This window comes from Dipodomys spectabilis, unplaced genomic scaffold (genome assembly GCF_019054845.1).
Source record: "Dipodomys spectabilis isolate Male_0828 unplaced genomic scaffold, ASM1905484v1 ptg000303l, whole genome shotgun sequence".
In the NCBI taxonomy this organism is placed as follows: Eukaryota; Metazoa; Chordata; class Mammalia; order Rodentia; family Heteromyidae; genus Dipodomys; species Dipodomys spectabilis.
The window spans coordinates 2,100,352-2,172,440 of record NW_024870980.1 but is presented as its reverse complement, the minus strand read 5'-3'; positions in this window follow the sequence as shown (position 1 = coordinate 2,172,440).

Sequence of the window (72,089 nt, the reverse complement as noted above, 5' to 3'; positions counted from 1 at the left end):
ATGATTAGGATTAATCTTGTGTTTTGTTTTCTACTCGCAAGAAAATGAGTTATTTTCAAGTGTTAACAGTTTACAATTAAATCTTCAGTATCATAAGAAATTTTGAACAAAAATAGTAGTATTGATGTCTTTTGCAGGGGGGAGAGTCTGGTAGTGGGCCCTGAACTCTGGGCCTGGGCACTGTCCCTCAGCTCTTCAGTTCAAGGATAGCGCTCTTCCACTTGAGCCACAGCGCAACTTGCGGCTTTTTTCTTTTTGCTTATGTGGTGCTGAGGAATCAAACCCAGGGCTTCACGCATGCAAGGCAAGCGCTCTACAACTGAGCCACCTTCCCAGCCCTCTATGTCTTTTTCAACCAATTGTATTTGCAAGTTGGAGAGTCTTTAATTCATGCTTAGGTCTTGTTGTCTATGATTTTTATCCTCTTATTCCTAACATTAATGATAGGTCAGACTGCATTTTTGGGTACGTGAAAGGTAAAATATTTATCTGTGAAAGGTAAAATATTTATATAGGGACAAAGGTGATTTTTATATGTCTTACTTTAATAGCATTTTAAAGTAGTAACTTTCTCTCAAAATGTTGGGCATAAAAAGCAATCAAAATACTTCTAATGGTAAACAACTTAGGTGAGCTACAATGTGGAAATGATTGGTACATAAGACCTGCAGTCTGTTTCCATCAGGAATTGGGGAGGTCATTCTTTCAGTAAGACAGTGTTAAACAGAGATAGGGTCCCCAGGCAGTGCAGTGTTGAGTGAAGGGATAGAATATGATTTCTGCTATTTTGACCTAGAAATCAAGAATGTTATACTTTAGCACTTCCTTTCACCAGGGAGGTATGCATTGATTATGAACTTTGAGTTTTCATATTACAGTTCCCTATTTTCTAACAAAGATAAAGTGAAATATTATGAGTGTACACAAAAATTCTGGGAAATTTTCCTAGAATTTGTAGACTAAGTGCTGGTATTTTAGTCATAAAATAGAATGAGGTTAATTGATACAGTGGGAGATGAACCTCAGGCTAACAACTACCATGTGTGCAATGTTGCACTAGTAATTCCAACTCTGAAGACTTCAATATCATCATCTGAGAATTAAAATGTAAGTAGTTCCACTTTATGGAATTATTGTGAGGATTAAATTATATACCATAGGTAAAGTACTTGGAAAAACAATCAATTAGCATTTGGCAAATTCTTCCTGTTATTTTATCCTGTGGTTAATTCTAACATTTTTTACTGTGATTTTTATTGTGTCTGTTTATGATGTGCGATGTGATGTATTGATATTCATTGCATTGATCATTTTTCTGTCACTATGAGGAAAATACCTGCAAAGAAAATTTCTGAGGGGAAACTATTATATTGACTCATGGTTTAAGAGAACACAGCTTAAGATCAGATGTCTCCATTGTTTTTAATTATATTTTTATTATCATAACTAGTTGTACAAGGGAATTTCCATTCAATAATTCATGCTTTTAAGTATAATGGATCTTTATATAACTTTTCCCTACCCTTCTAAACCTCACCACACTTTAATTTTTTTCTAGTTTCATACTATCTGCATTGAATATCATGTCTTCACTTTCTTCCTCCATAACTCTCTTAATTCCTTCCCTTTGACTTCCCCTCACATCTTCCAAGGGATAGTTTCCTGGTATTAATTTTGTTGGATTAAAAGTTCAATTTTATAAAAAAAATTACATCTTTTAAATACTCCTCTACAAATAGCATGATTTGGTTAATATTGCTATGTAAAATTGTATAAAGTTCTAGCTTCCAAATATGAGACAGAACATGGGTCCTTTGTGTGTCTGGCTTTGACTTCGTTTACTTAACATATTTTGAGATCTATCCATTTCTTTGCAAATAACGTAACAGTCTTCATAATGGATAGGTACAATCCACTTATGTATATATGACAAACTTTTGCCAACCATCCTTCCGCCAAAGGGCATCTGTGCTGTTTCCATAACTTGGGTACGGTGAAGAGTTCAGTAGTGAACATGGTTGTGAAAGAGATATTACTGTAACTTTTTGGAAGAATTCATCACTCTCTTTCTGGGAGCAATGCTCTAGCCAATTTTCAAGAATAAGCACATCCCTCCCTTCATCTCCATCACAACGTATTGCAAACAAGTCCTCAAAAACAAACTACCCCTTATAGGTTTTAATAAGCTAAAACCACACTGTGCCCATATTCTTTCAATACATTTTTAATAATTACATATAATTTAGTGAGAACCTACTATGTACTTTCCTAATTTGGGAATGAGGGACATAAAATGAGTAAATGTAAGAAATATGCAATTTAATTAGTTATCATATTTAAAATCTTTTTCAGCTCTAACTAATAGGCTCACTTATAATTATTTTAATCTTTATTTGATTACTTCATCTATCCCCTAAATTATAACAGGTGAGTAAATACAAAGGCAAAAAGTGTGTTTGATTTTGACACTCATGTGTGAGGATGCACAATATGGGCAAAGAGATGGATTGGAATTAATAGCAATTTCCCACTTTGTTAAAGTAGAGATGGTTTTCCCAAACTGATTCTCACAATTCATATTCCGTTCAACAAAAAGAAACTTGTAACAATTCCCTTTGTTTTGCTCCTTATTAACTTTTGTTTCCATTTTATTTTACAATGAAGGATGATTTCATAAATCTACTGTAGATGCAAAAATATGTTAATATATTTCTAACTATATGCATTGATCTATACATACACACATATTTTACACAGGTTACAATGATAATTTATAACTTCTGTAACTATAAATTTACTAAATTATTAAAAACATCGACGGCTCATGCGTGGAATCCTGGTTACTCAAGAGGCTGAGATCTGACAATCATGGTTTGAAGTCATCCTGGGAAGAAAAGTCCATGAGCCTCTTATCTCCTAACACCCAACAGAAAATCAGAATTGGAACTCTGGCTCAAAGTATTAGAGTGGTAGCCTTGAGAGAAAAAGCTCATGGACATCACCCAGGATCTTAGTTCAAGAACTACAATCTACCCCCAAAAATCTATTTAATTTACACCTGTGTAAGTAGAGTATTTCCATCACCCAAATGCACATCCATGCTCATTTGCAAGGTAACTCTGTTTTGTCTGAAGTACGACTAAACATTATCACTAAAGGAGCATTGGAACGTGGGTTCATTCTATCTCTCTAATGGATTTTTCTCCACTCAAATACTTAAGTGTTACAATTGTTCTAATTATTTAAAATCATAGTTCTTTTTCTTTAATACCCCTAATATTAGCGTTTGAATTGAGTGTTTTGTGCCCCTTAAATGGGTGTTCTTACCACTTTGTCATGCCCGCAGCCTTAAGTTATCCTGATTATTTTTCAGCTAGAAACTGGCTTCCTACTTGTGTATGAATTTGGCCTCAGTGCACTTGATGTTATTCTTCCTGAAATTTAGAACAACAGTTGCATGACATTGTGTACACAACTTTCTGTTCAGTCTGGGTTTTTGCCACTATCCTCACAACATTGCATTCCCATGTAGTCACGAATTTCATAAGCTTGTCATAGCTGATTTTTTAAATCTTTCATTTCCTGCAGGTTTTTGAGTACTGAATAAATTTTTGTTTTCCTGGGTTGTTTGTTTCATTTGAATCTATGTGTTGACTTGTTCCTCACTTTTCCTTTTGTTTCTTTCCCTGAAGTTCTTACCTAAAGTGCTGAGAAACCAATTCTTCTCTCTCAAGATAGTCAGGGTGAATATTATTTATTCCAAAGCAATTTCAATATCTATGAATGGTATACACACGCTAAGCGCTGAGTAGGGTGTTTTTATTTTCACGGCAGTCTTTGGCATACACAGACAGATCATGAAATATATGAAGAAAATAAAACTACAGATGAATGCCAGGAGGAGAATAAGCTATTATTAATTGTTTGACAGAGGTTTCTTTCTAGTGAACGAAATATTTCGCTTGATTCAGGATTTCACAAAATCATATTGCTAGGAGGAACCTAAACAATCATCTAATACTATAGACTTGAGAGTGATGAATTGACTTCATGAATAATTTACTTTTGGGTCAAATAAAAACAGGCTTCCAAAAAGAGAGTAGATTTTAGAGAAACATGATGAATTTTATGTAAATAGGTCCTTAGCTGACTTTTTTAATTTGTGAACTAATACAGGGAATTAAAGTACAGCAAGATAAAAAAATAAAAACTTCACATTGAAATACTCATTTGTGTTTGTGTATGTGTGCATGCATGTGCGAGTACGCACACGCACATGTGCCTTGCTTATGCATGCATTCATCATTCTTGAGGCTTGATAGTGCCTGGGAACTATTCCTCAGCTTCTGTGCCCAAGGATAGTGGTCTACCACTTCAGCCACTGCTAAATTCTGTTTTTAATTTTTGAGATAATAGCTTGTATTTTCATGATTAAACAGTGGTCTTCAGATCTCAGACTCCCGTGTAGCTAGCTAAGCTTATTCAGCCTCTTGGTAGGTAGTTAAAATTCTGCCTGACCTCTATGCTTCACTGCTCTTTTATACTTTTCCTGAGGTATTCACAAGCCTAAGTCATATATATGTCCAGTTGTTTTAAAATATTCTTACTGCTTGGCACAAGTGGATCCCATGTGTACTCTTAACTACTTAGGAGGCTTGAGAACAGAACGCAAAACAAAAGTTTAATGGACTTACTTCTCAATCTATAGCTGGGTGAATTGGATCATTTCCACCATCATGCACTATCTAGAAACTAAGATTGGAAGGACTGCAGATCCAGGCCAGTCAAGGTAGCAAGCTAGAGAAGTTGGTGTGCAACTCTGATGTCATTGGTGATAAGAAGGCTAAAAAGACAGATCAGGTGCATGTTCTTGTGGAAAGGGAACCCCGGCCTGCAAGAACAATATACCCCAAGTTGAAATCCACACATTTTCCCACAACCAAAATAAGTATATACATTAACATCCAAAAACTTAATACAATCTGTTCTCTGCTCTAATATCAGCTTTATCTGATTATCATATGATGTGACAGAATAATTTCATTAAAATTATGATAATTTAAAAAGACCTAGAAAATTCTTTCTCACTTATTAAGTGTGCATGAACGGCAAATTGTCTCATTTCTTACATATTTGACTACCACTATAAATTCGTCTTATGATTATAATTAATAGTAATACTTCTGATTTATTACTTTACTTTGTAACAGTTTTTAAATTTTTTGCTTTTCTGCTGAAGTTGAAGTATTTAAATAGGATCATCAAAGTATATTCCTGGGTATTTAGGGAAGTTTTTTTTTATTGTGAAAATACTGAACAGAGGGGTTACAATTACATGGGCAAGCCAGTGAGTACATTTCTTATCAAGCATTGTAGCCTCCTCCTTTGTTTACCTTTCCCATCCCTTCCCATCCTCAGACCCCCACAATCCCCTCCCCAAGTTGTAAAGTTCGTTTTTGACATGACAAGTTATATTTCTCATTGTTGAAAAAGGTCCACCTGTATCTTTATTTAAACGACTTGTTTTTCCACTTCCCCTCCACAAATTATACCGACATTAAATACAGTGAAAGGAGGGGTTATACTGTGGGGGAGGGACATACAAAGCAACAAAGAAATATTTTTATAATTGCGTTAGAAACAAATGCATGAAAGAAAAAAAATATTTAAAATACACATCTTAGGGTTCACTTTACTAACATCACATTATCTGACCTTTCCTGCTTGACTCATACATATACTAGATATTGCAAATAAGGGAAATCACGGGACCTATGTTTTTTAGGGCTTGGCTTACTTCACTTAATATAATTTTTTCCAAGTCTTTCCATTTCCTAACAAATGGAGCAATGTCATTCTTTCTGATGGAGGCATAGAATTCCATTGTGTATATATATCACATTTTCTTGATCCATTCATCTACTGAGGGGCATCTGGGTTGGTTCCATATTTTAGCTATGGTAAATAATGTTGCAATAAACATAGTAGTGCTGTTAGCTTTAGTGTGGTCTTGTTTGTAAACATTTGGGTAAATGCCCAAAAGTGGGAATGCTGGGTCATAGGAAGGCTCTATGTGGAATCTTTGAGGAATCTCCATACTGCTTTCCAAAGTTGTTGAACAAGTTTACACTCCCAGCAACAATGAAGTAAAGTTCCCTTCTTTCCACATCCCCTCCAGCATCTGTTGTTATTAGAGTTCTTGATGTTTGCCATTCTAACTGGGGTGAGGTAGTATCTCAAAGTTGTTTTGATTTGCATTTCTTTTATGGCTAGGGAGGTTGAGCATTTCTTCATGTGTTTACTGGCCATCCATCTTTCTTCTTCAGAGAAGATTCTCTTTAAGTCCTTAGCCCACTTGTTTATTGGGCAGTAGTTTCTTTGAGGATTTGTTGTTGGGGGATTTAATATTTTGAGTTCCAAGTACATTTTAGATATGAGACCCTTGTCCATTGTACGCCTAGTGAAGATCTTCTCCAATATGTGGGCTTTCCATTGATCGTACTAGCTATGTCCTTTGCCATGCAGAAGCTCTGCAACTTCATGCAATCTCATTTGTCCAACATTTCCTTAATTTGTTGTGTTTCTGGGTCTCTATTAAGAAAATTTCGGCCTGTGCCAAGGAGAGCTAGATTTATTCCTATTCCATCCTGTAATGTTTTCAGATTGTCTGCTTTGACTCTGAGGTCTTTGATCAATTTGGAGTTGATTCTGGTGCAGGGTGACATATAAGGGTCTAGCTTTAGTTTTCTACAACTAGTTAACCAATTTTGCCAGCACCATTTACTGAAGAGGCTGTCTTTCTTCCATTCTAGTTTTTTTAACTCCCTGATCAAAGATTAGATGGCTATAGGTCTGTAGGTTCATTTTTGGGTTTTCCATTCTATTCCATTGGTCCTGAGGTCTGTTCTTGTGCCAGTACCAAGCTGGTTTGATTACTATGGCTTTAGAGTAGAGTTTGAAATTTGGTATTGATATTCCTCCAGCAGTGTTCCTTCCGTTGAGGAGCGTTTTTGCTATTCGGGGTCTTTGATTGTTCCATATGAATTTTTGGATTGCCTCTTTTATTTCCTTGAAGAATGAGGTTGGAATTTTGATAGGTATCGCATTGAATTTGTCGATATCCTTGGGAAGTATTGCCATTTTCACGATGTGTTAATCTTTCCAATCCAGGAGCATTAGCGGTTTTGCCATTTTCTAAGTTCTGTTTTGATTTCCTTTTACAAGTTTTTAAAATTTTCATCATAGAAGTCCTTCACTTCTTTGGTTAATTCCTATGTATTTTATTTTTTGTGGGGCTGTTACATATGGAGTTGCTTTCCTAATTTCAGCCCCACTTTTCTCATTGTTAGCATACAGATATGCCATTGATTTTTGAGGGTTAATTTTATTCCCTGCTACTTTGCCAAAGTTTTGAATCAGATTGAGTAATTTGGCAGTGGAGTCTTTGGGATTCTTTAAGTACAAGATCATGTCATCTGCAAAGAGGGAGAGTTTTATTTCTTCTTTCTCTATTTGGATCCCCTTTATGTCTGCATCTTGTCTTATTGCTGTAGTTAGGCATTCTAATACTAGGTTGAAGAGAAGTGGAGAAATTGGACATCCTTGTCTTGTTCCTGAGTTAAGAGGAAATGGCTTTAGTTTTTCACCATTAAGTAGGTTTGTCATATACAGCCTTTATTATATTGAGGAATGTTCCATGGATTCCTACCTTTTCCAAAACCTTCATCATAAAGGGGTGTTGGATCTTTTCTAATGCTTTTTCTGCATATATTGAGATAACCATGTGGTTCTTATCCTTGCTCCTGTTGATGTGATGAATATTATTAATTGATTTGCGTATATTGAACCAGCTTTGTATCCCTGAACTGAATCCTGTTTGATCATGGTGTATTATTTTTTGGATGAATTGTTGAAGCCGATTGGCCAAACTTTTGTTGAGAAGTTTTGCATCTATGTTCATCAAAGAAATGGGTCTATAGTTCTCTTTCTTTGATGAGTCCCTGCCTGGTTTTGGGATAAGGGTGATGATGGATTCATAGAATGTGTTCAGTTGTGAAATTTCTCTTTCAATTTCATTGAAGAGTTGAAGGAGTATTGGTGTGAGCTCAGCATTGAAGGCCTTGTAGAATCCCGCTGTAAAGCCATCTGGTCCTGGACTTTTCTTAGCTGGAAGGTCTCTTATTGCTGTTTCTATTTCAATGCTTGATATGTGCCTGTTGAGATGGTTTAACTCATCTTGGTTCAGTTTTGGCATGTCAATATTTGCTAGGAAAAGGTCCATTTCTGCCAAGTTATCAAACTTATTACCATAAAAGTTTTGAGAAGTATTCCATTAAAATGTTCTGAATCTTGGTTGTTTCTGTGGTGATGTTTCCATTCTCATCTCTGATTTTATTAATTTGGGTGTGTTCTGTTCTTTTTATGATAATATTTGCTAAGGGTCTGTCAGTTTTGTTAATTTTTTCGAAGAACAAACTCTTTGTTTTGTTGATTCTTTCTATATTTTTTTGGATTCTAGTTCATTTAATTCTGATTTAATTGTAATTATTTCTTTCCGTCTATTGGATTGGGTTTTATCGTGCTGCTATTTTTCAAAGAGGTTCAGATATCTCCTTAAATTGTTGGTTTCACATCTGTCCAAATTGTTGATTTAGGAACTCAGTGCTATAAACTTGCCTCTGAATTCTGCCTTTGCTGTGTCCCTTTGGAGCTGGTAATTTTTGTGCTCTTTTTTGTTCAATAGCATGAACATTTGAAATTCCGTTCTAATGTATTCCTTGACTCACTCGTGATTCAGCAGTGTGTTGTTCAGCCTCCATGTGTTACCGGATACTCTTTGGTGGTTTATGGTGTTTAGTTCTAATTTTATTCCCTTGTGGTCAGAGAGAATGCAAGGTATAACTTCAATGTTTCTGAATTTGGACAAGTTTGTTTTGTGGCCTAAAATGTGGTCTATTTTAGAAAACGTTCATGTGCTGCTGAGAAAAATGTGTATTCTGATGCTGCTGGGTGAAATATTCAGTAGATGTCTGTTTAATCTAGTTGGTCTATGCAGTAGTTTAGATATGCTGTTTCTCTGTTGAGTTTTTGCAGAGTTGATCTATCTAGTGGGGAAAGTGGTGTGTTAAAATCCTCAACTATTAATGTCATTGGATCTGTGTGGAATTTGAGGGAAAGTAGTGTTTCTTGGATAAATTTGGGTGCTCCGTTGTTTATCAAATAGATATTTAGAATTGTAATATATCCTCCTGAAGGAGACATCCCTTAATTAGTATGTAGCGACCTTCTTTTTCTCTTCTCACAAATTTTAATTTGAAGTCTATTTTATCTGATTTTAGGATTGCAACTCCCGCCTGTTTATTGGGGTCATTTGCTTGGTAGATTTTGTTCCAGCCTTTCACATTGAAAATGTGTTTGTTTTTACGGGCAAGCTGTGACTCCTGAAGTCAGCAGATAGAAGGATCTTGTTTTTTAATCCAACTAGAGAATATATGCTGCTTAATTGGAGAGTTAAATCCGTTAATGTTAAGAGACAGGGCTGAGAGGTATTTGGGAGTTCCTGCCATGTTATCCACCTTCTTGGGGGCTGTGAAAACTGGGTTCTTCCTATGGTTCTTGGATTCTCAGTTTGGGTGCAGTTTCTTGGCCTTTATTGTGGTCTTGTTGGTTTTCTTTGTTTAGGACGTCTTTAAGAATCTTTTGTAGGGCTGGTTTGGTGGAGTTGTATTGTTTCTATTTTAATTTGTTATGAAAAGTTTTTATTTGGCCTTCAGTTATGATGGAGAGTTTACCTGGGTACTGGTTGATAATTGTTTGTTTTTAGGACATGGCATATATCATTCCAGGCTCTTCTTGCTTTGATTGTCTCTGCTGAGAAATCTGAGCTGATTCTAATTGGTTTCCCTTTATAGGTGATTAATCTTTTCTCCCTGACAGCTTTAAGGAACTTTTTCTTGGTCTGAGTTGATCCTGTGTGGATTATAATGTGACCATGGGATGTGCTATTCTGTTCTGGCCTATTTGGGGTTCTAAAAGTTACTTGTATTTGAATAGGCCTATCTTTTTGCATGTTTGGGAATTTCTCTTCTAGGATCCTGTTAAACAAATTTCCTAGACCATTAACTTCTGTTTCTAGGTGCTCCTCTACACCCATTATCCTTCGATTGGGCCTTCTGATGGTGTCTTCCAAGTGTTGGTAGATCTCTCACATTTCTTGTATTTGTCTTGGATGGTTGTATGTTCTTTGCCTATAATGTCTATAATGTCTAGGCTCTCTTCAATCCCCAAAATTCGATCTTCTGCCTGGTCTAACCTGCTGTGGGGACTTTCTGCTTTGTTTTTTATTTCTTTTCCTTCTAGTTGGTCAGCTTTGATGGCTTCAAATTCTTTGTTGAAGCTTTGTTTTAGATATTGTATGAACTTCTTTACTTCCTTACTTTGATGTTCAGTGTTTATTCTCAAATCTCTTAGTTGATTGGTTATGGTTTCCTTGGACTCCCATTCCTTTTGTTGGTTTCCATTCATCATTCCCTTTGTGGTCTCCTGACTTCCTTCAGCTCTTTGTTAATGGATTCCATGAATGCCTTTAGTGATCTATGTGTATTCTCATACTGCTCTCTCAATTCCTGTATTACTCTTTGATTAGTTTCCTCCCATTCGTGAAATTCCTGTAGTTCTGTTTGAGTGTTCTCAGCCTGCTCATGCCATTCCTGCCTTTCTCTTTGAGTATTCTCAAGCTGCTCACGCAAATCCTGTATCAGTTTTTGAGTAGCTTCCTCATGCTTATGATATTCCTGTATGAACTTTTGGATTGCCTCTGCTCTCTCCCTATCACGCTCATTCAGAGTCCTTTGTATGTTTTCAATCTTTTCATTTATCATGTTTGCCAGCAGTGATTGTAGAGCTATTTGGGAACTCTCCTCTAGATTATTCATTTTCTGTTCTGTCCCCTGGTTATCATGAGTGGGATTTGAGATAGCCGAACGTGCCACTTTTCCTGTGTTTTTCCTGCTTACCCTGCCCATTAAGGATGAAATTAACACCAGTTTTGTGCTAGAACACTAACTTAGGGCAAGCATCAACCAAAGTCTGTATTTTGCAGTTAATAGTCTGCAGATACAATCTAGTTCAAGAGATACATCTATTCAACATCAAACGACTATATATTAATGGGCTACAAACTGCAAATTAGAATTTGGTAAACCAGAAATTATTAGGTTTAGGAAGAGATGTGGGTAAAAAATAGGAATAGAGTGATGTGGGAAGTCCCAGGGTGGGTTAACTCAATCCTTATCTCAAAGCAGAAAATGGTTGGATAGGATGAAATTAGACAGAGAGAAAAAAAGAAGAAAGAAAAGGGAACAAAAAGCGACAAGAAAAAATAGAAAAGTAAAAAGTAGAAATATTATACAGGTGCGAAAACAAACTATTGAGAGAAGAACATGAATATAATGAGAGAGGGGGAGGGATATAAAGGAGATGTGAGAAAATTAAAAATAAAAATACTTAAAATATTATATAGGTATAGAGAAGTAGTACTGCTATTAAGGAACTTACGTCTAAGAGGTTTTGAATTGAGTAATAATTTTGTAGATTAAGTGTGTACACAATGGGGGATAAGGACTAATAATCGACTACAGGTTTATCTGAGGATGTGCAGAACACCAATTAAATCACATAAAGAAGGAAAGAGAAGAACAGGTGAAAAGGATAAGACAGAAAGAAAAAAGATCAGAAGTTTAGTAGAGCTAAACAAAAACCAAACAAAACAAAAAAAAACAAAAGCAAAAACAAAAAAAGGGAAGAATATCACGCACACATTTATACCCCTAAAATAAAATTCTAAGAGGAAAATAAACTTACTAGAAAATATGTTTTTTCAAAACAGGTAAAAGTTAAAGATTAAAAAAAAATTTAGAAAAGAAAAAAATATTTTTATAAATGGTACAACAACAACAAAAAAAGTTCTTTGATATTTTTGGGAGGGGTGGGAAAAATCCTGTATTTCCCTTGAGTCCTTAACCAGCCTCTTGTTGGAGACTCTGGTCTGCTTGTGTTCCTGTGGCTTGGTTGGTTACTTAAGTCAGTTTCTTTGAACAGGAGAAAAATGCTCTGCGATCCTCCTCCCAGGTTAGTTCAATGGCAGGAGATGGCTTTTTCCTAGAGTTTGGAGATGCTGTGATGGGGCTAGGTTCTAGGTAGAGTTGAGGCCTTTCAGCAGACAGTAGCTTTTCCCGGGGGCTGGTTTGTGAGAAACTCACAGAGCCCAGCCTGGAGCCACTCTCAGGGTTTCTGTTTACTGAATTTCAGTTGATTGTTTAGGCTGCTAAAAGGAGGGGCAGCCTCTGGCTCTGATTACGGAGTGAAGAAAGCCACTCCTGGGGTTGGCGCCCAAGCTGGGTGACTTTTCCCTGGTTGGAGCTGAGTCTTTCAGGTCAGGCCTTTAAGTTCTCGTGACCTGCTAAATGACTCTAGTTTTATTCCAAGGCCTGAGTTGGAGCTAGCAGCTCCTTGGAGCTTTGTTGATATCCAAGATGGAGATCTCCGGTACTGGGTTGTGGGAGGGGTGGCCTAACCTCCTCTGCTCCCTGAGAAGGAGTGAGGAAATCACACTTCTACTCACGCCGAGTATTGTTTCCTGGGTCGTCTCTGGTCTGCAAACTGCAGGATGATGATGTTTGCTCCTTGTTGGTTCTTGCTGGTTTTGAGTGGAATCTGCTCACTCGCCGCCTCTGGCTCCTTCGTCCTGGACTCTCTGTGATTCAGGTATGGCGCCTGCGGTCGCCATGTCAATGCTGCTGCCACCGTGGCGTCTGCTGGCAAGTGCTCAGGGCTGTCTCCTTGCCTAGATTTTCTCTCTCTGGCCTAACTCTCTGTCACGTGAATGCACACTTGTGATTCTCTGGCTTAGCACTGTTCACTGGAACTCTAAAACTGCTTTCTATGCAAGAGCTTGTTTAGCCTCCAGCTTATCCTCTACCATCTTCCCGGAAATGCCTTAGGAAAGTTTTTTAGAAAGTTTTTAACCAATGGCTTCTAAGAATTCTGAATTGATATATCTATATATGTTTATTTTTAATTTCAATTTAATTTTATTGTAATGGTAATGTACACAGGGGTTAAAGTTACATAAATGAGGTAATGATTACATTTCTTAGGGAAGGAACATTGTTATATCTTCCATCGATATTTTTGTACACTCAAAACAAGAACTACTGATGCTTTTGCTGTTGCTATTGATCAGTGGGTACTTTTGCTTTTTTGTTCATGTATTTTTTATTATAAAATTGATATACGGAGCTTTTCCACTTAATTAAGTCAACTAAAGAGTACACTTCATTTCTCTTCTTTTTTTGGGGAGGGGGTCCGGTTGTGGAGCCTGAACTCTGGGCCTGGGCCCTGTCCCTCACCTCTTCAGCTCAAGGCTAGTGCACAACCACTTGAGCCACAGTACCACTTATAGCTTTTTTCTTTTTGCTTATATGGTGCTGAGGAATCGAACCCAGGGATTCATGCATGCAAGGCAATTGCTCTACCACTGATCTACCGTCCCAGCCCCTAATTCATTTTATTTTCTAAGTTTCAAATTTTGAGCTTAAATGTTTACGTTTGTTTCTTTTTTTAAATTTTAATTTTTATTTTATGTGAACATACTGTACAGAGGGGTTACAATTACATGGGCAATATAATGAGTACATTACTTATCATGTATTGCAGCCTCCTCCTTTGTTTACCCTGCACATCCCTTCCCAGCCTCCCCTACCCCCAGCACCTGCACCCAATCCTTTCCCCCAAGGCAAAGTCATAAAGTTCATTTTCGACATGACAACTTGTACTTCTCATTGTTCCAACAGGTCCACCTGTATCCTTAAACGACTTCTTTTGCCCCATCTTCTCCACAAATTATACCGACATCAAATGCAGTGAAAGCAGGGGTTATACTGTGGGGGAGGGACATACAAAGCAACAAAGAAACAATATTACAAATGTGTTAGGAACAAATGCATGAAAGAAAAAAAACATTTAAATACATATGTAAGGGTTCATTTTCCTCACATCACATTATCTGACCTTTTCTGCTTGACTAATACATATACTAGATATTGCAAATAAGGGAAACCATGGGACCTATGTTTCTTTGGGCTAGGCTTACTTCACTTAATATAATTTTCTCTAGGTCTTTCCATTTCCTAACAAATGGGGCAATGTCATTCTTTCTGATGGAGACATAGAATTCCATTGTGAATATATATCACATTTTCTTGATCCATTCATCGACTGAGGGTCATCTGGATTGGTTCCATATTTTAGCTATGGTAAATAATGCTGCAATAAACATAGTTGTGCTGGTAGTTTTAGTGTGGTCTTGTTTGTAAACAATTGGGTAAATTCCCCAAAGTGGGATTTCTGGGTCATAGGGGAGCTCTATGTGAAGTCTTTTGAGGAATCTCCATACTGCTTTCCAAAGTGGTTGAACAAGTTTTCACTCCCACCAACAATGAAGTAAAGTTCCCTTCTGTCCACATCCCCTCCTGCATCTGTTGTTGTTAGAGTTCTTCATTTTTGCCATTCTAACTGGAGTGAGGTGGTATCTCAATGTTGTTTTGATTTGCATTCCTTTTATGGCTAGGGAGGTTGAGCATTTCTTCATGTGTCTATTGGCCATCCTTCTTTCTTCTTCAGAGAATTTTCTCTTTAAGTCCTTGGCCCACTCATTTATTGGGCAGTTGTTTCTTTGAGGATTTGTTGTTGGGGCATTTAAGTTTTTGAGTTCCAAGTATATTTTAGATATGAGACCCTTGTCTGTTGTATGGCTACTGAAGCAGTTCTCCAGTCCGTGGGCTTTCTATTGATCTTGCTAGCTATGAACTTGGCCATGCAGAAGCTCTGCAAATTCATCCAATCCCATTTGTCCAACCTTTCTTTGATTTGCTGTGTTTCTGGGTCTCTATTAAGAAAATTTCGGCCTGCGCCAAGGAGAGCTAGATTTTTTCATATTCCACCCTGTAATGTTTTCAGAGTGTCTGCTTGGACTCCGTGGTCTTTGATCCATTTGGAGTTGATTCTGGTGCAGGGTGATATATAAGGATCTATCTTTAGTTTTCTACAAGTAGTGAACCAATTTTACCAGCTCCATTTACTGAAGAGGGTGTCTTTCTTCCATTCTATTTTTTTAGCTCCCTTATCGAAGATTAGATGGCTATAGGTCTGTAGGACCATTTCTGGGTTTTCAACTCTATTCCCTTCGTCCTGACTCCTGTTCTTATGCCTGTACCAAGGTGTTTTATTTCTATGGCATTATAGTAGAGTTTGAAATTTGGTATTGATATTCCTCCAGCACTGTTCTTTCCATTGAGGAGCGTTTTTGCTAATCGGGGTCTTTTATTGTTTCATATGGATTTTTGGATTGCCTCTTTTTTTTCCTTGAAGAATGAGCTTGGAATTTTGTAAGTATCGCATTGAATGTGTAGATAGCCTTGGGAAGTATTGCCATTTTCACGATGTTAATCTTTCCAATCCAGGAGCATGGGAGTTTTTTGCCATTTTTCTAAGTTCTGATTTGATTTCCTTTTTCAAGATTTTAAATTTTTCATCATAGAGGTCCTTCACTTCTTTGGTTAAGTTAATTCCTCGGTATTTTATTTTTTGTGGGGCTATTACAAATGGAGTTGCTTTCCTAATTTCAGCCACACTTTTCTAATTTTGGCCATTGATTTTTGTGGGTTAATTTTATACCCTGCTATTTTGCCAAAGTTTTGAATCAGCTTGAGTAATTTGGGAGTGGAGTCGATGGGTTTCTTTAAATAGAAGATCATGTCATCTGCAAAGAGGGAGAGTTTTATTTTATTTCTTCTTTCACTGTATAAATCCCCTTTATGTTTCCATCTTGTCTTATTGCTGTAGCTAGGCATTCTAATACTAGATTGAAGAGAAGTGTAGAGAGTGGACATCCTTGTCTTGTTCCTGAGTTAAGAGGAAATGGCTTTAGTTTTTCACCATTAAGTATAATGCTGGCTGTAGGTTTGTCATATGCACCCTTTATTGTATTGAGGAATGTTCCATGGATTCTTATTTTTCCAAAACCTTCAACATAAAGGGGTACTGGATCTTGTCGAATGATTTTTCTGCATCTATTGAGATAGCCATGTGGTTCTTATTCTTGCTCCTGTTGATGTGATGAATAATATTGATTTGCGTATATTGAACCAGCTTTGCATCCCTGAAATGAATCCTGTTTGATCATGATGTATTATTTTTTGGATGAATTGTTGAAGTCGATTGGCCAAACTTTTGTTGAGAAGTTTTGCATCAATGTTCATCAACGAAATGAGTCTATAGTTCTCTTTCTTTGTTGAGTCCCTGTCTGGATTTGGGATGAGAGTTATGATGGCTTCATAGAATGTGTTCGGTAGTGTACTTTCTCTTTCGATTTGATTGAAGAGTTGGAGGAGTATTGGTTTGAGCTCTGCTTTAAAGGCCTTGTAAAATTGCGCTGTAAAAACCGTCGGGTCCTGGACTTTTCTTAGCTGGGAAGTCTCTTATTGCTGTTTCTATTTCAATGCTTGATATCGGTCTCTTAAGATGGTTTAACTCATCTTGGTTTAGTTTTGGCATGTTAATATTTGCTAGGAAAATGTTCATTTCTGTCAGGTTCTCAAACTTATTAGCATAATTTTTTGAGAAGTATTCCTTTATAATGTTCTATATCTCAGTTGTTTCGTGGTGATGTTTCCATTCTCATCTCTGAGTTTATTTATTTGGGTGTGTAATCTTCTTTTTCTGATAAGAATTGCTAAGGGTCTGTCAATTTTGTTAATTTTTTCGAAGAACCAACTCTTTGTTTTGTTGATTCTTTCTATAGTTTTTTTGGATTCTAATTCATTTAATTCTGATTTAATTTTAATTATTTCTTCCCATTTACTGGATTGGGGATTATCTTGGGGCTCTTTTTCAAGGAGGTTTAGATGTGCCATTAAATTTTTAGTTTCAGATCTCTCCAATTTGATGATGGAGAAGCTCAGAGCTATAACATTTCCTCTCAATACTCCCTTTGCTGTGTCCCAGAGGAGCTGGTAATTTGTGTGTTCATTTTTTTGACTAGCATGAATATTTTAATTTCCTTTCTAATCTCTTCCATGACCCACTCGTGATTCAGCAGAGTGTTGTTCAACCTCCATGTGTTACCGGACTTTCTTTGGTGGCTTTTGGTGTTGAGTTCTAATTTTATTGCCTTGTGAGAGAATGCCAGGTATAACTTCAATGTTTCTGTATTTAGACATGTTTGCTTTGTGGCGTATAATATGGTCTATTTTAGAAATGTTGTATGTGCTGCTGAAAAAAACGTGTATTCTGATGCTGCAGGGTGAAATATTTGGTAGCTGTCTGTTAAATCTAGTTGATCTATGCAGCTGTTTAGATCTGCGGTTTCTCTGTTGAGTTTTTGCGGAGTTGATCTATCTAGTGGGGAGAGTGGTGTGTTAAAATTCCCAACTATTAATGTCTTTTGATCTATGTGGGATTTGAGGGAAAGTAGTGTTTCTTGGGTGAATTTGAGTGCTCAGTTGTTTGGCGAATAGATATTTAGAATTGTAATATCCTCCTGAAAGAGAGATTCCCTTAATTAGTATGTAGTGACTTTCTTTATCTCTTCTCAATATTTTTAATTTGAAGTCTATTTTATCTGATATTAGGATTGATATTATGGGGGCCGTTTGCTTGGTAGATTTTTCTCCAGCCTTTAACATTAAAAATGTGTTTGTTGTTATGGGCAAGATGTAACTCCTGAAGGCAGCAGATAGAAAGATTTTTTTTTTAATCCAAGTAGACAATCTATGTCGCTTAATTTTAGAATAAGACCGTTAATGTTCAGAGATAGGACTGAGAGTTATTTGGGAGTTCCTGCCATGTTATCCACCTTCTTGGGGGCTGTGAAAACTGGGTTCTTCCTATGGTTCTTGGATTCTCAGTTTGGGTGCTGTTTCTTGGCCTTTATTGTGGTCTTGTTGGTTTTCTATGTGTAGGACATCTTTAAGAATCTTTTGTTGGGCTGGTTTGGTGATGTATTGTTTCAATTTTTCTTTGCTATGGAAGGTTTTTATTTGGCCTTCAGTTATGAAGGAGAGTTTAGCTGGGGACAGTATTCTTGGTTGATAGTTGTTTGCTTTTAGGGCATGGCATACATCATTGCAGGTTCTTCTTGCTTTGATTGTCTCTGCTGAGAAATATGAGCTGATTCTAATTGGTTTCCCTTTATAGGTGATTAATCTTTTCTCCTTCACAGCTTTAAGGATCTTTTCCTTGGTCTGAGTTGATCCTGTGTGGATTATAATGTGACCATGGGATGTGCTATTCTGGTCTGGCCTCTCTGGGGTTCTAAAAGCTTCTTGTATGTGAATAGGCCTATCTTTTTGCATGTTTGGGTAGTTCTCTGCTAGGATCCTGTTAAACAAATTTCCTAGACCATTAACTTCTGTTTCTAGGTGCTCCTCTACACCCATTATCCTTAGATTAGGCCTGCTGATGGTGTCTTCCAAGTGTTGGATAGATCTATCATATTTCTTGGATTTGTCTTGGATGTTTGTATTTTCTTTATCTATAATATGTAGGCTGTCTTCAATCCCCGAGATTCGATCTTCTGCCTGGTCTAACCTGCTGTGGGGACTTTCTACTTTGTTTTTTATTTCTTTTCCTTCTAGTTGGTCAGCTTTGATGGCTTCAAAATCTTTGTTGAAGCTTTGTTTTAGATATTTTATGAACTTCTGTACTTCCTTACTTTGATGTTCAGTGTTTATTCTCAAATCACTTAGTTGATTGGTTATGGTTTCCTTGGACTCCCATTTCTTTTGTAGGGTTCCATTCAGCATTCCCTTTGTGGTCTCCTTGACTTCCTTCAGCTCTTTGTTAATGGATTCCATGAATGCCTTTAGTGATCTTTGTGTGTTCTTATCCTGCCCTCTCAATTTCTCTGTTACTCTTTGCTTAGCTTCCTCCCTCCCCCATTCATGCCATTCCTGTAGTTCTCTCTGTGTGTTCTCAGCCTGTTCACGCCATTCCTGCCTTTCTCTTTTAGTATTCTCAAGCTGATCTTGCAAATCCTATATCCGTTTTTGTGTAGCTTCCTCACGCTCATGATATTCCTGTATGAACCTTTGGATTGCCTCCTCTCTCTCCCTATCATACTCATTCAGAGTCCTTTGTAGGTTTTCAATCTTTTCCTGAATTTACCTTTTGTTTGCCTCCTCTCTCTCCCTATCACGGTCATACAGAGTCCTTTGTATGTTTTCAATCTTTTCATTTATCATGTTTGCCAGCAATGTTTGTAGAGCTATTTGGGAACTCTCTTGTGGATAATGAAGAGTGTCAGTTGAGATACCCGGACTTGACTTTTTTTGTGTGTTTTTCCGGATTACTCTGCACATTTGGGATGAAAATATCACCAGTTTTGCACTAGAACACTATCTTAAGGCAAGCATCAACCAAAATCTGAATTTGCACATTCAATAGTCTACAGATACAATCTAGTTCAACAGATACATCTATTCAACATCACACAACTATTTATTAATGGGCTATGAACCACAAAGAAGAATTTGGAAAACCAGAAATTATTAGGGTTAGGCAGAGATGTGGGTAAAAAATAGGAATATTGTGATATGGGAAGGCACAGGGAGAGTTAACTAAGTCCTAATCTCAAAGCAGGTAATAGGTTGGGTAGGATGATAATAGAGAGAGAGAAAAAAGAAGAAAGAGAAAGGGAAAAGAAAAGAGACCAGAAAAAATACAAAAGTAAAAATTAATAGTATTATCCAGAACCCAAAACAATCTATGTAGAGAAGAACGTGAATATAATGAGAGAAGGGGAAGGATATAAAGGAGATGTGAAAAACTTAAAAATAAAAATGCTTAAAATATTATATAGGTATAAAGAGGTGGTACTGCTATTGGGAATTTAAGTCTCAGAGGTTTTGAATTGAGTAATAAATTTGTGGATTAAGTGTGTACACAATGGGGGATAGGGTCTAATAGTCAACTACGTGTTTATTTGAGGATGTGCAGGACAACAATTAAGTCATATAAAGAAGAACGAAAGAGAGGAAAAGGTGAAAAGGATAAGAATGGCAGAAAAAAAGTTCAGAAGTTTAGTAGAGCTAAACCAAAAACAAAAAGATAATTTAAAAAAAGAGAAAGAAAACAAAAAAAGAAAGAAAAATGCACACACACACACATACAGGTTTTCCTAAAATAAAAATTATAAGACAAAAAGTAGTTACTGGAAAACAATTTTGTTCAAAAAAGGTAAAAATTAAAGATTAAAAAAAGTTTTAGAAAAGAAAAAAATTTAAATAAAAGGTACCACAAAAAAAGCAAGAAAAAGAAGAAAAAAGTTCTTTGATTTTTTTGGGGAGTGGTGGGAAAAATCCTGTATCTCCCTTGTGTCCGTAACCAGCCTCTTGTTGGAATCTCAGGTCTGCTTGTGGTCCTGTGGCTTGGTTGGTTTCTTAAGTCAGTTTGTTCGAACAGGCAGAAAAATGCTCTGTTTTACCCAGGATTTTGCAATCCTCCTCCCAGGCTAGTTCAATGGGAGGCAGATCTGTTTTGAGTATCTTAAAAAAGGGAGATGCTGTGATGCCGCTAGGTTCTGGGTAGAGTTGAGGCCTTTCAACAAACAGTAGCTTTTTCCGGCAGCTCGTTTGTGAGAAACTCACAGAGCCCAGCCTGGAGCCATTCTCAGGGTTTCTGTTTACTGAATTTCAATTGATTGTCTAGGCTGCTAAAAGGAGGGGCAGCATCTGGCTCTGATTACGGAGTGAAGAAAGCCACTCCTAGGGTGGGCGCCCGAGCTGGGTGACTTTTCCCTGGGTGGAGCTGAGTCTGGAAGGTCACACTGTTAAGTTATTGTGACCTGCTAAATGACTCTAGTTTTATTCCAAGGCCTGAGTTGGAGCTAGCCACTCCGCCAAGCTTTGTCGGTATCCAAGATGGAGATATCGGTACTGGGGGCAGAGGGGTGGCCTTCCCTCCTCTGCTTCCTGAGAAGGAGTGAGTATGTCAGGCTTCTACTCACTCAGAGTCTTGGTTCCTGGGTCGTCTCTGTTCTGCGAACTGCAGGATGAAGGTGTACACTCCTTGTCGGTTCTTGCTGGTGTTGAGTAGAATCCGCTTGCCCACTGAGTCTGGCTCCTTAGTCCAGGACTCTCTGTGATTCAGGTATCTCTTTTTGTTTCTTTAGGGTAATTCTTTTTTCAGAGTTGTAGGATCAGTTAATATAATTTTGCATGATTTCTACACATGTTAATTACTCAGTCACATGTATTTTGCTTTTAAAATATTTAACATGTGGTTATTTAAAGTTATTTTCTTAATTTTTATATGGTTAATGAATTTAAATACATTTATTTTCTTATAGTTATAAACATAATTGTCTAGGTAACAAATACTTACTGTATTTTCAAGAAGCACTTACTTTATGAAGAAAGCCTTCATTACCTGATCACTTTTAGGAAATATTTGTACTTGAATTTAAAAAAAACTTTGAGCTCGGCATGCTGATTTGTTGCATCCATTTTCTAGCTATGGTGCGAAGTGTAAATAGGGTTTGTAATTCGGGAGAGACTGGGAAACTATGAGACCTTATTATAAAACTATTCAGAGTGAATTGATTAGCGATATAGCCATTGCTAATGTTATATATAGTACCTCGCTATCATATTCTAAATCTTGAGTTAAAACATGGGTAACATCAGTATTTTGTCTAAATAAAAGGACAAATGTTTCAAAATGTTTATTATTTAAAAATTATTTGCAAAGGTTCTCAGTCTTCTATTAATTTTCAGTTTACTTAATCTATTAAAATCCAAGTATATTGTGACAAGTTTATTTCTACTAAACTTTTAAGTAGTACGAGCAATATTATGATTTCATATATTAACATACTTTTACTGTTTGTGATAATATCCTCCATTTAATATGATAAAATCAGTATTCCACATGTGTGTATGTGGTGTGTGTGTGTGTGTGTGTTTATGTGGTTTGTGTGTGTGTGTGTGTGTGTGTGTGTGTGTGTGTGTGTGTGTGTGTGTGTACTTTGTGTGTACTTTATAATGCTTGCGAGATCACACCATTGCTTCACATATGCAAGGCCAATGGTTTACCACTGATCTATACTGTCTAGTTATAATCCAAATAGTGTTTTAAACCATGACTTTCACACTTTCATTCCTAGTATGCTTTTTCAAAATTATATATGATAACATGTGATCCATATTCTATCCACGCTAGCAATTTTTATTGTTATTTAGAATATTTCCACTGCCTTTCCACTTCCAAACTCTTGTGTTTGTTATTGATAAAGGTTTTACTTTGCTTCTTTTCTCTCTTCATTCTTTTTCCCTTTAGAGTTTAACTATTCTTTCTCTTATTTCTTTGGAAATTAATTATCATATTCCTATTACAATTTCTTTACATTGTAACATGTATATTCAATGCTTAATTTCTATTTTAATTTTTCCAATTTTCACTGACTTTTAGTACAAACTATTAGATGGATTAAAAAGAAACTTGTCTCAGGACACGTTATTTTTCTCCTTCTCTGAAGTCTTTCTGTTTTTTTGAAACACAATAGCAGTGACATATAGCTCCTATGTGGTCTATCATTCTTTCCCCCCTCACTCTCTTCTGTTGTACAGCTCAAGTTGTTATCATTCAGCTTTGTTATGCTACAGTGTTATCTAAATCTTAACTCCTTCCTGAATTAATTTTAGTTGTTTCAAGTATTCTCTGAAGACATTTTTCTATATATAATATCTGGGTCTTCTGTTTTTACAAGGTACAAAATATGAGTGACTTTCAAACATCTAGATATCTCTGTAGAATATTGGTCCACCTGCTCAATAAACTTGTATGTAAATTCAAGGAATACAGGTCAGTTAGAACAATCTTGTAAAATGGTGTAGCTTCAGACTTCATACTAGCTTGGAATCTTTTTACCATGTTCAGTAGTAAAGACAACATAGTTCTACTACAAGAGCAGACACATAGAAGAATGTAACGGATTTTTCAAAAAAATTCTCCGTTTTATGGTCAATAGATTTTGAAAACTATCCTATGATTTTATGAAATAAAAAATAGAATCTTAAATGGGTGTATTGGCACTATTTTCTTTTGAGATTTAAAGAATGATCTCAGACTACTATCTCAATCCCTTTTTTTTTGTTTCTTTTGTTTTGTTATTTTGTCACTCATGGGGCTTGAACTCTAGGATTAGGCGCTGTCCATGTGCTCTGCAGCTTAATGTGAGCACCCTACCACTTGAGCCACCGCAATACTTCTAGCTTTCTAGTGGTTTATTAGAGATTCGAGTCTCATGGACTTTCCTGCTCGGGTTGGCTTTAAACCGTGATCCTCAGATTTCAGACTCCTGAGTAGCTAGGATTACAGGCGTGACCTACTGGCACCTGGCCTACTTCAATCCTTATACAAAAATTTAAAATAGAAAATGATTATCAAACTAAATGTGAGATGTAAAAACCTATAAGAGATAAACGTAAAAATTCATGACATTGTATCAGTAGAGGTTTCTAAATGGAAAGCATTAGTGGCTAAAGAAAAACAAGAATATACTGGATTATATCAAGAGATAGCCTTTCATAATTCAAAGGACACTATATTCATAATTCAAAGGACACTATAACCGAAGTGAAAACATATCCAACAGATAGAGGTAACATATTTGTTAATGCTAAAATATGAATGCTACAGTGATTCTGAATCTTAAGTATTTTTATATATTCTAATTCTATATAATTTTCCCTGAATATGATATTTCTTTGAAGAACATGTTTAAATTAATAGTCATTAGGAGGAGCATATGAAATAAGTTCCTCTTTAGTATTTTAGAAAAAAGAAAAAGAAAAATCAGTAGTATGACCCTAATATAAAAAGATGACACAAAATATAGTAATGTATTTGTGAAGGAATTGATAAACTCCTCATAATGGTCGATTTGTATAATACTGCAATCGTTTTAGCAAGCAAGTTTTCAAGTCTTAAAGGTCAAAAAGAATTGTATAGGATCAATTCATTACACTTCCATGAATGTATTAAAGAGAAGTAAAAAAAAACAAAACTTGTTTGGACAGGGAATTGTAGTTCATTTACAGTGAACTTGAATAGTATGTGTGAGACCCTGGAAAAAATTCCCAAAATCAAATTTTGAAAAGACACACTATAGAGGATGTATTCTGGACAAACTCTTGTAACAGAATTTTATATCTATTTTAATGTCTGTTCTAAAATTTTTAGCATTTCTATTTGAAGAAATACAAGTTTGTGAAAATTAGGCTTTGAAAACCTATGAAGGTACAATTCACTTCCAAAACACTAAAGTGTATACAATAAAAGGAGATAGTATATTGCAACTGAATTACATGTCAGCAAATAAACTATTGTTAAAAATTCTTCACACAAAATGTAGAATACCTAAAGAGACGTTTTTGGTGTTGGCTAAAAACTCTGTAAACTACAACGTTTAAAACAAAGGTGTGATTTCTGTTTATTTTGAGGGTTTTTGGTCCATTATTTTTAGTTTATACAGAGATAACTCAATCAAGAGGGTATGTGATAACTGGAATACCTAGAAATTATGCATAACTTATAAGTAATTGATAACCTTTTCTGGATGAAAGTTTTAGCAAATGACAGAAGACACAAAACTATGCATCTGCATTTTATGAAAGCCATTGGAGCATTAAAGTAGGAAAAAGCCAAGTAAGTATTTTGCATGTATTCTATTGGTCTCTCTTTAACTTGAAAGTTATAGATTATGTCTTTTTATATTTTATTAGGACAATGATCTGCTGTCACTTATTTTTTTCTCTTCTCCTTCTTTTGCCCTTCCATTTACATAATTATTATTTAAAGAGACATACTTGACCTTGCATTTCTGAATACTTCAAAATTATCTGAACTACTTTATACTTCTGGCAGCCTTCTATATCTTTCTCAAGGGAAATATTTTTGTCACTACAATTTTTATCCTCTATGATATTGGATATCTTCCTGCTTAATTCAGTGCAAGATATACATGAGACTCATCCAGATATCTCAAAACTCGTACCACCATAAAATCCTATCTTACTTAGAAATCATGCTTTTAGAATGTCTGGGGAAGTGGCATCTCTCATTTTTGAATGACACTAAGTGATAGTTTTATGCAGTCATGTTTTAAACCAATATGCCACTCAGTAGATGAACGAATTGACAAAATGTGGTTTATGTATGCATGGTGGAATTCTATACTTCAAATTCATACGGAACTAGAAAGACTTGGAAAAATCTTACTAAGTAAAATAAACAAGACACAAAGAAAGAGATTCTGTTGTTTCCTCATTTATAATAAGTAGGAAATGTCTAGGATAGAAAGAAAAGAAAAAGAAAAAGAAATGTGATCTTAGCCACTAGTTCATTGCTAGTATAATTCCTGCTCTCTCGACATGGATTTTATCCAGTTAAGTCCATGGTCTTATATCTGACTGGCTTGGAACCAGAATTGTTCTTCCATTCTACTTTTTACAAATTTGCATGATTAGCTATCATGATTTAGAGCTAGTAGAAGAAAGAGAGTGGTCTTATCCATCATGTTCCACTTAGTAGTAATGCTTTCTCTATGTCACTCTACATACTGGCCTTTGGCTTTATTATTTCAATGTTGTCTTATTTGCAGAGTCTTCTATAGTGTATTGAACCATTATACTTAAACACAGACCTTCTCTTTCTCCTATTCCTATTGTTTCTCCTTCTGTTAACTTATGTACACTTGGGTAATAATGCACAACACAAACACTGACCAAAAAAATGTTTCTGAGAACCTTCTTCCCACTTAAAATTGGTCTTAATTTACAGAGCACTTAAGAAATTTGAACTTAATGTACTCCAGGATAATGTTTTTTTTTCACGTTGTTTTCAATTGAGAAAATGGTGGACACAGGGGTTAGAGTTACATAAGTAAGTTAATGAGTACATTATCTAACGAACATTGTTACTTCTTCTTTTATTTTTCCCCTGTCATCCCTTTTCTCCTCACTGCCCCAACTCTCCCCTCCCATCCCCAACTAGTAAAGTTCATTTTCAACATAGTATCTTGTTCATCTCATTGTAACAACGGGTCATACTGTATCCTTCTTTCAGCATTTTATTTCCTTTCCCTTCCCCACATTAGAAAAATGTATATACAAGTTGCAGCTCACCGACCTCAAATACAGTTGAAACAGGTTATACCATGGAGGAAGAAAATAGAAGAGAAACAAAAAAATCACATAATACATGGTAGATACAACAAAAAAAATAGTAAGAAAGAAAAAACATGTTGTGTCTGTATTTGGGGGTTCATTTCATTTAACATCGTCTTATACATCCATATGTACATGGATAATGTTTTAAAAGCCATGTAAATTCCACATTTTCTCGTTACTAAGTTGTCTCTGAAATACGTGTTACCTCGTGTCCAAAGATGTCTTTGTGCTATTTCAATGAAGCCAGAAAACATACATTTTGCCTGGAGCAATACCGTAGATTGTTACTGGAAGCAAGTGGAAGGAACTTTTACAGGAAGTAGAAACTGAATCTAGGAGAGAAATTGAACATAGAGAAATGACAAAGTTCAAGTTAATTTGTGCTCTCATTTTTACTGTACATGAATATAATCCAAGGCTTGAAGGAAACTCTGTTCCTAACTTTTTCGAGTGTGCACTTTAGTCATAAAACTTTTCTGTAAACTTCTAGTTGAGAGTATTACAAAAGGAAACAATATGCCATTTAAGGCCAGCATGGAAATAAAAGGACATAACATTGTTTTACAGTGTTCTACTACAAAGAAACAAAGACATGGAGGTTTTAAAATGTCTTATGCATAGATATTTAACTCCTGAGATGATTCTCTTGTTGCAAAAGTCAGATATCCATTCCTTTATTCTGGTCCTGAGTTCGCCATATCAATAAGGATTCCAAAAAGCAGGATCCAGTGAGTATGATCAGCAAAAGGAGCCTCTTTTAAAAGCAGTGTTTTAAGGATGGTCCCAAAGAAATATGTGGGTTTTTTTTTTTTGTTTCTTGTTCATTTGTTTAGTTTGTGCCAATTCTGGGACTTGAACTCAGAGGCTGACCCTGTCACTGAACAGTTGTCTTTCCTGCCCACCTGTCCCCAAAGCTAGTATTCTACTGCTTGAGCCAAAACTCCACTTCTGGCTTTTTTGGTGTTTAATTACAGATTAGAGTTTGAAAGACTCTACTTCCTGAGTTGGCTTTGAACTAAGACAGTAAGAAAATCAAGTCACAGCAACTGTATGGACTTCCCTTTTGAACCAAGAAATATTAGATGCAGTTTATTATAAAGGTAATATTAGACAATTTTTAAAAGAAGAGAATATGTGCAGCAAAGAAGCCATAACTTAAATAACTCAGCAAAAGTAGGTGCACTGAGTCATATTGGAAAAATTTTTCTGTTTGGGAAGATTACTATTGAATTCGTAGTTCCTTTTGGGGAAACTTAAAGTACATTTCACGTTTTTGTTGGTCGTGGGGCATGAACTCTGATCCTGGGAATGTGCCTCAGCTCTTCAGATCAAGTTGGGTACTCTGCCACTTTAGTTACAGCACCATTTCTGGGTTTCTGGTAGCTAATTGAAGATGTGTCTCATGGACTTTCCTGACCAGGCTAGCTTTGAACCACAATCCTCTGGTCTCAACCTCCTGAGTAGCTAGGATGACAGGCGTGAGCCACCAGCACCCGTCTCATATTTGCATTTACGTGCACTTAATGACACTGTAGACAAATAATGGAAATTTGAATCAAATGATGACATTGCAGCTTTTCAGAAAATTTGAGGTAGCAATAAATATGTCATCCTTTTCCATGTTGTTACATTAATGACTCATGAGCTATTGGACTCTTAATTTAGCATCCTCTGAGGTCTGCATCGGTGGACTTAGTATAATTAATTTTTAGTAGAGAAATAGAGAAAGACTGAGATTTTTAGAAAGCAAAGGAGATCAGATATGAAAGAACAACATTGAATGAGATAAAACTTATCTCACAGAGATTAAGAACTAGCCTAAGTGATTTAGAATGCTAAAGGCAAAGAGGAATAAACCTACTTGATAACTAGTTCTTTAATAACCAAATATGGTTCCCTAGAACAGTTTCTGGTATAAATTTGTTATTATTATCATTTATTCTTGCATCTGGATTTATTCCTTCACTTCTATCACAAAGCTGGTGCCTTTTTGTTGCCAAAACTGACCAAAAAGTTTTCTAAATCTCACTTAGACTTAGATTAATCCTCACCTGATATCTAAGCACATTCTTGACAATAATTGCCGTGACCTACTAACAAAATGTTTTTTTTTTCTCAACACAGTTTTCTAATATAGTTAAAGTACATGAATTAAGAACTATTGTTAGGTCATAGTTGGAAGGAGCAATAATATATTCCAAGTATAGGTTCTTTATTTGGCATTTACTAGTTAAATGAATTTTTTGCCAGTCCTGGGGCTTGAACTCAGGGCCAGGGAACTCTTCCTGAGATTTTTCTTGTTTTGCTTAAGGCTATCACTCTACCACTTGAGGCATAGCACCACTTCTTTTTGTTTATGTGGTACTGAAGAATTGAACCCAGGGTTTCATGCATGCTAAGCAATCACTGTACCATGAAGCTATTACTTTTTCATTCCATTACTATGTATTATAATTTATGTTAGGTGGTAGAAAAGGAACTGGAAAACAATACTAAGCCCAGTAAGGCTGACCTTACTATCACATCACTAAGGAAGTATAGTATCAGGACATTCAGGAGTCTCTCTCTGTTCCTCTTTGCTCTCGCTCTGTTCTTTTCTAGCTCTCTCTGCTCTCTCTGCTCTTTTCTAGTTCTTTCCTCTCTCTTTCCCAGCTCTCTCTCTCATTCCCAGGCCTTGCCCAGCCACGTGGAGTGCCAACCTTGCCTGGTCCAGCAGGTCTACTGAATAAACCTACCCCTTACCTGAAAAAAAAAAAAGAAGACCTTCAGGACTCATAGGGCTCTTGCATGTGACATTATTATTTTACATTATTACATAATATTATACATTATTATGTAAAAAACATTAACAGTCATCTCCAACATCCATAACATTCTGCTTCCACTTTCAAGTTCAAGACCCAAAAATTTAAGCCTTTTTATTGATTGCATGTGTTTCCTAGGAAGGAAGAAAAAGGATGTGGAAGGTGATGTTGGAAAAATATGTATATTGTCTCCCAGTCCACATTTTTTGTATTTTTAAAAAGTGTTACCGATGAACTCCCACATCTACTTGACTATGCTGTCTGCACAAGATGCAGATAAAGGAAGACATTTATTCTGGTGGATCGTCACATATATTAACAAAATCCAGTTCTGGAAAAAAAAAGTTACTAGTATGAAGTATTGTCTATAAAATGGTTTCTTGTCCTAGCAGAACAAAATGCAGTATTGAAATGATTAGTCTAGCTTTCTTTGAGATTTTATGCTGTCTCAGTATCAAGATGTTCTCTAATTCCAGTAATATACAAGCATAAAAGATCTGATTTGAATATCTCAGTAGTTTTAGAAACAAAGTTACATAGTAGCTTCCTTCCTGCAGAGACATATGATAGCATGTATGACTGATTGTATTGTAATTATCTGTTTTATCCTCTTCATCTCATGTTGCATATCTTGGCATGTTAGTCTGTCCAGCATCAGCTTCCTGTAGGTGAGATTTACCTCTACTCTGCAATGTCAAGATGGGGCATATGACTTACTTCGGCTTACAAAAATGAACCAAAAGTGGTGAAAGGCTATTTCTTGGGGAAGATTTCTATCCCATTGTCTGGGTCTAAAAGTTAACTTCGTGTCCCTTAGCTATAAAAATAGGATATGTCAAGAGGGAATCTTTTTTCAACATATATACTGGAAGAATATAGCATGTGAAATTGAGACAAAACTCAAACACAGCAAGACTTAAGCTAATATTAGAATATGATATTAAGATATCAGTTTCTTACTATTCATGTATACCTTTATGATAGTTGCCTACAGCACATCAGAATTTAAGAAATACTAAACAAATACTAAACAAATAACACTTCCTGTTTGATGCTATTACATTTATTACATTTATTTTTTAAATAAAAAAGCATTCTCTATGTGGTCACTTGAGGGGCTAACTTTTTCTATAAATGTGTTTAATCACTCTAGAGCACTGTATCTAATATCCACAATCATTATCCAGATCTTGTGATTGAGATGAGGAAGAACAAAATATCTAGATTTCTAGCTTCTCTTTTCCTCTTCTCCTTTTTCTAGTGAGAATTCTCATCCTTTCTCCAAATTCTCCTATTAATAAAGGAAGAATGAGGCATTGTGGATATCAAGCAAAAGGCTTCAAAGCCAGAATTTTATTCTTTCAGAAATAGATAAAGTAAATCAGAATGGCTCAAGGAAGAAGAAAAACATGATTTTTTCCCCTTACTGGTTTCAACAATAGGGTCTGAACACAACTGTAAATATTTAATAAACCATTTGCTTTGGCTAATTTTTTAAAAAATATGTTTTTAAAAAATAATAATTTTAATAATTAAAAAATTAAATATATAGTAATTTGTTGTTTGCTTTTGGTAGGCATGAAATAAGACTGCATTAACATTGTGTGAGTTGAAAGGCTAAATTTTATCTGCATCTAAACAAAAAGAAAAATATATGATGTTAAGACAAATAGCTTTTTCGTACATTTTCGACATGACATACACACATGGACATTTTTTTCTTCTTTTCCTCTCCACACTTCAATAAGCAGTTCATGTAATTCAAATAGCTGTGTTTATTTCAGAAATAGATTAGACATAAAAAAGTTAGAAGAAGAGAACAAGGATTGGTTGTGCATTCTTTAAAAATAGCAGTCAAATAACTATTAACCATAATTCCAAAATAATAACAATCAAATGCTATTGAAAAGAGAAGATTGTAAGCAGCATATACAAAAAGTTATAGTGCCAGAACTGCTTCAGGAACTGTTCTCTGACATTTAAGATTTCTAGTACATGACAATGTTTTAATCAGGATTAAAGGCTTTCAGGCACTAAATTTTTTTAGTTATATTTCATTGAAGAAATATCTTGTTCACAATTAATGAAAAGACAACAGGTTATAGTAGAAAGAATGCTTACACACTCATTGTGGTAGGCAGTAAAATACCTTCCCAAAATATCTATAGTCCTGAAATATCTAATCCATCAAATGTAGATTTACATTTTATATATAAGTTTGTAAAATAATCACCTTTCATTACCTAAGGAACACAAATTTGGATAATTATCAGATGGGGAAAGTATACTCAAAAGTCCCAGCTGTAGTTCGAGAGGGACATTATTAGGTAAGAACCATCAGAAAGATGTAAAGATGCTACATTAGAAGATAAAGGAAAAGACAAAAATCCAGATTCTGAAGTTTCTGGAAAGCGGAATAGGAAGTAAATGCCTTTTCCACTAGAATCATCTGAAAAATATTTTAGCTCTGTAGGGGGCTCAATTTTAATCGAGTGAGAATTATTTTAGATTTCTGTCCTTTAGAACTGTAAAATTATATATCTGGATTATTCAAGACAATTATCTTGTAGAAATATTTTACAGCAGATTTGTTGTGGTAAGCTAACTCAACTACAGCTTTTTCCTGATGAAACTACAAGGTTTCCACATGTCCTAGTTTCTGAGAATAAGAAAAAGTTGCCACCAGGTTTGTACACATGAATGATATACATACTACTAAGGGCCTTGCATTAATGAAGTCTTGAAATTCTAAATAATATTTAAATAAGAAGGTCCTTTATCTTCATTTTCACATTTGGGGATCACTAAGTACCAAAGTTATGTAGAAGGCTAGGGTAAGAATATAGAAATGAAATCTGTCTTCTAATATTATAAAGATGATTTATGTCACTGATTTACAGTTTGTAAGGTAATAAAAAATAAGGTAAAACAGAAACAGTAAGTCAATTTTATATTTTTCCTAACTTTCCAACAGAAATTAGAGAATCCAGTAAAGATACAGCAATCCCAGGATGCTATAGGATGTTATAGGATCACTAGGTGGTGAAAAAAAGGTAACAAAATGGGTCCCCTGGAACAATGGGAAACAAAATCTACACCTACACATTGTGATATAGCTAGAAAATAGTTTCTACTATACTAAGTTTTTATATTTTAGGTTTGTTTACACAGCAACTTTCCTTTCTTATGAAATGACTCTTTATTAATACTCAAGGCTTTGCAGCTTATAACCCAGAAACAAATAATGCTTCTAAATATAAACAAGCATGATACTAAGAGTAATCAAGGCTACTTGCATTGCTATAGCTGATAAAGAAGATTGATCTTGGGGAATAGTCAAAAAATCTTGAACTTTTTCATACCTTTCCTGTTCTCCAACACAAGTCCTAGTCTAGATATGTAAAATTTTAATAAAAGACCTTTATATTTTTTTCACACTAAAGCAAATACACTTTTCCTCTTTGCAAGCCTGACTTTGAATGAGTCAGACCCTCACCATTATTTTATAGACAAACTTTACTGCTTTGGCTTAGGTGTTTTCTTGCCTTTGCGTGTTGCTCTCTATTATTTTGGCAATTACATAGAAAAACAAGATAAATCCATTTTGCTTATGTTGGATTGTTCAAAGTCAAGCGGTCTTCACTTTTCTGCTCCCTTCTTTACTGCTAATTAAAGTTTAATTATTTTTCTTTAAATGATAACAAAAATATGATACTTTAACGTATATTCTCATTGAAACTGGTGATTACAGGAGTGTCTGTGATTATTTTATAATTGTTTTCAAATATTTTCCTTGGCTATTTTCATTATTGCCTTCGTTCCCGTCTTCTGCTAAGGAACACAAGGTTATACAAAAGATCTTCCTAAGGAGTAGGATGTTAGGCAGAAAAAAATAGATGTAAAATTTAACGTTTTCATCTCATAAGAGACTGAAAAGCTCAGAAAACATTTTGTTATTACTGGTACGGTTAAGATGACTTGAATGTTTAGGTTCTTAAACTAAGTGAAATGCATGTACAATGTTACACTTGTTCCAAAAAATGATTATGGTTTATTCTTTTCTGCTTCAATGAGATGAAACCTCTTACAAGGTTGGAGGGCATATTTATTTTAGGGTAGAAGGGTTAATGTTAGAAAGCCAAGGGAGCACTGCCTATCACATACCAGTTAATTATACTTATGGCATATAAGTATATAAACACACAAATATGAATTGAGTGAGAAATGTGTGAATTACACAATTGACTCAATGACAACTAATACCAGAAAACAATTCTCAACATTTATATAAACTATTATATCTAGTGAGGCTTTAACCTTTTTATAATATATATTTTAACATTTATGCCAAAATATTTGTTTATATATAACTGTTTATTTTTAGTTTTTGTCGATCATGGAGCTTGAAATCTTGACCTGGACGATGTCCGTCAGGTCTTCAGCTCAAGACTAGTGCTCTACCACTTGAGCCACAGCCAGTTTTCTGGTGGGTCATGGGAGATAAAGAGTCTCATGGATTTTCCTGCGTAGGCTGGATTTGAAATATGATTCTTACCTTTCAGCCTCCTTAGTAGCTAGAGTTACAAACATGAGCCATTGGCACCTAGCTACATAATTACTTTTTACACATTTATGAATTATGAACTGGCAATCCCATTCATTTATATGTTGCTTAATGATCAAGCTACATTGTATCGATTAATTTCTGCATGTAACATTTCTTTATAGTGAGAATGCTCAAAATCTTATCTTCTGGCTGATGAAATATCTATTCTTAACTATAATCACTTTGCTTCTTGTAGTATAAAATTAATATATTTACTTTTAGTCACAGAAGTCTGCTAATTAAAGTTATATAAAACATGAATTTTAAAGTGAAAGAAATTCATAGTTTCATTACTTGTTTAAAGAAAATGATTATGCATTTTTTCAATTATATTTCTTTGGAATGTGTAATATTCATTGATTTAACTTAAAATTGGTAGCAATTACATTATATCAATTTGATTCAAACTTGTATTTGAAAATTGCACACTTAACACAAATAAACTCCCACTTTCTTCTAATACATAATTAAAATAACAGTATAGGAAAGTTTGGTGTTAGCTGTTCATGTGTAGAATCATAGAAACTCAGGAGGCTAAGACCTGAATATTTTAGTTCAATATCAAACAGACAAAAATGTGAAAACTTATTTCCAATTATCTAGCAGGAAGCAGAAGGTGAGGTTGTGGCTCAAGGAATAGCGTGTTATAAGCCATGAGCAAAGAATACAACAGAGACCATTAAACATTAAGTACAAGCCCTAAAAATGGCATATACACAAAAGACAACAACAAAAAAGTAGTATGAACATCAATAATAAAGACAAAATAGTAGAAAAGATCATGAGAAACGTTGTGTGAACAACTGGAAGTCAGAAATCATTTGACAGAATTTTGATTCATGAGAGGTAAAAGTCACAGTATAATTTGCACAATCTCATTGAAGTCATTTGTGTTGAAACCTGGCTATTGGATAACATGTGAAAGAGCAGACTGGATTACCTGACATAGCAGACATTGCCTGTAACTATACACCATCCCCCTCTGCAAAAATCTAAAATCGCGATTAATTTAAAAAAACCTCATACTAGAGACTTTTTGTTCCACACAGACTGGGGTCCTTATTTTGAGGCTTCAGACCAGTGCTTTTATTTATAAACACTCCTGTTTTACCCGTTCCCTGGTGCAGCTATACCTTACTAAGCTGGCATCAAGCCACTCCCTAGAATTGGGCAAGAGCATTTGCTGATGCTCTTCCATCTTCTCTCTGTGGCCCTGGATAGCCAGACTCTTGTAGCTAAGATGGGTTACTTTGATGTCCAGGTGGCCTCAAACTGGAGATAAACATGTAATGGATGTGTAAACTTGAGTTAGTTTCAAACTATAATCTTCAGATCTGAGCCACTATGCTCAGCCCAGTATTTCCAGTAAGTTACTTAATCTTTCTGACACTAAGGTTCTTCCTGTGTGGAAAGTGAAAAAAATTACTTTGTGGACCTAAGAATCCAGTTGGAATTATGACTGGGTGAAGGAAGTGTAAGTGTTCAGGATGTGTGGACAGAGACTGACACTCTCATAAAACTACTGGTATTTATATTGAAATGAATTCCAGGAATTGAAAACAAGAGGGATTTTTCTGTTCTTGTTTATATTTTTATGGACATTGAAAGAGCCACAGAAATTCAAGGAGAACAGGGAAACAAATGCAGCAGTTATACTCTTTAGATTCACAATGAGCTATACATCTTGTGGACAGGGACAGGAGGGAAAATCAGAGAGAGAAAAAGTGATGAGATTGTCAAACAAGAAGTGAACTCATTAGCGACTTATAAAATGGTGATCTGTATGTACACTACCTTAACAAAAACCATTTGAAAAATCCAGGTTGATGATTCTCTCTTCCAATTTTTGTAGAGGCCCTTAAGACTCAGGCTCACCTGGAGTTTTTGAAGGTCAGATTATATGATAATTAATGTAGAGCCTGAATCTCTCTTTTTTTGGGGGGGGGGTCCGGTAGTGGGGCTTGAACTCTGGGCCTGGGCACTGTCCCTCAGCTCTTCAGCTCAAGGCTAGCGCTCTACCACTCGAGCCACAGAGCCACTTCCGGCTTTTCTCTTTTTGCTTATGTGGTGCTTAGGAATCGAACCCAGGGCCTCAGGCATGCAAGGCAAGCACTCTACCACTGAGCCACCTTCCCAGCCCGAGCCTGAATCTCTTAAGAAATATTATAAAAAGTATTTCATTCTTAGTACCTCTTTCTCTTTGAGTGGCTATTCTATATGTTGTTGTAAGAGCTAAATTTTTACTTTTTGTTTTTAGTACTTGTCAGGTGTTGAATCCTTCTTAAAGCTTTGTGACAAAGGTCTGCTATATCTTGGCACCCTGACCCTAACTAAAATGGTAATTAATCTTTGAAATTAATGTACTTGAGTACGAGTTTTATTTATTGATTTAATTTGTCGGTGGTGGTGAACTCTGGGCCTTGATGCCATTCCTCAGCTCTTCAGCTCAAGACTAGTGCTCTACCACTTGAGCCACAGTACCACTTCTATCTTTTTCTGCTTAGGTGGTGCTGAGGAATCAAACCCAAGGTCTCGTGTATTCAAAGTAAGCTGTCTACAACTGATCCACCTTCTCAGCCCCTATGAGTGGTATTTTTGTGCACGGGTCTATCAAGCAAATCTATTGATCAAATGTATACATTTGCCACTAGACATATTCAAAATTATGAATTAACTGATATTTTAATGAATAAAATTGTTATCATTGATACTAGGAAGCGTTTGTCTCCCCATACTAAAAACATGGAGGAGAGTATTTTAAACTAAAACTACAAAAGAAATTTTAAGATCTTGTTGCTAACAAATGTGTCCAGGTATTATTACATTAAACAGAAAATTCAAAATAGTTTTTCTTCATGAATATAGAGATCAAATGTCTTATAGTTCTTATTTCAAGATGCAAATTAAAGGAGAAAAACAGTCAGGAGGTAAAATTTATATTGAATTTTAGTAGTTAAAGAGGAAAGGAGATCCTACATGACAAACTAAAGACAAAGCAATATCAGAGCACTATATGCTCAAAATTAAATAAGAAGTTTTAATTGAAAAATTGAGCTGGAATGTGCACATCAGGTAAAAGCAAGAAATCAGAGCCTACCACCAACAAAGAAACACCATAATGCATATCTCAGAAAAAGGAAAAAATTCCTTGTCCTTGATTTCAATGATACATATAACCCCCCTACACACACACACACACACACACACACACACACACACACACACACACACAAACACACACGAATGTATGCAACAGCTCAACCTACTCACATCCATTCAACATGAATCAAATATCTTCCTATAATATTTGGAACTTTAAAAGTTTCTAGTCTTGTAAATAATTGATAACAGATACATAAGCAAATATTTTCTGAATAAAACTCTGTTATGTAAATGAGAATTTATGATGGTTATATCTACTTAAAATATCTCTGAATCTCGAAAGAATTAAACAAGAGACAATACGAATTTGGGACTATGTTTCTACCAGCTATTCTGCAAAGGCTTAATAAGAAATTATGAGATCTTGCCGGGCGCTGGTGACTCACGCCTGTAATCCTAGCTACTCAGGAGGCTGAGATCTGAGGATCGCGGTTCAAAGCCAGCCCGGGCAGGAGAGACTGTGAGACTCCTATCTCCAATAAACCACCAGAAAACCGGAAGTGGCGCTGTAGCTCAAGTGGTAGAGCGCTTGCCTTGAGCTGAAGAGCTGAGGGACAGCGCCCAGGCTGAGTTCAAGCCATACGACTGACAAAAAAAAAAAAAAAAGAAATTATGAGATCCAATATTAAATACCAAATTAATACAATTAATACATGTGGAAGTGAAGTGAAAGACAGTGATCAGAGACCTATGCTGCCTCCAATTCCCAGCAGGATGCACACTGTGACACCTTTGATTCTGCTGTGCCAGGCCCACAGTTGTTTTTCCTAGAGCAGTGGCCCTGCTGGGGTTGGGGATGAGGGCTATGTGGAGAGCGAGGGGCCACAGGAGAAGCCAAGCTTTGGTTGGGGCTGAGGGCAGTGGGGAGAGGATGGTGGGGAGGCCCTGAAGGAGGCTGTGAAGTGAGGAAGAGGCAGTTGGCCAACAGCTCATGCAGCAGCAGCCCTAAAGGCAGCTGGGTTCTGGGAAGTGTCTGTGAGGTGTGGAATTTGGGGTGGATTTGCTAGGGCCTGTTTGCTTGGTGAGGAGAGAAAGAAGTCTCGAGTCCCACCCAAACAGATAAAAAAAAATGAGACAACCAATGGCTGAAGAATTTCAAGAACAATGGCAGGGACTTATAGGTAACCTCTAGGGCCAGTGAGGGCAGCAAGGCTGGGCCTGTGGTTGTCATGCCTCTCTCAATGCCCTTGGAAGTGAGGGCCAGCTCTGCTGTGGGCCAGGCCTCGCTCTTGCCTTGAAGCAGGCACCAGGAATTGTCAGCACAGCCTCAGCCTACCCCAAGGAGGTGGCCTGTTGTGGGTGCTGTAGCCTGGGCAGCTGCTAGGAGGCTATACACAGCAGGACAGAGGAAGCATGGTTGGTAGACTCTGCTCCATACCAACCAAGCTCAGGGCTACTTGGGAAATTCCAGCTCTGGATCAGGACCAGGCATTGCTCCTTAGACAAGTAGGACCTCTAGTGACTTGTGCAGTGGCCACAACGTGTAGGTTTTGAACCTCCTTAGAATGGCCGAGGAGTCTCAATGAAGAGGTTCATTTGCTTCTGTGCCTCTCCCATCTTCTGGATTCTTGCTCTCCTCCTGCCTCCTGCCATGTCCAACTACAGGAGTCAACTTCTCCAAGCCACTGAGAGGCCATCCCAGAGATGCTCACAGGGCTTTCCAGGCTGCTTCACCATGCATGCAGGGCTCACAGGGTGCCATCCTCCAGGCAAATCATACCCCCATTTCAGCTTGGCCACCCCTGCCTAGGGGACCACGAACTGCATTCTTGCACAGAAAGCCAGGGCTACACAAGGCCATTCTGCAGTCTAAGGCATCCTTTCCTTCCTCTTGCTCAGGTGTGGAGTAGCTGTGGAGCCAACTGCAACATCATGTTTGATTATCTAAAAAGAAAAGGAAAAAAGCTTCATTGTCCCAGATACAGCTGCCCCTGGGGTTCTCTGTATACACTAGTCTTGTGCTTAGATAAGGATCCCCAAAGACCACCGTGGAGCCAGTTCTCATGCGATCACATTAGAATCATTTATTGCGAGCTTGAGCCTGGACTGACAACTGTCACCATTGCAGTGGGTCAGAGTTGAGAGCCCCGACCCTTCAGTTAACTGGGCAATCTTATAACAATCTTATTGGATGGCAAGTGCAGGCTAAGCAAGAAGCAATAATTTGTGGAGAAGGGAAAAAAACAAATCGTTTAAATAGGGATACAGGTGGACCCATTGCAACAATGAGATGTACAAGTTCTTATGGAGAAAAACGAACTTTACAACTTTGGTGGGGGGGAGGGGAAGGAGGATTCGATGGGGGGACTGGGGAGGATGGGAGGGGGAAACAAAGGAGGAGGCTACAATGTTTGATAGGAAATGTACTCATTATCTTGCCCATGTAATTGTAACCCCTCTGTACAGTATTTTCACAATAAAAAAGTAAAAAAAAATTAAAAATTATAAAAAATCTGTAACTTTAAGTACTTCCTTCATCTGCTGATGGCTATTGCTAGGGGAGTTATGGGCAGAAGGTTATTGTGACATTTCATGGTTTTTCCAGGAATCTGAGTTCTAACTTTCAGTAAAAGTCTACTTACAATGGGTACTTTCAGTAAAGGTCTTCACAATGGACACTTTCAGAGTATTCGGAGTCTACATCCAGAATGCCTGTACTTTAGCAAAGGCCTCTCACTAGCCTGTGTGTGTGTGTGTGTGTGTGTGTGTGTGTGTGTGTGTGTGTGTGTGTGTTTTGTGAATGTGAGAGAGTCATACATAGCTGAGGTTTGGGGTAAAATACTCCTTCCCTTTAGCATTGAGTTTTGGTATCTATTGTTTGTCCCACCTCCCCAATTTTGAGTTCTAAAGTTGTCCTTCTAAATACTTTTATCCTTTGATCTTCTTGATATTGAGATTCCTAAGGTCTGCTTGTGAACTTCAACATTTGCTTCATGATGGTGGGTGATGCCTTTCTTCTAACTTTTATGAAGCCCTTTACTCTCATTAAATGCAGTTTATGCTGTGTTAGTGGTTTTACTTAACCCAGACTGTGGTGGCCCAGGCTGTGACTGTTAATTCTGAGATTATTTTAGCCCAATATGAGATAATATACTTTCAGTATATAAGTAAAAGAAGTTCAGAATCTTTATTGAAACAATTTCCTGGATGTAAATACAAACAAAAATATCCAGTGATATAAATGTACAATCTGTTCTTTTGAGTTAATTGTGCACCATTGTAATGAAAAAAATCTTTTTACTAACTAAAATGAGTATTTGTAATGTGAAAAAAAATCAAATGTTATAAATCTTAAAAATTGATCAAATACCAAAAGAAAAAAAAGGCACTAGTCATGAATGAAGTACAAATGTAAGTGTTTAATAAATAAATGAAATGTTTGAGATTCATATCCACATAACAGATACAAAGGAAAATAAAGAGGAAAGTCACTGAGATCCTATCTTACACACCAGAATAGCTATCACCACTCAAATAAATAAACATCTGGAGAGGTTGAAATAAATGAGGAACTACATTTGTTTTTGTGGCATTGTAAACTAGTGCAACCCATAGGGATATCTTAATGGAAGTTTACACAATACCAAAAAGACAGATATGTTGATGACCTTTACCGCAATTGGATACATATTGAAGGAATATAAATCAACATGAGCCTCCATATTCATGGCAGCAATATTCATATCAACCAAGTTGTGTAATCAACCTAGATGCACTGGAAAGAGGGAATTAAGAAAATGTGCTATTCATAGCTATAAACATGTTTTGGTATATGAGAAGCGAATGTTTCTACTGTATCATTGCTAAATATTTTGAATATATACCTAATCCTACTTTCACAACGTTTTGTGGCATTGTGTTTTTGTTTTAATTAGGAACGTCCATATTGGTTTTCAGACCAGTTACAATAGGTTGAAGATATCCTATAATATGTGGATATTCGATCAAAATTTAAATATATCAATGAACACATAGAAGACCATCATATATAGTTTATAATTTGAAGCAACTTTAAGAAGGCAACAGTTGGGGGAAAAGACGATGTTAGAAGCTTAGAAATACACAGACATGGAAAAAATGTGCAACTAATTACTGCTAATAGTAAAACAGTTTCCTCAAGTTTTAGCAATGAAACTATTAAAATAATACTTAATAACATCAAATAAATATGCCATGGAAGAAAATGTACCATAGATATACGTTTCCCTACAATTTGTTTTACTTTATAACAAATTGATTAGAAGAAAGTATAATTACATGTCTGAAGATCTTAACACTTTCAAGTGTCATTGATTGAATCCAGCAAAGGAAAGTAACAGAGAAGTAGAGAGTAAGAACAAACTGGAGTATGGATAAAGATACTCAGTAGTACTTGTGAGGAAAGAATGTGCTCCGTTTTCCTGATGAAAATAGAGTTGGACAGGTAACTTTTGACAGAACACTTTTAATGTAGAGTAGTGGAGTTAGTACTTTAGGTAGTAATTTATTACTTTTATTCCCTAATATTATGATGTGATTCCCAAATGATGTGAGTGATCATAGATTTTCTTTATTGGGGGGAGGGTGTCTGGTCGTGGGGCCTGAACTCTGGGCCTGGGCGCTGTCCCTCAGCTCTTCAGCTCAAGGGTAGCGCTCTACCACTTGAGCCACAGCGCCACTTCCAGCTTTTTTCTTTTTGCTTATGTGGCGCTGAGGAATTGAACCCAGGTCCTCAGGCATGCAAGGCAAGCGCTTTACCACTGAGCCACCTTCCCAGCCCCCTGATCCTAGATTTTCTGAGCCCTTTTTTTCACCCAAAGTTTCTAATTCCTCACCCTGCCAAAAGTTCTTCTGCTACTCTCATTTCTCCTTGTTTCTGAACTAAACTCCTGTAACTTTTTGGTTCATGAGAAAGAGCTGGAGAAATATGAGGATGGCTTGGAGTCTGAGCTAACATCCACACCAGCTTGGAGGATCTGGTGAAGGACTTCAACCTGGGTCTCAGAATCAGATATTAATTGACCAATTTGGAAATGGAGAAACTCACTCCCTCAGGCAGAATCTGTCATTCCTTGACATTCTCTGAAGAGATTTGATACTAGGGCACAATTCAGAGAATTAGCTTTCCCATTGTCAGAAGGAACAGGTTGAAAACTAAAAGTGGCCTCAGGTCCCAAAGGGCTAGTCAGAAGCCAAGAGATCACACTTTTCTCCTCATCAGGGACCTTCTGGTAGGAATAGAGTCTGAACAAAGTCTAAGATAGAGATAAACTGAGACTAGGTCTAAGGAGGCAACCGAAGAATGACCCTCTCTTTGACTACAAGGGAGTTGTGTAGTGAGACATGACAACTTCCTTCATATAAGAAAATTCACTAGGTAAGTTATCTCACTGCCACTTTGAAGGAGGTCAGTTTCCCCAAAGGAGAAGTTGTTAAATGTTGTGACTGCCAGTTTGCTCTCTAGGCTGTTGTCTCTATCACCCCTTCTCATGTTAGGAATGCATTGCTTCTTTCAGGCACTCAACTACTTGTCCTGACTCCTAGGCAGGAATTCTGTAGGCTATACTTTGGCTAACCTCTTGCATTTAAGGTAGAATAGGCCCAGGCTCTACTCATGCCAAGAGGTAGATGCAGGAGGTGAATATACGCTCAGATTTGTACAGAACAACAATAATATTGAAAAAAATTAAATTTAATTAAAAGTTGAGTAATTTAGGTTTATAGACACAATATTTAGATAATTATTAGGAATACATCTAGAATCATGGATTAGGAAGAGAACAGTGAAGTAGGTTAAGGATACAATGGAAAAGACACACCATAGCCATAACAGGAGATGAGAGTTTGAAGGAACTATTGGCATAGGTCCATTTACTATCTTAGCAGTGACCTTGGATAGGAGAGTTTTACAATAATATCTAAAAGAGAGGGACTTGCTGGACACTGGGCTCACACCTGTAATCCTAGCTACCCGGAAGGCTGAGATCTGAGTATTATGATTCACTGCAAGCCCAGGCAGAAAAAGCCAGAAGTGGTGCTGTGGTTCAAGTGGTAGAGCATGAGCCTCGAGCTCAGGGAAAATGCCTAGGCCCTGAGTGCAAGCTTTAGGATCAGCAAAACAACAAGAAACAATAATGATAAAAGAAATAAAAGAAGGACTTAAAGATATGCGCTGGAATGATGATCATGTGTAACTGTTTAGGGAACATAAAAGGAGACAATATTTGGAGCAAAATGATATCTACTTTTTACTAATCAAGGATGCAAAGAAAATGCCAAATTCCTCTTCTCAAAAACTTCCAAACTTGGGATGGGAATGTGGTTCAGTGGTAGAGTGCTTGCCTTGCATGCATGAGGCCGTGGGTTCAAGTCTTCAGTGCCACATAAGCAGAAAAATCCAGAAGTGCTTCTATGGCTCAAGTGGTAGAGAACGAGCCTTGAATTGAAGAGGTGAGGGACAGTGCTCAGGCCCAGAGTTCAGGCCCCTTGTCTGGCCTAAAAAAAAAAAAAAAGAAAAAATCTTCCAAACTTATCTTTTCTCATAATTGAAGAGAGGCTCTTTTTACGTAAATTTTCCTTATCTAGCTCAAGGTCATCAGAACTTCAGTAGACTTTTCCTGTTGAGATGTAATGCACCTAATTCTACTGAACCTAATCATGGCTAGGAATGTATGGACATCGATAAGTTTGTTGTATCTTTCCTTATAAATATATAATACTGTCAGTTATTATATATAATACATATTATAATATCGAATATATTATACATTATATAATATATTAAATATATTATCACATGTATTATGTATTAACAGACTTCCTCATTTTAGATGTAGGAACAGGAGACATATTGAAAGAAAAATGTTTGAATCGCTGAGTTATTTCTCTACCACAGGACAATGATTTCAATCTTATTACCCAAAGAGCAACATAGGAAAGTGATGCCCATGGAGGTGGTTCTCTGGAATTTGGAAATTGTGATCATATACATATGTATATATCATATATATATGAAATATCATTTAATAAAAGTGAATTTGTAAAACTATAACAACAGATAAATAAGTGAACACCTATGTGCACACACTCCCAGTCATTTTCATGTATAAGAATTTCTTTTCTATGCTCCTATTCACCTACACAGAGAATACATGAGTTGCCCTTGAATTGTCCTGGAAGCTCTTTATCGGGATACTGTAGATTCACATCCTTTGTTCCCTAAGTAGCCAGATGTTATGTATTCAATAACAAAATTTTTTCAGTCAAAAGTATCCACCCTGAACACAGAGGAACTTGGATTTCAGAAATGCCACAAATAAGTGGGAGGTCCAGCAGTACTTTACAAAATTGAATAGATTACATATTTATTAGAAAGCTTGTAAGAAAAAAAACTTCAGTGTAGGATGATACACTTGAAGAAAACTACAGTTTAAATTACATATAGCTGGGTGCTGCAATAGACAATAAATAAGAATAAAAAAATTACATATGACATCAAATTACAAAGTTCCAGGGCATTTCCCTACTCTTGAGAACTAGAGTAATCCATATTAAAAATAAATAAATGAAAAGACGAATGTTTTTTACCAAATTTTAAAACATACTATATGTTATACAAAGGAAATGCAATAAGCATGCATTTTACAGTCTAGTAACACCATATGGTATGAAGAATCTGATTAACTGATTCATAAAAATCAATACAATGCAGTGAAAACATCCGATATCTCAAGTGTCAACTTAGCAGAATACTTTCAATCCTATGGTGTCTATTTTGCATATTATCCAGCCCTATCCATCCTACTATGGCAGAAGGCTCTTCTGAGAAAGTCCAAAGACCCGACTACTGTGAGTGCTCAATGTAGACCTGTTCCCATTCTCTTTTATTTGGGCATGTGATAGACTGACTATCTGTTAACTTGCCAAAGGCACAATTTGGACAGGCTTCCAGTAATGATATTTTAGCTCTCAGAAAAAGAGGGAAATTGAAGACAGAGGGAAAGCTACCAGATCCCTGAAAGGTTTCCATCATTGTGCTAAACCTGTAGCTTTCTACTGACACTTGAAAAAACTGCAGTAATTGCCACTCCAACCAAATGTCCAAAAGTGGCTTTCCAAATATTGGCCTATTTTCACTTTGGTAAATCAAGACACACTATTGTGGCCCCGTTTTACTTAAACTATCAGAGATGGTTGGCCCAAAGGATAGTTCAACATACCAATTTCTTAAATTTTAGGTCATCACACAATCAGTTCATAGCCCTTAAACATTAAAAATACCTATCCATATAAGTCTGCATTACATATTTTTTCTTCATTTGTCATATTTTACATATTTGTATATCCTAGGGCTTAGCTCTGTAATATTCCTTCTCATGGTTGTTACCACTGAGTACAGTAATTATTTCTGTATTTTTTCTCCAGGTGTTTTCTTTAATTCAAGTCCTTAATAGAATCCTGTCTACTGACAACTACGACCTACTGATTTTAGAAAACTCAAAAGATCCCAAAGTGAGCTTAGATCTCTATCTACAAACCAATCTCACATTACTATTTGATTAAGTGATAACTCTTCCAGCTGTCTTGTCAAATTACCTTGGAGTCATTTCAGACTTACATGCTTTTTTACACCTCATATTTAATCTATGACCAGATTTCGACAAAGTAACTCACTGTATAATTTAGGAACCATATATATATACATATATATATATATAAAATATATCATATGCTATATAATATATATTATATATATGCTATATATATAATATAATATAATATATATATATATATATAATATATGAGTGCTAGTACTATGAAAAATTTGGGGCCTAGGTTTTTTTATTTTCTTTTTTTTTGCGGGGGGGGTCCAGTCATGGGGCCTGAACTCTGGGCATGTGTGCTGTCCCTCAGCTCTTCAGATCAAGGCTATTGCTCTACCACTTGAGCCACAGCGCCACTTCCAACTTTTTTCTTTTTGCTTATGCGGTGCTGAGGAATTTAACCCAGGACCTCATGCATTCAAGGCAAGTGATCTACCACTGAGCCCACTTCCCAGCCCCTTACTTTTCTTTTTTGCTCATGCCTTATTTGGTATAAAGATCACCTACAATGTCATTACCCACAATCTTTTCATTTCAAAATATGTATATTCTGTAGCAATATTATTGTCATTATAACCATAATTAGGAAAATAATATGGGTTCATCTGCTCCATACATCTTGAAAGGTAATGAATTTGAAACTTACAGAATATCCTCAGATATGCCTGGTGGAAACCTAGATTTGAATTATGGATCTACAGCTGATCAGTATTATGTACTTGGGAAATTTGTTTGGACTTGTTGCCTACTTGTGTTTTTAATAAAATACTTAATTCATTTACTAACTGGAAGAACTATCATGAGCACTAAAATTAACCTAATGCAGATGCAGTGCTTGGAATGGTGTCTGCACATTGTGTAGTAAGTCCCAAAGAAGTCAGCTTCCATCTACATAATCATAGCATCCTTCCTGAAGGCCTTAAGAAATATATATCCAACTGATGTCAATATCTGTGAAAATTTGTCTTTACAAAAAAGGTCTTTTTTTCATATGAAACAATTAAAGTAATATTGGGGCTGTCCTGTGGCTTTTACTATGAAGTAGTTTTGCCTAAATTTTATTCTTATTCTATTAGTGGTAGCAGTAGCGTTCTTTAGTGCTACCCTTCATTTTTCTAGTTCTGTGTTCTATTTGGAATATTATTGTAACTTAGTTTATAAACTTTGTTATCAGAATAAATAAACTACAACTGCTGAAGTTTTCAATAAAGAGACAATTTTAGGTGTGCATTACATTTTATGTGCTTAATACTTTCCTGAAAGTATTCCTTTTAGGTTATATATCCCGAACAAACTATTATTTAAGATTTCTTATATGATTTATAGATTTATTATATGATTCTCATATGATTTCTTAGTGATCCATAAATAAAACATCTCAGAACAGGAAAAGAGTAGGTAAGAAGTAATAAAAATACTATTATGGTGTCTTAATGGCTAAGTGTAAAGAACATGTAACAAAACAGTTGGTAGATTCATTTGCTCTTTTTTCTATTCTCTCACCCTTCATTGTAGAAACCTTCTCACTATGAAGTGCCCAGTCGTCTGGACCTTTGAAACCTCGTCTCAGTGACAGAAGGGATGATATTAGGACATGTGCTCCTATGACTGGCTTTTAGGAAGTTCACAATAAAGCAATACCAGTACATATAAAGAAACTTTTGTGAGTGATGTGTACTGACTTCCTCAGTTCCCAAAATTAAATTCATATGTCAAAACATCAAATTACTCACATTATAATATATGCAGTTCAACTGGCATCACTAACACTTCCATGAATCAAATGCGAACTAAAAGCTCTACATCAAAAACCAACATCTAAGGCATTGTTGGAAATACAAGAAGAAACACAATAAATCTAATGGAGTGAGATTTTTAACACTGGCAATGAGCAATGATAGCTGAATTTTTAACCAAGCTTGGAAAGTTCAGGTGTCTACTAATGATGTGGTTAGAGTTGCGGAGTTGACCTTGGTATTAAGATTATAGGTAAAATTCAAAGGCAGCTAAGGTTGCTGCAGTACTGTAGCTCAATACAGTGTGACCCTCCCTGATAATGGTAAAGCGCAGAGTAGAAGCTAAGTCAGTAAAATATATAGGAAGAATTTTCCAGGGGGTGATCATCACTCTTGCATTGAAAATGTACAACCCATCATTCTACTTTAAACTCTAGAGTATTTCTGATCTGAAGACAATTATAACACACCAATGTGCTGTGAGTGCTAAGCAGTTTAGGTGTGTATTACTGGAATATATGTAAAATCTTTAGAGGTATGGAATGGCCTGACCCTCACACTTCATTCTGTGTTGTTAAGTTTCATGGAGAAATATTTATAATTATGCAATTCACACTCATCTAAGCCTGAATCAGATAACTGAGATAAGACATTAGAATCATCACTCCAGTGATGAGGTTTGTGACCTATGAAATAAATAACATTATTTCACATTGTATATGCGTTTCTGAAAATTTATGCAATACCAAATACCAAATGTACAAAAGGGACAATTGTCCATCTCTTATATTATCAGAAATTAAGATACTCCTGAATTATACTTTCTTGCTGGAGGATCATAGGGTGACTGATGATGTTTGGTACCTTTTCAGGTGCTCCTATATATTTGTGAATTTTCTTTGAAGAAGTGTTTTTACATAGTTTGTTTTGAGGTGTTCAAAATTTCAGTACTGTCACTGACCACAAACATGGAACAGCAAAGAAGATGGGATACCTGGCCAAAGAACTGAGAAATCACAGGAAGTGAGAGGAAAGAAGACACCAGAGGACCCAAAGCCTCATTGCCAGCTTCTGGATCCCCAAATCCTGTTTAACATGCTTTATATTCATTCTACTACAGGGGTGGTATAGTGAGGGATTACAGGTATGTCCACAAACTAAGGCATCAATCTAGCTTGTGTTTACAACTATTAACTGAGGTATTGTTTGTATACATAATGATAATTGAACCCCTTATTTTTAGGGAGCAGAAGGGAGCAATAGTCATTACAACCATAGCACAGACATCCATCTTGTCTCTAAAGTCTTAAACTTTTAGTGTCCAACAGCTTAACTTAAATACTTTTTAGGTAATAACCCATACCCCTGTCTTCCCTTAACTGTTTGACCTTTACAAAGCACAGCTCTCAGGCTTTTGATGGCCGTTTAAGATGGCTTCCCAATATATCCCTTTCCAGGACTAACAGTTTGACTCTAGAATCCCTCACAAGTACTATTACAGATGGGTTATTTTTTTTCTAGGGTAGGTTCACTTTTTTAAATTTTATTTTATTTAAAGGTACTGTACAGAGTGGTTACAGTTACATGAGTAAGGTACATTCCTTGTTGAATATTGTTACCCACTCCATTGTTGTTCTCCTATCTTATCCCACCCCCACCCCAAAGTATTAAAGTTCATTGCCGGTGTATTGTCTTGTGAATATCATTGTTACAATGGGTCACTTCTTTCATCCTTATGTTATTTCCCTTTCCTTCTACAAATCAGACAATGTATATACAAGATGGAAGGTACCAGAATCAAGACAGAGATGTCCAGGGATAAATTAAAGAGAAATGAAATAAAATAAAATTTAGATACACTACTTTACCAACATCAAGGTTGATATCTGAAAAAAAAGTACTTGTTGTTTCCATGTCTTGGAGTTCATTTCAATTAGCATCATTTTGTATAGTCAAATGTACATAGCTTTGGGGCCAGCAATCCCACTCATGGGCATTTGTCGAAATTATCTCTAGATAACTAATGGAAGAAGAATGGAATTGAAAATAGCAGAGGAAAACAAATCAACATACAGGTATTATGATTTTATAATTCTAATATGAAAGAACTGAAGCTTTTGTTTCATGAAGAAGAAAGTTTAGCCTGTAATTTCAATGCAAGGCATGAGTTGTAATGAGTCTAAAGTCTTTTCCTCCAAGATATCCAAGAGTACTATACTCATCTTCTGAAGAGTAAATAAGTAATTATTTTAATTAGCTTTGCTTAATATTAATTTACTTGTAGAAAATAAGTTAAAATATCTTCTCTTGGTCTGGGAAGGTGACTCAGTGGTAGTGTTTGCTTTGCATGCAAGAGGCCCTGGGTTCGATTCTTCAGTACCACATAAGCAAAAAGAAAAAAGCTGGAAGTGGCGCGGTGGCTCAAGTGGTAGAGCCCTAAACTTGAGCTGAATAGCTGAAGGACAGCGCCCATGCCCATAATTCATGCCCCATGACTGGACTCCAAAAAATAAAACACTAAAACTACCAGCACAAGTATGTTTTTTGCAGCATTATTACCATATCTAAGATATGGAACCAGTCCGGATTCCCCTCAATAGATGAATGGATCAGGAAAATGTGGTATATATACACAATGGAATTTCATGCTTCTATGAGAAAGAATGACACAGCCCCTTTCTTAAGAAAATGGAAAGACTTGGAAAAAATCATTATGTGAAGCAAGCCAGACTTAAAGAAACATAAGCTCTATGGTTTCCATCATTTTCATTAATATATGCTTAGGATAGTCCTGGCAGATAAGTTCATTTTTTATACTCTTAATATTCGCTCTCTCTCTCTCTCTCTCTCTCTCTCTCTCTGTGTGTGTGTGTGTGTGTGTGTGTGTGTGTGTGTGTGTGTGTGTGTGTGTGTGCAGTAATGAAACTTGACTCGGAGCCTCAAAATCTTGCTTGTTTTTTTCACTCATGATTGACTGAATCTGTACTATTTTAACCAAGGTTTTACTCTGTGTTTGATTGAACAATTGAACATAAACGTCTCATGGATTGCTACCCCAGCCATCTGTGAACCATGGTCTTCCAATCTCAGCCTCATGAGATGAGATACTGGCATCTAGCTCTATTGCCAAGTGTCATTTGCTTTGTTTTGTTTGGTTTTGTTTTTGTACATCCAAAATTTGTATGGAAAACAAATCATTTATAATCAGGACTATTCACATAAAATGTGTATTGTTTCAAGATTACCTTAATCATGTAATCCTTTTGCATCCACATTATGTGATTTGATTTTTTGAACTCTTGTTGCAGTCAAGTCACTTATATATAATTTATATCTTCTTGTCTTGGTTTTATAGGGTGTTAGGTGTTTAAAAACAGAATTTATCAAGGTTTAACTCTGCACTACTGAAGCAAGACCTTTATGATTATTCAATGTCCAGTAAGTCATAAGTTTATCACTACTTGAGGCACCATATGAGCACAAATAGTTTCCTATAATACCTACACATATTTTAGACCTCAATGCCATGCAATGCACACTTCTGCCAAATATGCAAGGTCATCCTTTGTAATTCTCCATGGATTTTCACTGTTCTTCTCTCTACTCTCCAGTGCTAAGTCCTCTGATGGTCATGTTGACTTTTCCCTGTTACATTCATCATTGCATCTTGGGAACTACTGGTATGCATTACTGTACTTCTGTCCATTCTCCTTGTGCTTCGTCTTTTACCCATCTCACCTTGAAGGACTAAAAATGGGGATATTTGCTTTACTCTTTATCTCAGACATCTATCTTTACTTTCTAGAAATACATTCATTGAATTCCTTCTGTAAAATCTAATGTCTTGAAAAATTATTACTGCATTTTCATGGCTTTCTTATTTGGCATAAGGGACGAACATGGATCAGTACTGTAACTTAGGTAAAAGATTATTGCAATCATGCTTCAATAGATGTTGTTCATTGGATAATGTTTACTTCAAGGTCTGCTTGCCTGCTTCCTTTTTTGACTGTTTGTTTATTTTTCAATATAGTCTTTTCTTCTGGAAAATAATTATGGGCCTAGTGAAGATAAATTCCTACGGTAATTAGTCATTAATTTTATTCCAACCTCATTTCACAGATCCTTCTGAGTTTCTTAAGGGTCTGTGTAGTCCTTCACATTTTTAGATATGTTGTAACATGGATGCATCCAATGATGAAGCTACATTCCTTAAGTCACCATTGTGATGACTGAAAATAAACCAATCTGCAATCTCACTAGATGTCAATTTTCTGGTTTTAAATTCTTTTAGATTAAAATTGATGCTGGACAACAAACATTTTGTGTACCATTTTATATTTTCCTAATTATTTTAGTATACTTCCAAATATTATATAAAGTTAAAACATTATCATTTACGTACTGTTAGGATTTCTAAAACAGTCAGAGTAAAAGTTCTATTCATTCACAATTTTAAGATAATAGTGTGTCCATTATGACCAAGTGAGATATTTAAAAATTTTTATTTTTAGTCCTTAAAGGTTGTGCTGCGGAATCAAGTCCAGTGCTGTGGGCCTCTGATCCTGATGTGACCTGTGGTTTTATTTTCACACAACTGGAATACAGGAAAATTTCACTAGGAAGGAATTATTACTTGCTTACTTTCTCCAATATCTCTCGCATACATAAAAGTAATATAATTCTACACTGAAAATGGTGTTCCTATTACAGTAATTGTTTATTTTTTGTAGCCCCACTCTTCACTAAGTCTTGTCCCTTTCCTATCCCTCCTTCCCATAAAACTTGACTGGATCCACTGGAAACCCACTTCCAGTCACCCTCGTCCTTAAAAAGCCCAACCTTAACTAACCTACCCCTGGTAGTCCTGCTATAAAATTTCAAAGGCCTGACTGTAACCAGAATCCTTCCTGAAAGTCCTCCTCTGCTACAGGGAATGCCTTTTTCCACTCCACCCCTTCCTGGAATCCCTGCTCTGCATCACCAGAAACCAGGCCACATCCATATCTGCTCTTATGATCCACCTTGCTGCACCAAGAACCCCGCCTACATCGGGCTCCTCCCTCTAATCCTAACTTCATCCACCAGATACCCAATCCCTAATTATTCTATTCACTGAAAGTCCCATTGCTCCCATATTCTATTACCTCCAAGCTCCTCCCATCCCTTTCATACCCCACTCCCAACCAGACTTCTCCCTCGTCCCCTCTTGGTTTCATCAGAAACTCCATACACAACTAGTCTACTTCTAAGTGGCCTAACGTCTCAAAGCCAGCCCTGAACCTACCTCTTCCCACAAAGCCCTTCATGCTACAACAAAAACCCTCCACCACTCTATAACTGCCCTTGTAGCACCGCCTTTGTTGACCAGAAGCTTCTCACACAGCCCATCTCCTGCCTGGAAAGCCAGCCCTGCTCCACCACAGGCCTTTCTACCTTCCATATCTACTCTCTCAATGGCTGCATTGTTCCAGAGATAAATCCTCCCCTTATTGGATCCTCCCGTAGATCCACAACCTACTCAACCAGTTACCCTGCCCATAATTACCCTGCACCTTTGTAGACCTTCCACTCCTTTTCAAAGTCCCTCTTCCAATTAACCCCATGGCTCCAAGCCCTGACCTACTCTAGAAAACCCCCACTAGACAACCCCACCACACTATCCCATCTCTCGACACCCACATTGCTCCACTGCAAACCACTGCATCTGTTGGCCTCCCTCTGGAAGCCTCACCGGGCTCAAATGTAAATCCCTGTCCCTTCATAGTCCCTTTTTGACGGTTGCCTTGCCCCACTGGAAACCCTGTCCAAAGTCTAATGTCCTGCCTTGTAACACTGAAATCCCCATCCAACCTTACTCCTCTTTTCGAAGTGGCGACTGGCTACACCAGAAACCCTGTCCTAACTAGTCTAGCCCACTGGATCTTATCGCTGCTCTCACAAAGCTCTGGTCCAGAAAAATTCCTCCATACATTGTTACTACATCCTGCTCTGCCAGAAACCCCACCTCAACCCTAACACACTTCCCAAAGGCCTGACATTCTCCACCAGAAACTCCGCCCCTTACAAGCTCACTTTTTCCTAGCACAGCTCTGCCCTCTCACAGACCCTGAAAAGGCTCTCCCTCATAGCTCCGCAGTCCTGCACCAGAATTCCCACCTTTTGTCAGCCTCTTGCCTTCATTCTCTTCCATGCCTTATGGGAAACTTCACCTTACATATCCCACCAGGGCTCACAGTGCTACACAACAACCCCTCCTCTAAGTAACCTCCTCCTTTGTAGCCTTGTTCTTCCTTTTCAAAGCTCTGTCCCAAAGAGCCTCTTCCTCAGTGACCATGCCTTCTTCCACTGAAAACCCATCCACCTGCCAGTCTCCATCCTTAAGTCCCACCTACTCCATAAGAGACCCTGCTCCTAACAAGTCTAGTCTTTCCTGTCCCCTCCCTGCTGTCTCAAAGCCCTGCACAGACTGGCTTTCACCCTCAAAGCCCCACTCTTCTCTACCACAGAGGCTGTGCCAATACCAACTCCTCCTTTGAACCAGAGAGGGCTCCACCAGAAACCCCACACCACCTCATCCTTGAAGTTCCGACCTAGTAACTTTTATTACAAATGTGATTTTATAATGGTCACAGAATTCAATATGATAAGAAAGCAGTATTCCCAAAAGACAACGAAAATTAGATAGCTATTAGATGCATTAGTCTAGTTTGGGGTTCTGTTACCAGGCAGATACACATTGTGTGAAAATGTGTGAAGATTATTCCTCTAACTGGAAACCATTCTTTGAAGTATAAGTAAGGTTTCATGAGTGATCATTTTATTTCTAGAATTTTCATGCACATTTGTGTACATTAACTTAAAAATATTAGTTATTTTAAATCCTCTGGTTTGGTTGAGGAAAGCGTATTAAGATGTAAAAAGATGACTTTCAAATCATCTCTCTAATGAATAATTTTGGACTTGCTTACTTTACTATGTACCAGAGTTTTTAGTAACAGAAATTCTCTACCAGAATCCACTTTGAATTTCCTCCTTCCACTAAAGTGCCCTTTGGAAAAGATTGAAGTGAGATTATACAGGTAGAATGCCAGAAAAAAAATGTATTTGAGATCATAACAAAATCATGAAGAAGACCCTACCTAATGTGGTTTAAATTTTCTAATGAAAGGAACTTAAGCATATTTAACTGCAGAATTTCTGAAGACTAGAAGGCAAAAATATAAGAAATGCCCTGTTATACCATGGTTCTGAAAACAAAACAAAACCAAGAAAAGACAACATAATGAGACAGAAGGGGATGAGGAACTTGTACATGTGATATAGAATGTAAAAATACACTGAATCAGGTAAAAATAATTTGGTCACAATGCCTTGTTGTTCAATATATTTCCTTGTACATATTGTTCTTTGTTAACCTGTGACTTAATATAGGTCTCAACAGGGATATGCCAAGGTAATTGTGTAGTTAGTCAATTTCATCATTGCAAGATCATCAGGATGATAAACTCCCACACACCTGCAACAGCACTAGACATACATTCCCATTGGTCCAACAGTGTAAGACAGACCTGTATTTAAACCAAGCTTTGTATGTGGTATGCTATGGTTTTTTCAAGCTTGATACAAAATGTCTCTGCCCAGAATTAAATGATGGTATTTATCCCTAAAATGATTTAGGGTCATTGTTATCACCTAACGCATGCTGAGGTTTTTATTTATACCTCTCCTTTTCCCTTTCTTTCTTCCTCCCTTTCTTTCTTTTCTTTTCTTTTTTTCTTGCTTTTCTTTCTTTCTTTCTTTCTTCCCTTTTCTTTCCTCTTTTAGGAAATGAGTATGAATTTAGATATTTTGTTTGCTGAACAAGTATTCTACCTTTAGAATAATTCTTTTTCGATTTATTTACTTTGCTCATAAGTTATCCATTTTTCTGAGGGGCGAACACAGGCTAAGTTCCTCACCTCTGTCTGCCAAGTAGCGGGGATCACAAATGCATTCCAACATGAAAACCTTTAGGATGATATGAGACTCTTATTAATTTCCTTGCACACTGGTTCTGATCTGTGATCCTCTCAAATTCTACCTCTTCCATTAGTGATGTGAGTTCCAGTAGCCTGCCCTCAGTATAGATCGTCTAAAAGAATTATTGAAGGCAATTTCACTTTAATCTCTTTTTTTTGCCAGTCCAGGGGCTGTTATAGTTTTATTTCTAGACAAATTTTGTGTATATATGCATATTAGTTTTAAAATATTACTTTTTCCCCCTTTTTTCCTTTTAAATTTTCTTGGTCAAGGGGCTTGAAATCTGGTTCTGGGCACTGTCCCTGGGCTCTTCAGATCAAGGCTAGCACATTACCACTTGAGCCACAGTGTCACTTCTGGTTTTCTGGTGGTTAATTGGAAGGAAGAGTGTCATGGATTTCCTGCCATGGCTAGCTTTGAACTACTAACCTCAGATCTCAGCTCCTGAGTAGCTAGGATTACAGGCATGAGCCACTGGCACCCGGGTAAAAATGTTACTTATTTTAAGTTCTGTGATTTATTTGAGGAAGTAACATGAGTGTGTAGAAAGTAACTTTCAAGTTACCTCTCTAAATAATTTCAGAGTTTCGTTTTCATATTTATTGCAGTTATTAATAACAGAAACTCCCAAAGTAACAGAATAATCCATCATTTTCTCCTTCCCATAGGTACTATTGGAAGAGAATGAGTGAGACCTAAGATAATATGCACTTGAAATTATAAAAAAAAAAATTTGATAGTACATAAATAGCCAGATAACATAACATGCTTTTCATTTTCTAAAGAAAGGAATGTCATGAAAGTATATTTATTGGCAGGCTTTTCACCTGAAAAACAAAAAAATAACAATATCATAAAAAATCAGAAGGGGATCAGCAACCATGTAAGTGTTATATAGCATTGGAGACTTTAAGACATGAACAGGTTCAGGTAAAGTAATACTTTGGGAAAGTTATCTGTTCACTAAATTTATTCATGATAATTTTTTATTTTTATTTACATGTCACTTAATATATAAATGCATACATGTGTGACATATATATATATATATTATATATATATATATTATATATATATGTATATATATATATAATATATATATATATCAGTAGTATCTGTCCAGTGAACTGTATGGTTATGTATGGTTAGGTAATTTCATCATGTCAAGTTCATCAAAAAGATGGACTTCCATAAACCTTAACAACCCTGCAACACCACTGCACATGATTCAGAACTTAAGTGTTCACCATTGTAAGCTAGACCTGTGTTTTACCAAACTTTATATACATGGTGTTAATTTTTTCATTTAGTCTTGACACAAAATGTGTGTGCTCCTAGAAATAAATGATGGCATTTATAACTACAATAATTTAGTGTAAATCTTTACATTGAACACATGCTCAATATGAGTTGTTCTTTCTTTCCTTTTCTTAGTTTATCTTTAGGAAGTTGATTTGAGTTTTGATGTTGTGTTTGCCAGACAAGAATTCCACCACTGGAATCACTCCACCAATCCTTTCTAGTTTAAGTTACTTTGCTCATAGAGTAGCAATTTTTGCACCCAGCCCAAAAAGCAGGGATCATGATTGCATTCCAATATCACGACCTAGTAGGTTGATATGGATGATACTTTGCTTCCTAGACTGATTCAGAACTGTGATCCTCTCAAATTCTCCCACTTTAGTTAATTGTGTGAGTTCCAGTTCTCCCTACTTCTAGAAGATAGGACAGACATAAATGATTACAGGTAATTTGAGTGAATCATTGGCTAATATAGGTGATTTGATATTCAAGTGTAGGGTAAGATTGAAAGTATAATCACAGTAGTCAGATATTTTGCTAAGTAATTTTGGTTCACATTAATAACACATCTTGACCAGAATTAAGGACTTACTTTTGCTGTCTGTCAACTTGTATGTCATTTGGTAAAATAAACTTCATGTCTTCCATGTGGGATAAAGAACTTTGAATGGTCTGATGTGCTGGTTCACATCTATAATCATGGTTAACAATCAGAAAAAAAATAGAACACAATTTGAACATAGCTTAACCAAAAATTTAAGAAGTCCCAATCTCATCAAACTAGTGGATCATGTTGAATCATGCCATTAATCTCAGCACCACAAGAGGCTAAGTGCCTGCCTAATACCTGTGTCACTTGATTAACTGGGACTCTTGGAGGCAGTCACCTCTACTGATGCAGAAACTGGGTTGAGAGTTAGCAAGAGAAGGGAGGAGTCTGACCCACCTTCCTAGGGTGGACCTCACAGAACGCAGTGAGCATGCTTGCTTTCCTCCTCCAAATGTCTTGAGATGCCATGCTGCTGAGTGTTCATTATTTGATTCCAGTGACCTGTGGTAGAGGTACAAGGAAACATTAAATAAATTTCACATATGCCAATTGAGCTGCTCTCCCAGCCTGTGAGTTCAACTCAGCAAATGTTTATTATTTGAGAGTTGAGAATACTGAGGTAGGGGAGAGAGGGAGGGTGAGTGAAAGAGAGGAGAGATAGAGAGAGAGAGCTGGGCGCTGGTGGCTCACACCTGTAATCCTAGCTACTCAGGAGTCTGAGATCTGAGGATTGTGGTTCAAAGCCAGTCTGGGCAGAAAAGTCCGTGAAACCCTTATCTCTAATAAACCACTCAAAAACCAGAAGTGGAGCTGTGGCTCAAGCGGTAGAGTGCTCGCCTTGAGCTCAAGAGCTGAGGGAAAGTGCCAAAGCCCAGAGTTCAAACCCCACAACCTACCAAAAAAACAAAAGAGAGAGAGGGGGAAGGAGAAAAGAAAGGAAGGAAGGAAAGAAGGAAGGAAGGAAGGAAGGAAGGAAGGAAGAAAGAAAGAAAGGAAGAAAGAAAGAAGAAAGGAAGAAAGAAAGAAAGAAAGAAAGAAAGAAAGAAAGAAAGAAAGAAAGAAAGAAAGAAAGAAAGAAAGAAAGAAAGAAAGAAAGAAAGAAAGAAAGAAAGAAAGAAAGAAAGAAGGAAAGAAAGTGATTGAGAATGAATTGTTTGGAGTCAGGAGTCATATATCAGAGGTACTGTCTGGATTTGGTGTTAGGTCTGCTCCAGGTAATGTAGACCCTATGCAGAAACCTTCCCAATTCTTGGCTAAGTTTCAACCCTTTATGTGTTGCCTAGTATTTGGCACATCTGAAGGCAGCCACCTCACTATCCTGTTAAGTCACAACCTGGTCAGCCTCTGGTCACACTTTCCATCTGACCAGAGGTGAGTCCCAGAACGTGAGGTCACATCCAGATCCAGTGTGATCAGAATTTCCCCTAAACGGCCACACCTCATCTGGTCCTTCTCATAGATACACCCTTGCCCGAGGTTGGGTCACCCCATTTTTTTACATGCCTTTCCACTATGTATGGCATGGGCAGCAGTTCAGTAAATAAACTTCTTTACCTCACTGAATACCGTGTGGTGTTCTCTTCATTGGCTAACTAATGAAACTCACCTAATTAATATACTTTACACTTCAGAGTTTCTAGTTATGAATCCGTGGATATTTTTGTGACACATGTGAGATCAGTATCTACAAAACATATTTACTATCATCATTTAACAGTATAATTCTGCCTGTAATCTTTAATAGCAGCTTAATTAACCATAAAGTCTATTTTGTTTGCTTGGCTTTGCTTTGTTTTGCTTTGTTTTTGCTTAAAGTAATAGAAGAGTTGGCGAGACAATCTGTGTGAAGACTCAGGGTCTGTGTTGGAGGGGCAGAACTATGCAGGCTCTGGCCTCAGGATTATCTGAGGACTGTGTGTGTGTATGTGGAAAGCTCTTGGCATGCCGGACTAGAGAGGGAACATGTTCTCTCTCCCTATCTCAAAGCTCATGTCAGACTCCTGGGAGCTGAGGAAGTAGCTCTTCTACTTACTTAAGCATAGACGAACAGCTAGTCAAGCATTTTCCTGAGTAGGGGGAAGTGGTTTGAACTTGCTCTAAAATAGTTTAGATAAAAATATACAAAGTCTTTTTCTCATTGTTTAAGCAAAATTGTTTCTGTTGAAATTCTTTGTGTTAATGTCTCCTGACTAAATCTTGGCAAAGATAATTCTTGCTTGTCTTTAAATACCCACTAGCAATAAAGCACAGCAAGCAGTGGGAATTGCTGTTTTCACTCTGCAACCCCTGTGTCCTGGTGATTTTGTGACACTTACCCAGGGACAACAATGCCTTAGATATTGACAACTGGCACACAAACAGGGACCCTGCAGTGTTGAATTCAGGAAGGGATATTCAGGTAAGTACTTTAACTACAGGGTGATGGGACAAGTTAAGTCTACTCTGTACTTACATATGCTAAAATATTTACTTGCTGCTTATGGTGTAACTATTTCTTCTTTTGACATAGAAATGTGTATTAATGTAGTTAGGGAATGGAATCCTTGGTTCCCCGACGAAGGGACGTTAGATCTTGATAAATGGAAATGAGTAATGTATAATGTAGAAAGATCTGTTTGAGAAGGGGAAAGGAGTCCTGTTAGATTTTGATCTGTTTGGGCTATTTTACATAACCTTTTTAAAGCTTTAAATGAGAAAAGATTAATAGCAGACTTAAAAAAAGAGGCCACATCATCTATTGTAGATTTACAGTTGGACTCTGAGGTTAAGGACGCAATAGATAAAGATACATCACAATTAATGGAGAAAAAACAAGAGGTAAAGAAGGCTGAAAAGGAACAAACTGAAAGCGTAAATAGAATGTCTGAGCAAATGGAATTGATTTTATCAAGATTACAACATATGGAGTTAGAAATTAGCAGAGTGAAAGGAAAATCTGAGAAGGTGAAAGTGAAACAGCCTTCCACTCCTCCGCTTGCCGAAGTACTTTTTACCGAGTCACTCCCTCACAAAACAGAAGGCTCAGACAGTGAGTTTGATGATGAAATGCCTATTTTTTCTTATCCTGTAATTTGACCACCTCCAGATATGAGGGTGTTGCTGTCCATGATATTGGTAAACTTAAGAAGCCAGTGACGTTGTATGGTCCTCAGTCTCATTATGTTAAGGAATTGCTTAATGGGCTTGCCGGACATTACAATAATTTTGCTCCCGAGGATTGGAACATGCTTTGTAGAGCCTTGCTTTAAGGAACCTGAATACCTACAATGGCAAATGTGGTTGACTGAGTTATATACAGAAAGGACTAGACAAAATGCACAGAGCAATAATCCACGCCTGCAGGTCATAACCGTTCCCATGTTGAGTGGAACAGAACAATGTGCAGATGTTCATATGCAAGTGAACTCTCCTGAAGAGATCCATGAGCAGTTAAGAGACATAGGTATTGAGGCATGGGAGAGGATTCGGCTGGTAGGAGAGCATTATGTCTCCTGGACTAAAGTAATTAAAAAACCTAATAAACCCTATGTTGAATTTTTATCACGATTGACACTGTCCTTGGAACGTACTGTCGTGGGAGAGGCTGCACTGCAACAACTACTAGGCATGTTGGCTTATGAGAATGCACTGTAGACAAGCCCTATTGCTTATTAAAGAATCTGGGGATGTAAATACATATTTAAAGGTGTGTAAAGACATTACATCCGAATCCCGGCATATGCAGTTATTTGCTGAAACTATGGCCACTACCTGGCATGCTTTACAAACCAAACCCTCTTAGCTAAAATGTTTTGGATGTGGTCAAACGGGCCATATAAAGAAGAATTTTAAAAAGGCTACTGATGTTAACAAGAGAGGACTAGGAATTTGCCCTAAATGTAAAAAGGAAAGCACTGGGCAAGAATGTGTAGATCAAAAATAGACAATAAAGGAATTCCTATAAAAATGCTTACCCTATGCAGGGAATCTCTCCATCTGGCCAGACCCGGGGCCCAGAATTAATAACCGAGGGTAGCCAACCATTTTTATTTCTTGTCCTTGCCACAGCCCACAGCGCTGCAATGGACATGCTGATTCATTCATCTCCTGAGAGTCATATTGGTTTAAAACATGCTTGCATATAAGTATCAATTATGGTCATTCAAAAATGACAGATGCCACCTCCCCAGACATACTAAAATCATGGTTTCTAAGTAAGATAGGATTTTACGGTGATATAAGTGTTGAGATATCTGGATGAGTCTAATGTGTATCTTGAACTGAATTAGGCAGGAAGATATCCAATATCATATGGGATAAAAAATGGTAGTGAGAAGATATTCCCTTGAGAAAGATATAGGAGGCTGCCAGAAGTATGGAGAAATTCAGATAATTTTGAAGGATTTAGAAATGCAAGCTCAAGTATGTCTCTTTAAGGGAAGGGCAAAAGAAGGGGAAGAGAAGAAAATAACTGAAAGCAGATCATTGTCCCAACTTAGAGTAAAAAAGACATACCCTATAACTTCCAAGTTAAAGAAAGACCAATATAATACGTCCCACTTAATTTAGATACATGCAAAATATTTACTTGGCTTTTTCCCACTTTAATGCTTCAAAATAAATGAAGACTTATAAGACACGTTATGTGATTGTCATTACTTCAACCTGAACACTAATTGTGATGAGCCCACTTTTTCTCAGTATGCTCTTAGAAAATACTCCCTAAATTGATAATGTTGTGACTGATTAGAGAGTTTAATGGGTTTAATGCAGTTTTTTTTTCTCAAAGTATCCAAGTATATTGTCTGATGCTGTACTTTAAACACACCCTCACACCTGAGCACATTATTTGAAATTATACATCAGCATTCCCTTGGCACATTCTACTTTGTGCCTTTGTCTTTTTTGCATGTTCTTTTGATTGCTCTATTTCCACTTCCTCTGTACAAACTGCTAAGAACATTGTTCAGCTACCACTTGTTGTTGGCAAACACCCAGTCTATGTATGAAGGTACTTTGTCCATGTTAACCAATAGGGTAGTACTCACTCTCTATGAAGAAAAGTTCCACAGTATAACTCTATGCCAACATTAGAGGGTGTAAAATTTAAGGCATTTTGAGACAAACAGTGATATTTGAATTGAAAGGCTCCTTAGGGACATTTTCATGGAGCTCATTAGTTTACCCAGGAGAAATATAAATATCCACACACTTTAGAGCTAATTAGTAAGTATCTGAATTAACACTCGATCCTAGATGTGTTATTACAAGTCACCATTGTATTATTGTTACATCAGAATCCTTCCCTACATGCATATGTGTATCAGAAAATGAAAGAAAGGCATTAAAACAAATGTCTCATCTTTTTAGGCATTTAGTCCTTGTGGTGAGGTTAATGTCTGAACTCTTCCATTCAATAAAAGTTTGAAGTTTATGGCAGGTTCACTGAGAGGGTTATTTCAGCATGGAGATATCCCTAACAAGAATTATATTTAAATAGAGTATATGGCAGTGATGACGTATCAATGGCTATTGAGGCATTTTCTATTCTAAAGAAGAATAAATTTGCGGAGTCTTCAGTAACATCAGTAAAACTGTTCAACCTATACTTGGTGTTACTTGTCCTACATTTATAATGATTAGGCTGATAAGATATCCAAACATACCTAACGATATTTCAATAAAATCCCAAACTGATGTAGATACATGGGTCACTCATTGGAACTGTAGGTCAAATTAGGCTTGTCTGTGCTATAGTTCAATCCATAATCTCCTGGTTAAACAGTCTTCAAAAATATTTACAGAATATATCTAAGTAAAGGTCATGACAGTTACATCTGTAATACTTCTAAGGTCAGTATAAAAGCATTTGTTCCCAACATTTAAAATCAACAGGATCTGTTGAATTCATGGATCTAGAATTTTATGGCTTCACATTCATATCTCAAAATTTCATCAGTATGACTTACATCTCTACCATTTCACCAAAACACTGTTCTTATTAAACTTGTCTATGTCCTTTTAGTTTTCAAATCCAAATAGCATATTTTCTTCAATGTCTCTGTAACAGTTTTGACCTTTTCTTCCTGCCAATTCTACCCTTTCTTTACTTCTGTAAATCTGTTTTTATTACTTTCTTGTTTCCTTATCTCTTTCTTCCAATCTTGTCCACACTGTTGCTCACATTGCTACAGTTATGTCATAACTTTTCTTTTCCTCTTCTCTTTAATAATGCCCCCAATTTTATCATTCTTTTTTCATATTCATGGTCATGGATATTTTGATGATATCTAAACAGACCTATCTTTGCATCTGTTTAATATAAACTTTAGCACTATTAGAGAGTTTTTTCCCCTAAATCCATCATTGTCACCTGTAATCCTTATCACCAAGAATATCACTAACATATTTTCCTGGCCATAGATACAGAACCCTTTAGATTTCTTCTTACCCTAATACTCCCACCCATTATATAAGATAAACGATCAAGATTTTCTCAGTTTCTGTTACTAATTTGATTTCTTTTTTCTTTTTTGTTGGTCGTGGAGCTGGAACTCTGGACCTGTGTGCTGTCCTTGTGCTTTTCAGCTCATGGTGAGCACTCTACCTCTTGAGCCACAGCAGCACTTTCGGGTTTTCTAGTGGTTTTCATTGGAGATCAGAGTCTCATGGACTTTTCTGCCCGGACTGGAATTGAACCGTGATCCTCAGATCTCAGCCTCCCAAGTAGATAGGATTACAGGCATGAGCCACTGGTGCCCAGCACTAATATGATTTCTATGTACTCCTTTTCATGCTCCTGACACAACTCTGCTTCATGTACTCATCACTGGTCACCTAGTCTTAAACAACTTTTTACAAAGTATGTTTTTTCCCCATAGTCTTTTCATATTGGTCCTCTCCATCAACAAATTACTGCTCCTTGTAAGTATGCAGAGGGAAGATCTCAGACACAAATTCTAGTATCATTATTTACTCACCACATTGAATATTGGCCTTACATTTCTCATCTATAAATGGATGTAATCTACCAGAAATCTTGAAGAATACATTTGCTTACTCCTAGAGCAAGAAAAAAGAAAAGTGAAGAGTCCTTACATTTTCCACCTTAGCTTACAAATAAAGAAAGAGTCAAATTCAATTTGTTAGTATAAAGTCACAAATTGTTTCATGAAGAAATAAAAATAAATTTACCTCCTGGCTCTAAGGGTTGTGTCCTTTTAAGGCAACTACAAATATGTAAGTGGTATTATGTAAATTGGGTCATGTGTCTACACTTGTATTGAAGAACATACTCAACATATCATTGGAAAACATTGGTTATTGAATAGTATCTATACCGGAATGTTACTTGAACTAATCACACTAAGTTGAAAACTAATCTTAGTCCATCAAAATTTTCTTATTGATTTATGTGTTGCCACGTGTTCTTCATAAATTTATACATAGATTTTCTTCAGGGAACTGTATAGAAACTATAACTGACCAAGGATTTCTGCCTAATGAGTGAAGCATGCTTGAGGCATGTGTTGTTATCTTCTAGGGATATATAACTAAGCCACTGGCTATGTGAGTGGTGAAAGGCTTTATCCTCAGTTCACACGGTTAGAACAAACAAGATCATTTGATAACAAAGCACTCAGCTTATTATATTTTATCTATGTGGGATAATAAACATGTAAAAATAAACGATTTTATTTATAAGCAAACAATACCACCAAGAAAAGTGAGTATACATTAGAGAGACTGCAAGAATAATATTAGGGATTTACTGTCTTTCCTGATTATGTGATTGTATTTCTTGATATTGAAACTCTCCTCTTGTTATTCTTATTGTAGGTAATCCAACACTGTTTATTATGTATTCAATGTGGGAAATCTAGCTTCAAATATGTCTAAAAATTTTCCTTTTCAATCATTTCATTGTCATTATCAGGGTCATTCTGGTCATTATTATCTTCAACAAAATTATTATTATCATCATAAGTGCTAATTATTGAAAGTCTTGTATGTGTCTATGATTTTGTATTATTTGTATTTTGATTAATAATTTGATTGTTATCACTGTGCTTGCATCCTTGTTAAATTTTTGAATAAAGAAAGAAAAAAACTAAACCATAACAGGTAACTTGACTATGTGATTATAACAAATTATTGAACAGATTTTTGAAGCATTGCACATTTCTAACCAGTAAGAATTAACTTCCTCTCTCCCTGTCATTACACACAAATATTTAAGGGTTTGGACAGAATTTTTTCAAGTAATATACTATAAATATTACTACAACATCATGTGTATATCTAAAATTACCTTGAAAATAATATATTCTACTTTCTATTGAAATATTAGTCATTTTACTCTAGGAAACTTTTGGAAAAATAGACTATATATCTTTGAAATGAAAAGGGTAAAAAAGTAGTAGCATAAAAGTTTTAGAGGGATGTATATATTCAGAAATATATGTGTGTGTGTGTGTGTGTGTGTGTGTGTGTGTGTGTGTGTGTGTAAATTTTATGTGTAGAAAGTCATACATTTTTAAAGGGAATTTGTCATCATATATTATATATATATATATATTTATGTATAGAATTATGTGCATTATAGTGAAACAAATATTTTAAAACGTAATTAAAATTTAAAAAAATCATCAAACCAAGGGCCGGTAACTCATGCATATAATTCTAGCTCTTTTGGCGGCTGAGATATAACAATTGTTTTCACATCTATCCCTGACAGAAAAGTACATGTTAGATTCTTATCTCCAATTAACCATTCAAAAACAGAAATTAGCCCGGTGCTTCAAGTTGTGAATTGCTGGCCTTAAGCACAAAAAAGCTTAGGGACAATGCCCAGGACTTGCAAACAACAATAACAACAACATGTCTCACATTAATTTCACAAAAGCATTTTTTAACTGCTGTGAACATTTCTTAGAAACATGAATACATGCCCCTGGATAATTTTAAGTATAAAGGATAGAATATTTATGTCTATTTTAAAGACATGACTACTTAGATTGTTTAAGATATTTAGGTAATGATTAGGAATTAAGAATAATGATAGGTAGGTAATAATTGGGACTGGTCTTTTATTCTGTTTTTTGATAGTAATAAAATGATACCTGTAATGATTATATAAAATTACTTTTGCTTGCTAATTGAATTATAATAAGTGATAAACATTTTTGAAGTTTTTTTTAATGTGAAAATACTGTACCAATGGGTTACGATTACATGGGAAAGGTAATGAGTATATTTCTTTTCAAGCATTGTTGCCTCCTCCTTTGTTTCCTCTTCCCATCCCTTTCACATCCCCCCTCACTGATCCTCACTCCCTCCCTCCCCCATTCCCTGCCCAAAGTTGTAAAGTTAGTTTTTCGACATAAAAAAATAACTCCAGATTTCACTGTATTTGATGTTGGTATAATTTGTAGAGGGGAAGGGAAAAAACAACTCATTTAAATAGGAATACAGGTGGAACCATTGCAACAATGAAATGTACAAGTCGTTATGTTGAAAAATGAACTTTACAACTTTGGTGGGGGGGAGAGGATTGGGTAAGGGGATAGGAAGGGGAAACAAAGAAGGAAGCAACAATGCTTGATAAGAAATGTACTCATTATCTTGCCATGTAATTGTAAACCATCTGTATGGCATTTTCACAATAAAAAAATACCTCTCAGTCCTATCTCTCAACATTACCGGACTTAACTCTCCAATTAAGAGACATAGACTGTCTAGTTGGATTAAAAAGCAAAATCCTTCTATCTGCTGCCTTCAGGAGTCACACCATAAAAACAAACACATTTTGAAAGTGAAAGACTGGAACAAAATCTACCAAGCAAATGACCCCCATAAACAGATGGGAGTTGCAGTGCTAATATCAGATAAAATAGACTTCAAATTAAAATTAGTGAGAAGAGAAAAAGAAGGTCACTACATACTAATTAAGGGATCACCCGTTCAGGAGGTTATTACAATTCTAAATATCTATTTGCCAAATAATGGAGCATGCAAATTTATCCAAGAAACACTACTTACCCTCAAAGCTCACATTGATCCAAAGACATTTATTGTTGGGGACTTTAACACACCACTATCCCCACTAGATAGATCAACTCGGCAAAAACTCAGCAAACTGCAGATCTTTTTTTTTATTTTTTTATTTTTTATTTTTATTTTTTGTGAACATACTGTACAGAAGGGCTCCAATTACATGGGCAAAATAATGAGTACATTTCTTATCAAGCATTGCAGCCTCCTTCTTTCTTTACCCTCCACATCCCTTCCCAGCATCCTCCTGCCCCCCCCACCCTAAACTGCAGATCTAAACAACTGCAAGGATCAACTAGATTTAAACAGCCATCTAACGAATATTCACCCACCAGTATCAGAATACACGTTTGTTTCAGCAGCACAGAGAATATTTTCAAAAACTGACCACATTTTAGGTCACAAAACAAAAGTCCAAATTCAGAAACTTGGAAGTTATAGCTTGCATTCTCTCAGACCACAGGAAATAAAACTAGAATTCAACGTCAAAAGCCACCAAAGATAGTCCTGTAACACATGGATTCTGAACAACACACTGTTGAATCACAAGTAAGTCATGTAAGAGATTAGAAAGGAAATTCAAGTGTTCCTGATATTCAACAAAAATGAACACACAAATTACCAGCTCCTCTGGGACACAGAAAAAGCAGTACTCAGAGGCAAGTTGGAGATACATGAAACCAACAATTTACTGACACATCTGAACGTCCTTGAAAAGGAGCAGCAAGATAAACCCCAACCCAGTAGATGGAAAGAAATAATTAAAATTAAATAAGAATTAAATGAATTAGATTCCAAAAAAATATAGAAAGAAACAAAAAAACAAAAAGTTGGTTCTTCGAAAGCATTAACAAAATTGACAAACCCTTAACAAATCTTATCAGATAAAGAAAAAAACTCACCCAAATAAATAAACTCAGAGATGAGAATGGAAACATCACCACAGAAACAACCAAGATTCAGAACATTATAAGGGAATACTTCTCAAAACTATGCTAATAAGTTTGAGAACTTGGAAGAAAAGGACCTATTTATAGCAAATATTGACATGCCGAAACTAAACCAAGATGAGTTAAACCATTTTCACAGGCCCATATCAAGCATTAAGATAGAAAGAACAATAAGAGCAGTCCCATCTAAAAAAAGCCAGAGACCAGACACATTTACATCAGAATTCTACAAGGCCTTCAAACAGAGCTCACACCAATACTACTCCAACTCTTCAATGAAATTAAAAAGAAATTTCACTACAGATCTTATTCAACGAGGCCATCAAATCCCTCATCCCCAAACCAGGCAGGGACTCATTAAAAAAGAGAAGTTTAAACACATTTCTTTGATGAATATTGATAGAAAATTTCTCAACAAAATTTTGGTCAATTGACTTCAACAATTCATCCAAAAAATAATACACCACGATCAAACAGGATTCATTTCAGGGATGCAAAGTAGGATCAATATCCGCAAATCAATTGATATAATATATAGCAACAACAAGAGCAAGGATAAGAACCACATGGTTATCTCAATTGTTTGAGAAAAAAACATTTGACAGCATCCAACAAACCCTTTATAATGAAGGCTCTGGAAAAATTATCAATCCAGGGACCTTTCCTCAAAAGAATAAAGGCTGTATATGACAAACCTACAGCCAGCATTATACTTAATGATTAAAAACTAAACCCATTTCCTCTTAAATCAAAAAGGGGACAACGGATTGCTGGGTCATAGGATAGCTCTATGTGGAGTCTTTTGAGGAACCTCCATACTACTTTATAAAGTGGTTGAACAAATTTAAACTCCCAACAACAATGCAGTAAGGTTTCCTTTTGTCCACACCCCCTCCAGCATCTGTTGTTATTAGAGTTCTTGATTATAGTCATTCTAATTGGAGTGAGGTGGTATCTCAATGATGTTTTGATTTGCATGTTTTTATAGCTATGGAGGTTGAGCATTTCTTCATGTGCCTATTGGCCATCCTTCTTTCCTCTTTAGAGAAGTTTCTTTTTATTACTTTAGCCCACTTATTTATTGTGCAGTTGTTTCTTTGAGGATTTGTTGTTGGGGGGTTTAATTTTTTGAGTTCCAAATATATTTTAGATATGAGACCATTGTCTGTTGTATGGCTAGATAAAATCTTCTCCCAGTCCGTGGGCTTTCTATTGGTCTTGCTGGCTATGTCCTTTGCCATGCAGAAGCTCTGCAATTTCATGCAATCCCATTTGTCCAACTTTTCTTTGATTTGTTGTGTTTCTTGGACTCTATTAAGAAAATTTCAGCCTGTGCGGCATTTACCCAAAATGTTCACAAACAAGACCACAATAAAGCTACCAGCACGACTATGTTTATTGCAGCATTATTTACTATAGCTAAGATAGGGAACCTCAGTAGATGCCCCTCAGTAGATGAATGGATCAAGAAAATGTGGTATATATACACAATGGAATTCTATGCCTCCATCAGAAAGAATGACATTGCCCCGTTTGTTAGGAAATGGAAAGGCTTGGAAAAAATTATATTAAGTGAGGTAAGCCACGCCCAAAGAAACATAGGTCCCTTGGTTTCCCTTATTAACAATATCTATATATGTCTGAGTCAAGCAAAAAGGTCATATAATTTGATGTTAGGGAAATGAACCTTAAGATATGTATTCCAATGTTATTTTTTCTTTCATGCAATTTTTCTAACACATTTGTAAGATTATTTCTTTGTTGTTTGTATGTCCCTCCTCCACAGTATGACCCCTGCTTTCACTGTATTTGATGTTGGTATCATTTGTTTGAGGGGAAGGGGAAAAACAAATTGTTTAAATAGGGATACAGGTGGACCAATTACAACAATGAGATGTACAAATAGTTTGTCGAAAACAAACTTTACAACTTTGGTGCGGGGCGATTGGGGGGAGGATTGGGTGGGGGCGGGGGAAGGATGGGAAGGGCTGGGAAGGGGAAACAAAGGAGGAGTCTACAATGCTTGAGAAGAAATGTATTCATTATATTGCCCATGTAATTGTAACTCCTCTGTAAAGTACTTTCACAATAAAAAAAAGAAGGTGACAAGGATGTCCACTCTCTCCAGATTTTTTTCAATTTAGCATTAGAATGCCAAGCTACAAAAATAAGAACAATAAGACAAGATGTAAACATAGAATTGATCCAAATAGGGAAAGATGAATGAAACTCTCCCTCTTTGTAGATGACATGATCTTGTATTTAAAGAATCCCATGGACTCCACTCCCAAATTACTCATAGTGATTCAAAACTTTGGCAAAGTAGCCGGTTATAAAATTAACCCTCAAAGACTATGGCTTTTTGCTAATACAACAATGAGAAAAGTGTGGCTGAAACTAGGAAAACGACTCCAACTATAATAGCCCCCCCAAAATAAAACACCTAGGAATTAACCAAAAACTGAATGATCTTTTTGATGGAAATTTTTTTGTTTTTTGTCAGTCGTGGGTCTTGAACTCTGGGCCTGGGTGCTGTCCCACAAGTCTTCAGCTCAAGGCGAGCGCTCTATCAATTGAGGCAGAGCACAACTTCCAGTTTTCTTGTGGTTTATTCGAGATAAGATTCTCACAGACATTTCTTCCCTGGTTAACTTTGAACCATGATCCTCAGATCTCAGCCTCCTGAATAGCTAGGATCACAGGCATGAGCCACCAATGCCCGGCTGATTAAAACTTTAAAAACCTGAAAAAGAAAATCAAAACAGTTCTTAGAAAGTGGAAAAAACCTCCCATGCTCCTGAATTGGAAGGATCCACATCGTGAAAATGGCAATAGTTGCCAAGGCTATCTACAAATTCAATGCGATACCTTTCAATATTCCAACCTCATTCTTCAAGGAAGTAGAAGAAGCAATCCAAAAATTCATACGGAGCAATAAAAGACCCCAAACAGCAAAAATGATCAAAAACAGAAAGAAAAGTGCTGGAAGAATATCAATACAAAATTTCAAACACTACTACAACATCATTGTAATCAAAACAGCTTGATACTGACACAAGAACAGACTTCAGGAACAATGGAATATAATTGAAAATCCAGAAATGAACCTACAGACCTATAGCCATCTAATCTTCCATAAGGGAGCTAAAAATTAGAATGGAAGAAAGACAGCCTCTTGAGTAAATGGTGCTGGCAAAATTGGTTAATCACTTGTAGAAAACTAAAGCTAGATCCTTATATATCACATTGCAAAAGAATCAACTCCAAATGGATCAAAGACCTGGAGTCAAAGCAGACACTCTGAAAACATTACAGGATGGAATTGGAGAAATTCTATGTCTCCTTGGCACAGGCCGAAATTTTCTTAAAAGAGACCCATTAACACAGCAAATCAAAGAAAGGTTGGACAAATGGGATTGCATGAAATTTCAGAGTTTCTGCATGGCAAAGGATGAAGCTAGCAAGATCAATAGAAAGCCCAAAGATTGGGAGAAGATCTTAACTAGCCATACAATGGACCAGGGTCTCATGTGTAAAATATACCTGGAAGTCAAAAAATAAATGTTCCAACAACAAATCCTCACAATAAATAAGTGGGCTAAAGACTTAAAGAGAAACTTCTCTGAAGAGGAAAGAAGGATGGCCAGTAGACACATGAAGGAATGCTCAACCTCGCTAGCTATAAAATAAATGCAAATCAAAACATTCAGATTCCACCTCACCCCAGTTAGTATGGCTATAATCAAGAATTCTAACAACAGGTTGGTCTGTGGACAGAAGGGAGCCCTACTGCATTGTTGGTAGGCGTGTAAACTTGTTCAACCACTTTGGAAAGTAATATGGATATTCCTCAAAAGACTCCACATAGAGCTCCCCTATTTCCCAGCAATCCCACTTTTGAGCATTTACCCAAATGATACAAACATGATTCTTTTAAAGCTACCAGCACGAGTGTGTTTATTGCAGCATTATTACCATAGGTAAGATATGGAACCAATCCAGATGCCCCTTAGTAGATGAATGGATTAAGAAAATATGGTATATATACACAATGG